Here is a 60,948-nt window from a genome sequence, read left to right on the forward strand (position 1 = left end):
TGAGCATGTCAAGACATCGATGTGCAGTGTGCATTAAATAACCGTGGCAATAATCTCTTCTTCATCCATCTTTAAAACTTTTGTTTGATTTGTTTTGAAGAATATTTTCTGTTTTTCTCATGGTCTTGGTGGAGTTTCTATGTAACAACAAATTCTACAAGTATTTTCACAGATGAGACCCCGGTTACTCACAAACTGTACAACTAAGAGTTTAGTCTGTTTTTGCTCATTTTTCAGAGGACATGCAGAATGAGATCTACATTAGATGGTTTAAATTACTTAATTGCAGTTCATAGAGCCACCATATTAAATTACACATTTTAAGGTTAATTTCATATTTTATTTAATCTCCAAAATTTAGACTGTTTATTGTTTTGTTTATAAATGCATTAGATGTGCCATATGCAGTGAGCTTCCCTGGTGTAATTTGCCAAGCCTGAAATGACAGATGTTTACTTATTTAGACTAAATGATGCCATCAGAATGAACAATTTAACCAGCTTAGATTTAAATGATTGCAAATTATCATCTAAGGGCTGATGTGTCGCCCAGCCTTCTTACCTTCTTATGCATCCATTCCAAGGAAGCTGAGAAGTTATTATAAACATGTTATTTTACTTTTAAATAAACCATTTTTCAAATTACATATCTGACAAGCTTAACACTTCATCATATATGGTTTCCTTCTGTATTTTCAGTGCAAAAATATCTTAGTGTATAATATTCTGATCATTTCTGTCTTGTTATACATAGTGTACATTGCAGTTTTAATTGAAATAGTCATATATATGCAAAATTTTATGTATGAAGAGTACGTAAAACTATAACCTACAAAGAGCTCAAGTACAGCGATAAATCATGCTGTGTCCTTTGATATGAAAACAGGCTTTGTCTCAGAAATTTAAAAAAAAAAAAAACATTACATTTTCAAGACACTGTTCTATTATGGCATTGTAAATAGGGTGCCAATTATTAAAAATTACATTTTATATTGTACTTCTCAGGACTGCTTTTGTGCAGAACAAAATTGCTGAGACACACACATATATACACATACACACCCACTTCTTTTATGTAAAGTGACATGTAGAAGCAAAATTAAAATCACAGTGGCAGAATAAATTATGATTACTCTGACTCCATCCTTCCTCCAAAGCTAAATGGTTGCCTTTTGCTCTTTTACGCAATTATTCCACAATCAAAGTTCTGTTAAAGGAGATGGAAAAATGGGCTAAGACCTGTTACAGATATTTGTGTGAAGGTGTTTTGATGAACATTCCCTTGTCTTAGACCCCAACAACTGGATAAACTCATTATGATTGTGTCACTCTCCTTATTCATGACTCAATATATCCAAAGTATGTTGTGGCACCTGCTTTGCCAAGTGGTTTTCACTGGGCTCCTGCCCTTTATTTATCTTTTTAACTTCTTTCCTGCCCTTTGCTCAGCTTCTAATGCTTGCTGTACCTCTTTTTCTTCTTTTTTGTCTAGTAAGTCTTTTTTGGAGATCCTCTGGCATCCAAATACAGCAGTCAGTATGACATCCAAGCAGCATTTATTGAGCGTTTATTTTACCAGGCTGCTGAATAGGGTCAAGAGAGTGAGCAGCAAAATTGCCATCGTATCATAAATGGAAAGGCCAAGCCAGGCTGTTTGGAGTATGGTAATTAAAAGAGATGGACGTAGGTACTACACTGTTGTTTTTCCTTTTGCTCTTTGTGAGATATTTTGACTGGGGCTTAGACACCATCTCACAAGTGAGTACATCATTTTAGGAAGTTTTTTCAGTGCAAATTGCTCTCCCATCTATACTCTAGAGTGTCTTTGAGTCCCTGTGAATTCCCATAGAGGCTGAATTGCTACACAGGTCAATTCACTGCAAACCAAAAATAGCGCTCATTCAGTACCTAGCAGGAAGCATAATTTGTCCTGCTTGAATTAATTGACTAATTAATTAATTCTTTAATTAAACAAACCTACCTCAATAACATTACTTTAATGAGCCCTGCGGCTGATGGATGTGGATGTTATCAAATGTTGTGATGACCTTAAAATTGGATAGTAAATATGGTGATGTTTGTCACATAAAAATAAAGTGACATACTTTGCAAGTAAAATGCAAAAATATATTAAATATAAAGACAGCATTTAAAATCTCAAATTCAGTGCATAACTTTTGAACAGGCTAGGATTATGAATGTTACCACCGCAGATTTTCAACATTTGTGTCTGCAAATGTGATGCAGAAAACCAGGTGTCTGTCTCCATAACCACTGCATCATTGTAATGATTTTAACTTCATTGACTTTCTTTTGAACCACAATCCTTGTAGTGTGTTTGGTAAATGAACCCCAGATTAAAAAATTAAAACAACTCGCTGCTATCAGTATTAGTCTTGAAAATTAAATATTATAAATCTGTTTTAGCCTCTTTTTCATAATTTTCCTAGATAATTTGCACTTGATAGAATTTGATAATTTGATGATTACAGTTAGAATGAAGTGGTTATAAATGACTAGAAAAAATATTAGTTTTACCTTGTGTAATATTTTCTCAACAGCTTTCACAGAAAAGATATGGCTAATTTGATCATAAACTCAGTTGAACCCACTTGTTAATCTGGTCGTTGCTTGGATTACATGATTTTTCTTGTTACATCATTGCTTTCATAACGCACATAAATATAACGGCATACTTTGAAACAAAATCTAAAATGAGAACATGTTTTCTTTATTCTAAGTATGTTATTTTTTGCTGTAGCAATTACATTCTTTAAGAAAAGTTTTAATATATTACTCTGAATAATGTTAAAGTGAATACTGTTAAATGCTATGTCTTATTTTAGAAAAATCTCCAGCTGTCGCACAAATGACCTACATATATGATACATATATAAGAGAGGGAAATAATAATAATGATGATGATGAATGTTGAGATCACACACACACACACACACACTGGCTGAAGCTGCTTTGTCCTGAGGGGGATAGTGGAGAGCTGGAGCCTAGCCTGGCAGCACAGGGCACAGTCTGGGCGGGGGGACACACACCCAGGAAGGGACACCAGTCTACCGCAAGGCACCCTAAGCACGAATCGAACCCCAGACCCACCAGAGAGCAGGACCCAGCCAAGCCCGCTGTGCCACCGCATCTCCCAAATGTTGATATTTATAGCAATAATAGTTCTTGTAATAGTCATAGTACTATGATACCAAATATACTGGCACGCTACATCTGCAAATGGAAGGATGGCACTTGAAGTTTCAAGAACATGTTACATCTGTTAAAATAGAAATACAATTAGTATGCAGCAATTAAGTACTGTTGAGGTTAAACATGAGCAGAGTAGAAATAATTGGTTTGAAAAAAAATGGGTTAATATAGTCAAATTACATGGGTTTATTAGAAATAATGGACAAAGATCCATTTAAATTGCACACACTAAATGGGTGGTGAATATTTAAGAAAAAAGTAGAATTATTGTTTAGGAAAACTTGAACAGAAAGAATCACAGTAAGGGCATTATGAACTTAACAGAAATGGAGTGAAATGAGCTGCATATATAAAGAGAGAACATATTTATTATTTTTTTCCCCCTTAGTGTTTGATTTGACAGCAATGTAAATGGGTAGAATCAGAGGTTTACAGTTCATTTGACCAGTAAAGGGGATCCATGGAAGGAAACACCATCAGAAACACAAGAAGGAGCCATGCGAAAACATCACCAAAAAGTAGAAGAGAGAGAGTTTCAGCGATCAAGGCTCTAGGTCATCTCATCCTGTTTGAAATACCTCACAGGGTTGTAATAAATTAAATTCCATTTCTTCTCATTAACCTGTATTTTTTCTTTTTTTTTTTTAAATCAGGCAAGTGCACTGTTAAATGAAAGTGTTTGAAGCCCTAGTATTGGTGTCAACTAATCTAAGGTGCGGAACAATGTGTAAATTATACAGTATGTTTTTAAAAAGCCATGAAAATACTGCTCTTCCCAAAAACCATTTACAAGTGAGCAGTAGGTGAAAACTACACTTTTACCTGAAGGGTGGTGGTGCGTGGCTATGTGTCAGCAATTGAATATCAGTGAAATGAGCTTCATTTTTGTTTAATTAGACCATATTGTCTGATAATATCCAGTTTATTTGCTGGTGTTTGTACAGCCAGGTGTTAATGGACTTCCCAGGATAAAGCTTTACTGGTCGTTTACTCATTTTCTTATTTAATGAATTGGGCACTGAAATAATGGAGACATTTTATAGACTCTCTTCCAGAAACATGCCATTGTCTTTGATAGAAACCATGTCGGAGTAACTGTTTTACACCCTTAATGGGGCTGCACAGTAATGAGGAAATCTTATTTTGCTCCGTGGCATGTTCCAGAAATGCAATCCTTTCCCCTGTGGGGGATAGTGCCTGAGCCAAAACAGGCCTCCAGGTAGCAGCAAGGCACCTGACAAATCAGGCGCACGACGGGAAAAGGATGCTCTCGTCCTTCTGTTAACCGCTCACTTCCCTCCATTTTGCACGTCTGGCAGGAAGTCATTGGAATGGGGAAAGGGGCCTTTTTTGATGGCCAGTGTCTGTAACCGTCTGGCTGGGATGTGTTGTGCAGGAGCAGACGTGCCCACGCAGACAGAAAAAAGGGACAGGAAGTGACCCCGTCGGAATCGAACCCCTTCTCCAGGACCGGTGTCGAGGTCTGAGGTCCGCACGATGGACGGGATGTTATGGTTTATTTAACACTTAATGTGGGTGTGAGGACAAGGTGCATGGGGCCCCCACTTTGGTCTTATCCTGATTTATGGACTGGATGCTTCATTTCTTTTCCTCGGGGAAGTCTTTGAAATACCTTTATGGAGGATGCTGCTTTATAGTCTTCTTCCATTTTTCATACAAGTTCACATAGTCATCGTTCGACTTTCCAAATCAAAGACCTAATTATGCTACATTACAATCTGAACACACCGCCATCCTAAAATATGGCATACGAAACAGTGCCCAGCTGACTCTTTTCTCCAAAGTAACTTACATTGTTAAGTTACCCACACTTATTTACCTTTTTTATACAGCTGGGTAATTTCTAGTTTAAGTACTTTACTCAAGGCTACTACAGCAATAGGTGAAATTCAAACCCAGAACCTTCAGATCCAAAGGCAGCAACTACTCCACTATCAGCCGCTCCTCATGTGTTTAATATATATTTCATAAATGTATGCTCTTCACTTTGATAGCACAGCAAAACTTTGGTGTCACCACAATATTTACAAAATAAATAAATGTCATAATACAATAAATATTGCTGCCCATTAGATGACATGAAAAAGTAAAGGATTTTTTTTTTATATATTAGACGCAATTAAGGTGGCAGCGTGGAGAGAGGCTAAATCTAAGGTCAGATGTTGATTCTGTGATGAAAATGTTAGACATAATCTCCAGTACACCCCAGTGAGCAGGGTTTCCTCTCCTCTGATTGGTCAGGTATCCGTTATCCACGTAACCCCAAAGCATTTAAGCCTTCCATGAAGCAGATAAAGTGCCCCGTTATAGATTATAAATCTGAAAACCCGCCTCTACAGCCAACAAGAATCTCCACGTTTAAATGAGCAGCTCTTCCATTAGGACAGAAATAGACACTGCCTGAAATGTATCTGTCTAACACCGTCTGTGAGAGGGATTTGAGAGGATGAAATATGTCTCAACTCAAATCTGGCATACATTGAGAAGATTCTCAGTATCTTTGGCCGGGTAACAATGATGGCGAGGGCCTAATACAATTCAAAATTTCACACGTGAACCTTTTTTTTAATAATCACTCACACCGTCTTCATCGTGTTTAGATATTCAATTAAATTACAATTAATGCAATTATCTATAATTAGCTATTAAAAGTCTGTTTGAGGTCTGGTGATGTCAATAGAAAAAGAGTGAATACACTATGAAGGTATTATTAAAATAAATTAGACATTCATTTGTTTTCCTTGCAGTCTTTAGAAATGTTTTAAATGCACACCGATGAAAAAAATTATTAAAATACATTTGTATATTACCACCAATGGGTTATAATTACTTGCATGCATACTATATTTAGTTGATGCCTTTATCCAAAGCAATGTACTGTACTGAGTGTTTTTAGCATGATTTACCCATTTTTGTTACTGAGCAGTTTTTTCCAGGAGCAATTTTACTACAATGCCAGGACACACCAGTAGGCTGTAGAGTTCAGATCTGAGACTTCAAGTGGAAGGCAGCCCTTCTAGGTGCTACACTATCTGTTGGCCCAAATCTCCATCCTGTTATATCATATCCCTGCCTGCAAATTTTCTGATCATAGAATTCTTGTTCATTATACAGCATGTGGCAAATAAGAATGTAAAGGCCTAAAAGGAAAGTTGCACAATCTGGTTTTACATCTTTGTGTTCTACTGTAAATTTAGGAAAATAAACTTTACTGTGTGTGTGTATATATATATAGATATAGTTAAAAAAAGCTGTTAACTGCCACTGACAAAGTAAAAAAGTGTGTCTCCTTCAAAAGGCTCAGCCATTCTTGTTTTCAAACCTGGAGAGCTGTTTCACATGAATCTCAGCACAAAAACACACTTAGACATATATTTTCAAGCATTTCAATGTCCCAGGTGGCTCACCCATCCTCACCGAAACGCCTTAGAGACGAAGGAAAGATTCGGGAACGGAGTGCAGAAGAGGCGAACACCTGTTATTTGCTTTTACCTCCAGAAGGAGCAGGTTGAGGAGGCCTGCTCTGCTCCTTGGAGAGAACATGGGCCATGAATAATGGATAATCCGAAGCAGCAAGGAGTCATCCAAGTAAACACCATTAATGAGCAGCCCGGCAACTTCACACTTGAACAAACGTCTCATACTTTGCCCGTGCATAATGTCCTTGCAGTTTTCTTACAATCATCCTTACTTTTTGTATTTATTTGTTTATAACCTGACACCTACATTCAAAGAGACTGCTGCATTGCGGTTCTTCTCGGTTACGGTGAGGAAGCTCTGTCTGGTCAAGCATAATTCCATGAAAAGGTTAGATGAATTAAAAAACAGTCAGGATAACTGGCCCTTAAAAGCAGGGCTAAGGACAACTGATCTAAACAGTACATAAATAAAACTAAAACTAAAATATGAGGATAAAAACCAAAAAAGCAAAAGGTAAGTAATCACCATATGCCAGGAGCTATTTTCCTAAAAAAAAAAAAAAAAAACGAAGAACTCAGAACAAAAAAAAAATAATTCCCAGATGCAAGAATCACTATATAATTACAGGACATTTTATATGGGTAAATAATTACAATGAATTTGTTCCACTTGTTGTGTTTTGATGTAGCAAAGCAACAAATAACTGCGTAAACAAACCTGAATGCGCCCAGAGAGGTCGAACAGTCAGGGATACACACATTCACACAGCCACTCACCAGCACTGCGGAAGTAAATCAAGCATGGTGCATTTTAAAGACTAATTGCAAGGTACATCGCAGAAATAATAGGTGTTTATGTGCAATCAGAGGCAGGTGGAGGACTCGGTACGGGCAGTGGACAATCCGAATAAATACCAAATTTTCAGATTCGGAAATATTTGAAACATGAACAAACATTTTGCACTTTTGTCCTGTAACTGTCAGCCAAGTAAAGGCTATTAATAGACATACACATGTAACGCCTGTATTTTACATCCTGCTGTTGTGCTCAGGTAGCATATATTAATATTTTATAGAAACATCAGTGACATTATTTCATACTTTTGCACTTTAGAAGATTCAGTGACGTAAATCAAAGATCAAAAAGTGTGGATTTAATATGTTATAAATTATTTTTTCTCCATTCTGAATATGTAAGAAATCTTAGCAGCTAGAAATAAATTGGTATTTTGTTTGAACATTGTGCTTCTTCTCAGCCTTATAAGCAGTAAAATAATGTGATAGATAGATAGATAGATAGATAGATAGATAGATAGATAGATAGATAGATAGATAGATATGCCTGTTGTTGTGGGCAGGAGGGGAAACAGAGGCTGCTGCTCCCACTCTCATCCATGCATCATTAGATCACCTACAATTATGGGACAACGCACTCGAGCTTTTTAGGCTGTGTCTAAGCACAGAAAGGATGAGCACACCGGATATGACTGTTGTGATAGATACGTGTTTTCAGATCCTTCATCCCTCAGGGTCTTAGGGGGTGAGATTGCTCCGTTTCCCACCTGCAGTCCTCAGGGGTCACCTTGAACTAAGTGAACCTATCCAATGAGCAGCCAGCTCTCTGGGTGCAGCAAATGACACGAAGCGTTCAACTTTACTAGCACTTTCAGGAAGCCTGGATAAGAGGATGATCAAGACACAGAACGTACTCCAACACCTCTTTACACCTGCCATTGTGTTCAGGAGATGTAGGGTAAGGGAGTCCCTGGATGACCATGTATGGACATACGATCTTTCAGACTCTTTAAAAGTTCACAGTCATTAGTTCATTATTATTAATTTAGCTGATGCCTTTATCCCAGACAACTTAAATTGTTACTCAGTGAACTTTACAATCACTCGTCCGTTTATACAGCAAGGTGTTCTCATTGTATCAGCTCAGGGTATCTTGGTCAAGGATCCTATAGCAGGAGAAGGTTTCTAATAGGAAACTTCTCCTGAACTGGCTGCTCATTACTGTTAATGGTATTATTATAATTGTTGTTATGTTTGTCTTCTTATTGAAGGGGCAGCTGGTAGTGGTTACAGCTGCTGCATTTGGACCTGAAGGCCTCACGTTCGAATCTCACCTCCAGCTGTAGTATCCTTGAGCAAGGTACTTACACTAAATTGCTCCAGTACAATTACCCAGCTGTGCAAATGAGTAAATAATTGTAAGTAGCCTAACACTCTAAGTCACTTTGCAGAAAAGTGTCAGTTAAATTATTAAATGTAATGATAAAATGTATTACTTTACAAAAAATGACTATAGTTTTAAATAATCTTTACAACCATAATATTACCTCCATAAGAACAATAACTGCTTGTCTAGAGCAGGATTGTGGTACAGCCTACTCTGGAATCAAAGGTGGAAGACAGGATACACCATGGACTGGACACATTCTTACTCACCACCAATTCACTGTAAAAAAAAAATGTTTTAGGACTGTGGGATTAAACCAGAGTACCCAAAGGAAGCCAAAGCAAACACAGGGAGAAGTTCCAAACTGCATAGAGCCTGAAATGGGCTCAAATCCACGATATCAAAGCTAAGGCTAGTGTAAATTATATGGTTTATCTATACTTGTAATGTGAACTGAATTACAAACATGCTTTGCTGTGCTCCTTTAATATCAGTTCTGCGTTTATCTTTATTCTGTAAAATACTGGATTAGTAGTGAGCAGGAGCGATAATCGCAGGAGTGCTCATCGCTGGAGTGGTCGTTGTAGTCGCGACAGTGGTCGTCGCGGGAGTGGTTGTGATTAGTCGCGAGAGTGGTCGAGACAGTCGAGACAGTCGCGCGATAGTCGCAACAGTGATCACGATAGTAGCGACAGTGTCAGTCGATCGCAATAGTCGCGACAGTCGCGCGATAGTCACGACAGTTGATCGCGAAAGTCGTGACAGTTGTGTGATAGTCATGACAGTGATCGCGATAGTTGTGACAGTTGATCGCGATCATGATAGTTGCGACAGTTGATTGCGATAGTCACGGCAGTCACATGATAGTTGCGACAATGGCCGTCGCGGGAGTTTTCACGATAGTCGTGACAGTGGTCGTCGCAGGAGTTGTCATTATAGTCGCAGGAGTGGTTGTGACAGTTGCGACAATGGTTGTCACGGGAGTGGCCTCTCGCTGTGTGCCGATGTTCCAATGACTGTTTGTAGCAATGGGCACATATACTAAATAAAAGAATAATAAAACAAAATAATACATCCCTAAATACCATTTAAGAAAAAAAAAAATCATAGACAGTACACAAAGTAGTTATGCAAGGAAAACAGTAAATATAAAGTTTTAGATTAACAGCGAAGTACATAATAATAACAATTAAAATAAAATCAGAGCACACAGATGGTTATTTTAAATTGTTTTTATTACAGTTTATAGATTTTTATTAACGAATACAGTTTTTCGGTTTTTTTCTTTATTATTCTGGTCTATTGTGGTCTGATATTAAAAACGGATCCGTTGGCAACAAGGATGTGCAGTGGAAGGACTGGCACGAGGATGGGCCAAGGAGAGTGAAGGTCAGAGGTCATAGGTTGAAGCAAAATGTTTATAGACTATCTGCAGCGAGGTGATTGCTGAAGGAGTGCAAGTGGCATGATCGTAATTACAGCAAAATAAAAAAACCTGAAGTACCATCACTAGCAGAAATTAACAATACCACCCAGGTTTTTAAGTAGACACATTTAAGACAAAATTACATAACAAAAATTGGGATCATTTTACAATAATGGTACGATATGAAGGTAGGTTGAACTATTGAACTATTGAACCATGGAAGAGAACTGCTCTAGACTAGTATCTTTCATTCCCATCTCATCCAGGAGAATATTGAAGGAAGTGTTTTTTTTTTGGGGGGCGGGGGGGGGGGGGGACACGGCATGAGGAAGGCGAGGATACAGCCTGGAAGTGAAGGGGTCAGACTTGTGACAGGACGTAAGGAAAGAAACAGCACCAATGAGTGACAGCAATCCTGCCACTAAAGGTCCTGTATTGAGGGAGGCAGGAAATCCAAATAGGATGCAAATGCAGAGAACCGGAATTATTTCACCCACAAAAATCAGTGTTAAATATCGCTCATGTTCACTCTTCACCCGGATAATAGCATTTCCAGGAGGCCCATGGAGACTGCTAGTTTAATTTTTTTTTTTCATTTAACTGCAACAAGACCTAAAAACCCATATTCTTGCACCAGTCTGAGGAATACGGCCCTGAGGCCAGTCAGGAAGGCTGAAGAGCAACATAGGACACCCTCCTCTCCCCAGTCAAGACTAATTATGTATTAAGATTCAAATTTGAAAACAAAAGAAAAATTCCATTTATTACATTTATTAATTTAGCAAACGCTTTTCTCCAAAGTGTTGTACATCTCACAGAAAAATGCAATGACTGAATTATTTATAAGAAAATACATAATAAACACATGGCAGAATACAAACAGTGTTGAGGCTCTCATTCACGTTATATTTACATTATTCGTTTAGCAGTCACTTTTCGCGTATAACGCAGCAGACAAAACTTTTGATGCAGACATCCAATTGCCACGGCACAATTTGTCCACCGCTGCCATTTCTGCCGCTGCACATTACACGACTAGCTGCCTATGGCATAGGAACAGGGAATACGAAGCTGCCTACGACAGATGATGTGATGCAAGTTTGTGGAGCATGCAGGAGATCACGAGAAAAGTGGATCCGAAAGAGATGTGTTTTGAGACTCTTCTTGAACGTTGGATATAACACATTAATGTTGTTTACCCAAATATTTAAGTTAATTAAAAATACGCTTTAATTTTTCCCCTTCGAAAGAAAAAAATTTAAAAGCATTGAGTTCTGTTGGTTATATTTAATATTTTACAACTCTGTGTTAGATGAGGTTTGAGAACACTGATGCACAAACAACAAGAACCATAATGCGTTTTGAATCATAAAGATTATTACTTATGTTTGATTCCTCATACAGTGTAAGATTAAAAGAAATCATTAAGAGTTCCGCCTTTGTCTGGAGAAAGTGTATCAAAGAATCTTTCTATCCATCACCGGAGCCTGTCTTAGGCCCTGTCTATCCATTTCAAGAAAGACCACTGAAGGTACGTCAGATGTGCAACAGACAATAACAGAAATCAAGAGCTGAAATGCTTAAGTACAATATATTCAGCTAAACTGTACAAAATATGACTTACATACAGTGCTATATGTTATATATGTCGAAGTTATTTAATTACCTCATAACCCTTTTTCGATACACATGTGCTTCTTCACTGTCTATGCAACCTGTATATTACATTAATTATGAGCACGCCTGTTCAGATCATCATAACCAAAACTATCCGCCGAAACTTAATGGCTCATTATCGAAAGCTTAAACGTGATCTTTTCCATAACTGTGTGTTTTGTTTGATATTTCACTTTTTGTGAGCATTCAGGACTGTAGTTTCACACTAGAAGCCAATGATACAAGCGACTGAACACATGGTACTAAAAACATTTGATACTCAGATAGAAAACCTTTTTCTCGCAATTTAGTTCTATGTCAGGCTGTAAGCTTCATATTTCCCTGAGAGCTAAGAATTCCCTAAAAACTGCCCCCTTCTTTGTGCGAGATGCTTTTTTCCCCAAGACCTGCAAGACCCTTCTCAAACATAAGAGCTTTTAGCTTGCCTCTGCTAATGTGTTAAAAAATAACAGCTTGCTCAGTCTTGTTTTCAGGATCTGTCTGTCTTTCGACAAAATGTGACATTGTCTTTTCTTTTTTTACCCCTTCCTTTCTTTTCGTGCATTTACATGTTGCTCTCATATAAAAGGTTCACGACCACACTGCTCATTGCTTCAGCTGTGGGTTCTTTCAAAAATATTGATAAAAAATGCATTGCTTGTTTCTTCACTAATATCAGTGCAACATTTTTTTTTTTAATTTTGCATGTAAATATACATACATGCATATGTGGGGGTATATATAAACCTCATGCATATATGTTTGTATTTACATACGAATGCATACACTGTATATAAATAACAACATAGGCATAATGTTCCCTTTTCTTGTTTAAATTATTCAAAAACAAGGCAAACATTTCCATTTCGTTGTTTCTATTTAGTCTGTTTGTAGAGTTTAATCCAGACCCCAGCTCTTTCCCTGCAATTAGTAGGATTCCTTTTAATCTACTGATGGGACATTTAAAACTAAGTTGATTTTTCCATTGCTTGTTGATCTTGTATCTGAATTGTTAATACCCTCTGCCCATTGACTCTGGCCCCAAGAATAAACGTATGTTTTAACTGCAAGGTGAGCTTTGCCTAGATAAACTATTCCTCAAACAGACTGGCACACTAAAGCTGTTTCGCTTGATTGACAGTCAATACAAATTCTGGACAAATGAAACACTGCCACAACAAGGGAAAAAAAACACAGCTAGACACTGTCATTATGTTTCTGGCACAAACGATTAAACTGAACAACCTAATTTACATTCTGCAAATCTCTACAAAAAGTCAAAACTTCAGCTGCATGCTCAAGTTCTCTTGACCTCTATGAGCAGTAGTAAGGACAGTAAACTTGGTGAACACTCCTGGTGTGCACAACTTTTTCTTTAACCCTTTTTTCTGCAGCCACGTGGGTCATTAGGTAAATCGTGTTACTGTTGGGACCCTCTGCTCACCCCTGGCAGAACTGGTGCCAAGAAGGGGTTCTACACAAGTCCAGAAGACCAGCACGACAAAATCAAAAACAGCACGATCACAATCATCGAACCTTCTCCTTAACTCTCCCTTTTGTCGGCGCAACACACACATCTTTACAACTCGCCCCTAAACTTGTTAAAGGGATTAGTATGGTGTGTGTCACGTTCACACAAAGGCCTCATCCACTCTCCATATCCTGCGGCAAAGGCAGAGGTCATAGGACCTATGTGTTACATAAAGACACTGGAATAATGGAAATTAAAAGTATAGTTCAATACTAAGGAACATATTCAGCTCAACAGAGGTCTATCCTCTTTCTCCCAGCTCCTCTCCATGTAGACAGTAGCCCAGCTGGTTATATTTCATCAGTCTTTGAATGAGAACCAGTTGGGCGTTACAGTCAAACTGCCTGTCTGTCTTTGTGAGCATCAAGACCTTTTTCTCATTTTTGTCTCCCCAACAGCAAGTTCACTAAAGTGTTTCTTAGCAACATAATAATGTAATGTGACATAACATATTAAAATGCATATTCTACAAGTGAAAGTCCACACTATGGTATTTACTTTAGTTCAGTTAAGAAAGAAATTTCTATGCAACAAAGTGGAAATTATTTATTCCAAGAAATGTATGGAATGAAAACAGTTGTAAGTTAACAATCATAACTTATGTATACAGTTTTTGCTGAATCCTGGGTTTGAAATCCTTAGTCATAAATTTCCATCACATACAGTAATTAATTGTGTCATTGGATCTTTCATGGACAGTGTATCAATTATCCTGCTTTTAAAGCTTACTTTCATAACTACCTACATTTTCCTCATTTGTTAACTAAACATTTTTGCTGTCTGAAGAATATTATTACTAGCAGCAGTTTGTGTACTAGCACTCTTCCTCTAAATATCCACTTTCTTTGTGGTGTGTTGAGGCATGCCTTGTACCCCATTAGCCAGACCAATTTAAGATGAAATCCTTTAAAAATACTAAAGACAGGCAAGAAGTGATGACACTTTAACAGTAATTCACAGTGAACAGCATTTCCATGAAAGAACAACCATCCATGCCATGTAAAGACACTTCCTATAATTCCAGTGAAATAAAACTTGTCCCCTTAGTAAACCAGGTAAAATACACATACTACAGGATACTACACAAAAAGTGAATAAAAGCACATTTGTAGAATTATTGCTATTTATTTCCTTATTTATACATACATACATGTATACCTACCTAATGAACTTATGTGTCATTACTGAGTTATTAGTAAAGACTATATGGATTACATTCTACATAAAAGGTCATTATTTGCCTCCGTATTAACAGCAATAGAGTACAGTATGCGGAATGTAATTTTTATCATAGAAAGAAACATTTCATTAATCTTATATCTGTTAAATTAAGGAGGTACTTCTGTTGCCTGTCAATCATATCACAACTGAGCATTTGCATTGCAATAATCAACAGAAGTTTTTGATTCGAAGGACTAACATTAGGCACATGCATATTCACAGACAACTGCTGAGGAGGACTGAAATCCAGCATCAGTTTACCCACATAAGCAATAAATGACTGTCAGATGAATGAGATACACTGATCATCTGTAACCATTCCTAAACATCCAATTTATCTAATAATAATAATGATAATAATTTAGTTTCTCTGCACTGCAGTTAAGGGCACAGTGGTGTGGCATCTGTCACATCAAGCTTACTGTGTTACAGAGGCATGATCATCCAAAAACGTGTTCCGTTACTGTAACTGCTGGCCCACAATCACCCTATATATTCTGACACCGCGTCTTATTCTGTTACAGTGGGGAAATGGTCGGAAAACAGAAAACGTATTTTATTATGTGTATCGCAGTGTTCTTTTTGTGTCTGAGAACAGAATCTTGCGATACAGGATTCTGATACATTTCTGACACTGTCCTTTGTTCTGTTACAGCTGAAGAAGGATTGTGAAACACGAGGTTTATTTTATTACTGTGTTTCCCATTTTATTCTGCTGGTCATGGTGCACAAGAACGCAGCTCTGACGTTCAGGTCTCTTACATGCAGCTTGAGTGAAGGAGGTAAGCATCCCCATCTAGTCTCTTTGAAAGGAAATATTGAAGGGTTATCCATCTGGAATACTTAGAGATCAGGGGTGGCAGTGTTAATAAACAGACTTCCTCTACACCTCTACAGTGTCTTCCTTTTCTAAACACTCTCCTTTAATGTTCTAATGTGTTTTTTCTCCCTCATTCAGCTCTTGGGGAGGGCTTGGGGAGGATACGATGGGGAGTTTTAACTTCTCTTCTTACAAAATAAGTTGGTAACACCTGTTTTGGAAAAGAAATCACTGACTCTGAAGTTCTGACTTCCTAGTGGTTTATTCGTTCTCAAAAACACATGCTTACGACATGGAAAACTGGCTAAATGACTATCCTTTCCTTTTTGGCACTCTGTATCTTAGCAAAATAGGATGATAAGGAGAACCCTGAAGAAGAAAGTGTCATTGCAGGTACTACAGTGCACTGAGAAACAAATGGTAAAAGGTAGATTTTAAAACGTGAGTAATGTCCCTGTATATAAGAGGATTGCAGTACAGCCAATTGCACAATTGTAAAAATTATTTTAAAAACGTTAACCGAAGAAAAAATACAATTTAATTATGCCTTTACTCAACTATAACCAGTGAAAAAGAATATTAGAGTTAGAAAGGCTTATTAAAGTTGAAATTGCAAATATAACTCTATAAATAACGCAGATTTGTCTTGTTAACATAACATATATATCAAACTTACTTATCATTTGACACTTTTCTAGTAAAACTGACAAGTGTGCAATGATGTTTCTGTGAAATCACAGATCTGTCAAATCAGCAGTTTTCGATCGCAGTGAATGTCACCACTATGTTTCCCATAATGGTGATTAATATTTTAAAATATTATCCATATTTTGAAAATTAGTAGTCAGGAAGAGAATGAATTTATATATGTATTGAATAAAGGCTGAAAAACACCCAAAATTTTAAAAAGTGTTTGGTGAAACTTTACTACGGATTTATTTGCGCCTCTTAATTTCGGAAAACCGTTTTCCTTTAAGAAAATAGAAATAAAGCCCATATGTGTGAGAGGTCTGTGTGTGATGCGATGTTCCCTAAAAAGGTTCAGTCTTTTTAGCTTTAAATAAATCGTACTTAAGCGAGTAGGAGAAAATAAAAGTATGTCACTGTACATCATTATATGTCACATTTACATTAAGTTTATGAACGAAATTCATTTGTATGGGATAAATTTAGCTCCCACGTGCTTTCTGTTACGTTCTTTTCAGAAGTTTGCACGTGCTCATACAATCTATTGACTTTTAAATCGTGTTTGCTGGTGTTCAAAAGCCTTTTTTGTTTTTGCATTCGTCAGTTATTTGATATATATATGCATATAATCTTTAAAAGTCGGACAGCGTGGGCGAATGAAAACTCAAAAACTGCCCTGATGATGTATATTAAGGGACTTCTGAGAATAAAAATGTATGTCGTGTTCTTGCAGCCCATCGGAATTTGTACATAAATTCATCCATCGTTTCTGTTTTTCCCATCGCTTGATGTTCAGTCTTAGGACATATCAATTGTTTATACCAAAATACAACTGAAAAGAATTATTTTTCTAAGGCTATAGACCTACTTACTGATGTCACTATACGTTGCTGAAAAAGCATACATTTTAAATTCGGATTAAACTGAGGGATTGTACTGGTTAGTAAAACCTTGAGAAAAACAAAGATATTATTGGCAAATTGTGGATTGCCTTTTACTAGCGCACCGCCCTCGTGCACAAATATGTGTATTATATTTGTTCCGATGAGAGTCTGCGAATCAAGAGAAGAGAGAAGTCATGATGAAGCTCATCGCATTTTACATTTCATTCGCCATTCGAAGCTGCTGTCCTTTAAACTAAAAAAGTAATGATTGGAATAAAAACATATCATGAAACGCAGTGACAAGCGCGTGCCGCTCCGCGCGCAACACACGACACGGACACACCGAAACGCACAAACCGAGACGTTGTTTTTTTGCAGATGCAGCGCAAACCCGCTGAATTCCAGCACTTACTTTTACATTTCCCCTTTTCAGGCAGCAGATCAATTTTAAGAAATCGCGAAGACAGAGAAGCGACAGACCGTACATACCTGGTGTTCATTAAAAAAAAAAAAGAAAAAAAAAAGAAAATTACAGCCTTGGCATGAAAAGCCGTGTTTTAATGAAGTACCCGTTAACAGCAATAGCTCTAAAACAAATTATTATCCTAGTGGGAAGTGATTCTTGCTCGTCTGAATTCAAAGCAGGTTAATACTGCCTGCAAAATCCAAATTCAATGTAAATAATTCGAAATGCGCTCGTAAGTGTTTACTCTCCTTAGTTGTTTGCGTTCCGCGCTCGCATACAAGTGCACGAGCATTTTTCACCAGTTACCTCTTATTTTTTATTATTTGTTTCACAGCAGTTGAGTTGTATGATGGTGAGCAGCAGCAGCACTGACTGAGCTGATTTCCTGACCCTAAACTACAGCGACAAGTTTGGGGGTGTTTCCCCCCCTTTGGAGATATTTGACCACCCACACGAGGAACAGTGACTCCCCGAGCGCTCGCACCGCAGGCCCGGGATGCGCGACAAGGCGCAACACGTGCGGCGTTTCTGCTCTATTAAAATACCGTCTTAACTTGTGCTTCACATACTTCATAAACACACACAGTTACCTTCCACGTGTGATTGACAAACCAACACTTAAAAATGACTTTAGTACAATATAGATGAATAAGAATGTTGCTTTAACTGACAGTGATATTCATTATGCGCGGTACATATTGCTATTATGAGCTATATATGCAGTCGATAACTTTTCTTTCTCATTGGTTGTTGAAACACATATATATGTCTTATGGAAGTGTTTTTTTTTTCCAAGAGCCGCAGTAAGGTTTAACAATTCCAGTACCCCCCCCCCCCCCCCCCCGCCATCACTTTTATACCTAAATAACGCATTGTGCTGTACAGCAAATATGTTGCTTTCAAACCTTAAAATATTAGTTTAAGCATTGCAATGACAATAATCTAACTCGATTAATAACTGTGCATGCCTAACAAAATGAGGAAAAAAGTGGAAGCGACCATGAAATCCATAAAAATCATGCGCATTGTGGGTGAGTAAGCGAGGTCTACTTAAATAAAGATATAAAAAAGTTACGGTATCGATTTCAGTTATCAGAAGACTCGCTCGCATAACTTTGAATTAACATTATACTGCAACCATGGTGTACGCCTGCAAAATAAAATAAAAATAAAAAACACAAAAGGCGCAAAACGCGCACCGTATGCGAAGTTCAATGGAGTAAAAAGGTTTTTAAAAAAGCCCTACACACACAGTAGGTAAATATTGCATTCCCTGCAACTGTCGTGTCGAAAGATTAGATGAGGCATTATTAACATCAGCACGCACGTTAACGGTTAAGTGTGTATTATTGCACAGCTACGGGAAAAAAAAAAAAAAAAAAGTGAAATTAATTGGAAATGTGCGCGAACTGGATGCCGAGCTGAGTGAACTAACTAGTGAAGAAAAAAAAATGTTTAAAAGCGCGTGAACGTTGAAAACCCGACTTCTTACACGCCCCCCCCCTCTCCCCCCGTCTACACCGGCCTTGCTGGATTCTGGGGAGGTGTGTGTGAAAAGCGCAAGGCAGCCTGAGCCCCGGCTCCCCCTGTGTCAGTGTGGTTGTGAGCCCTGGTCTCCCGGTCTCCTCGTGTCCCGGTCTCCAGCTCCGCGAAGTTTGGGCTGTTTTGTATTCCTCCAGATCCTACGGGAAGCCTCTTATTGGTAGGTCCCGCACGTTACATCACCGCCATGGTGACGCGCCGTCTTCCTCCTTCCTTCATCCGCGTCTTAAAGTGCATCTTTTGTCGGGCGGGGATGAGAGAGAGAGAGAGACTCTCTCACACACAGGCTCCCTTTCGCCTGCAGCTCGGACAGGGAGACACGACTGCGATCCAGGGGAAAGGAGGAAAAAAAAGCACGCAGCTGAGCCGCGCGACGAGAGCCCCTCTCTCTTCATCATCTTCATCTCCTTTTTTTTTTTTTTTTACTCATCACTCCTGCATCGCATTGAACATTTAGAACAGTCATCGTCGGGAGAACGGCCCTCTCTGTCCTCCTCTCATTTGCGAAAGAAGGAGCTCAGTTTCCTCTCATCTCTGGAGTAAGTAACCTTGTCCTCGGTGCGCTCTCACTTTATTGTTTCTCTTTCTCGGACGAGGAAAGAACAGTTTGATCAGTTTCCCTTCGATGGGAGGGGGGTTCGAATCACATATTATATTTTACCGCCTATCGGCTATCCCACTCAAATAAATTGCCTGTATTTTTTCATCCTCTAAGATTTTTTTTTTGTATCTACATTTATAAATAATCAAAAAGTGGTTCGCAAACATTTCTGTTTCTTCTGGAGGGGTTTGGTTCTCTTTCTGCGATTCGGAAGTAAGTGCGGTACATTTCAGTCTTTTTCAACATTTTGCCAAACTTTGCGCACACTGCCAGGGCAGGGTCTCTGCGGCGCAGCGGTGCGTTCGGTCCCGGCGTCTCCTCCTGTCGTCTTTTTTGATGATGTCCATGTGTACTATTAACTCATGTGCTGCGATCTTTCTCATCTCTCACCCTCGCGCTGATTGTTGATTTGCCTCTTTGGTTGCGTGCGCACTCTTTGCTGGATGTGCGCTCTTCTGCGCCGTGCGCCGCGTGCGCTCGTTTTGCTCGTCGCGAGATGCGGCCGCGACCCTCCTGTCCCCGTGTGTCCGGTGCTCGTGCGTGTTACTCCTGAAAGTTTTACCCCGCTGTTCCTCTGCTGGGTCTTTCTGTCCTCTGCGTCTGCGGAAAGGCGGCCAACCCGATGTGTGCGTGTGCCACTTTGGACCGGGATGCATTATAAGCTAAAACAGTAGTGTCCCACTCCTGCTGCCTGTAGTACCCTTGATCACGGTACTTACTCTGGATTGATACAGTAAAGAATATCCTGCTGTATAAATGGGTAAACCATTGTAAGGTTTAATGTCTATTATTAAACCTTATAAATAAGGTCCCTTAGGGAAAAGGCTGTAGGTCCCTTAGGGAAAAGTCTGGAGACAAAATAAGGGTTAAATATAAAATAGTCATTCGTGCAAGACCAGTGAGTCATAGTGCACATTTATGGATTTATTTAAGTATTTTATCAACAAGATGAGGATGGAGAAAATCCAAAGTTGGTTTTAACTGAAGCTGTGGGCGCTTAGGGCACGAACAGTCACCGAGTCTTTTTTTCTTTCTTTCTTTTTTCTTTTTTGTGCTGCTGAAGATCCTTTCTTTAACTTGTAACTGTGATGAGCATTGCAAAGACTCGATTTTGGTGGTCAGATTGAGACTTCTCCCTTCTTGGTTAAGGTTGGCAGGAGAAGCTCACGCTGAGACGCACTAACCAGTGTTATAAGGTGTTCCAATTCAAGTGCGCATGGCTGACGAGCGGACAGGTGCGCTTCCCAAAATACATGTAGTGATCACTTTAGACTGTAGGGTCTTTTTTTAAACTAAATAGCAAATATAGCAAATGGAATTGTCTGTCTAACAAAAAAGACAGACAATTCCATTTTTTTGTTTTTGTTTTACTCCTTCTCTACAAGTCATTGTGTTTAAGGCGACAATGAACGCAATACAATGAAGATTTCTTTAAACCGTTGCATATATTGTAATTTTAACTCTTGTCTGTAGTTCCTACCCAAGTCCTCCTTACTATTAGCCAACTTTATAAAGAAAATACATGTGCTTTATGGCTTATATGAAATATTCCACATTCAGCTAACTTGCAATTGCTCACTTAAGATGTGACTCACTTTGACATAAGTTCTGTACATTCAGAAAAACAGTGGTACTTTTTCTCATGTTATTTCTTGAAGTTACACTTTCAGCTTGATCAGGTGTCATGCCTGTTCTGTGGATGCCGTTTCTTGCTAAGTGTGTTGCTTTTGTGAAATGGGCAAATAATTCAAGTTGTGGTGTAGTTTCAGAGTTTGTTAATTATTTGTTTATTTAGGTAATGAATAAGTTTTTGGTGCTTTGGTACCCATGATATATGACACAGATGCACATTAAATAATATATATGAACTTTACTAAACAATGATATTCATATACGATCATTACAGCCTGTACTAAACATTTGTTTAAGGTATTAGTTTTACATACTGTATACTTTTCTGATAATACTGTATAAAATGTAGTTAATATGTATGCTACAAATGTACAATTTAAGACAAAGTAATGTGATTGCAGGACATTTAAAAACAGAGTGAACGTCGCTGTAATCAAAACACTTGCCTGTGTCGTAAATGAATGTTGATTTCAGATGCCTATTTTTGGCTTTATCTAACTTCTACTTTGGATTTACAACTGGAAGTAATTCATCTTTAGGCGATAATGTGTTTCACATATTCTGGTTGAACCTGCGTTTGCACAATTATTACTGTAGAAGCACTACTGACCTTGTCCAGGATGTCAAAATTAATTTGAATGATTAAAATATTAAATTAGGCCTTTTGCATGTCATGGTTTTTCCATTACACATGGCAGTATATGGAAAGATTTACGCAGGGGAACCAGAATCCAGTGTAACATCCTTCTAAAGTGTGTTTAAACCTTAGAGTCCCTTTTGGAAAACTGTGTTATTATTACCCTCCTTAATACTGTAAAAGTTGGTTTCTGTCAGATGAAAAAGGAGAAAAATTTAATTCTGTAAAAATGTAAGCAATTATAACTACCACTTACTTTACAGCCCAGTTGTACGTAAAAACACATACTTCCTTCCCTGTACACATTTCAGGGTCTTTGGTATCTTGGAAATAGAGTGGTTCAGTTGACAATATCATATATTTACTGAGTTGCACAGGGTGATATTTTTAAACATCTATTTTCAAACAAATGTTCTGTAGTAACAGACTTTTCTGCAATACAGGAACTGGAATGGAACAATATTGTGTCATATAGCTTACAGTGTTTCTCATTGTGATACTATTTTATGTTCACTAAATCTGGACAAAGTCTAACAATAGGTGGAATAATTAATTAATTTCAATTTGTAATATATGAAGTCAACCTATTATTTCAGGAGTGATTCTGGTGTCATCTGGTCTTGTCCTGCAAACCTTGCCTAAATATTGGAAAGATTTTTAAAAATTCTCCTTTGGTTTACACTGCTGTCTGTCACTAGAACATTTTAGACATTTTTACAACAAAAGGATGCTTGCAGTTGGTAAAACTAAATGTAAAGTAAATGCAATTTTAATCAGTCTGATTGTAATGAAAATGTGCGACAAGACCTAGATGTGCGCTGTGTGGTTTATGTTTGACTCAGGATTGGGGTCATCAAACATGGCGAAATTGTAAAGAAAATTAATCAGTGCTTTTGTTCTTTTGGCCAGGGTCCTGGGGTTCCAGAGCTGTGCCCAGCTGCTAGGCCTTTGAAGATGGCACAATAACAGTCCAGTGATGCCTGACCATGACAGCGTAGCCCTCTTAAACAGACAAACCAAGAGAAGAAGAGTTGACATTGGAGTGAAAAGGACTGCAGGGACAGCATCGGTAGCCTTTGCCCGAGCGAGAGCCTCTGTATTCAGTGCCATGAATTCCCACAGTGCCGAGCAGGACGTGGAGTGTTCGGTGGTGCAGCATGCGGACGGGGAAAAGTCCAATGTGCTGCGCAAGCTGCTGAAGAGGGCCAACTCGTACGAAGATGCCATGATGCCCTTCCCCGGTGCCACCATCATCTCCCAGCTGCTGAAGAACAACATGACCAAAAATGGCAGCAATGAGGCCACCTTCCAGGGCAGCGCCCTCTCCAGCACAGGGTCCGAAATCCACCAGGAGGACGCCTGCAGCAACTCGTCCCGGGAGAGTCCGCAAGACTGTCTGTCCCCGTTCAGCAGGCCCACTATGAGCCAGTTCGATATCGATCGACTCAGTGACGAGCACCTGAGGGCCAAACGTGCCCGGGTGGAGAACATAATTCGTGGTATGAGCCACTCACCCAGTGTTACCATGCGGACCGGCGAGCATGACAGGGAGGGTCCACCGCAGCCGCCCAGCAGCCCCCGAGAGAGCTACCGGGAGAACAAGCGGAAGCAGAAACTGCCCCAGCAGCAGCAGCAGAGCTTCCAGCAGCTGGTCTCAGCGCGCAAGGAGCAGAAGCACGAGGAGCGGCGTCAGCTGAAGCTGCAGCTGGAGGACATGCAGAAGCAGCTGCGGCAGCTGCAGGAGAAGTTCTACCAGATCTATGACAGCACCGACTCGGAGAATGATGAGGACGGGAACGTGTCAGAGGACAGCCTGCGCTCAGATGGCATGGACCAGCGCGCGCACGACTCGGCGGCTGACCGCTCCGACAACGAGATGTCCGACCTGGACCCCAGCCACTTCCTGGACCGAGCACGCGCCCTGATCCGGGAGCAGGCAGTCATGACGGAGGGGGACAAGCCCAAACGTGATGGTCCCCGGGGAAAGGGACAGGGGCCACCCTCCATGCATGAAGAGGGCAAGCAGCTCGCAGAGACTCTTAAGCAAGAGCTGAACACGGCCATGTCCCAAGTGGTGGACACAGTGGTGAAAGTCTTCTCTAAACCCCCACGCCCAGTTCCTCAGGTCTTCCCGCCACTCCAGATGCCTCAGGACCGGTTCCCAGTCAATGGCGAAAACCCCAACTTCCACACGGCCAACCAGCGGTTGCAGTGTTTTGGCGACGTCATCATTCCCAATCCCCTGGACAGCTTCGGCAACATGCAGGTCCCCAGCACCAATGACCAGACGGAAGCTCTGCCCCTGGTGGTCCGAAAGAACTCCTCGGACCAGTCGTCTTCTCTGCCCACCCCCGGCGGGCACCATCACCCCTCCCTGCATCCCTCCCCTTTGTCTGCCACCATGGGGTTTAGCCCTCCATCTTTCCGGCATCCCTTCCCCCTTCCACTTATGGGTTACCCTTTTCAGAACCCCTTGAGCACCTCCTCGGGGGCGTACCCGGGCAAAGACAGGGCCTCGCCGGAGTCTCTAGACCTGTCCAGGGAGACGACCAGCCTCAGGACCAAGATGTCATCAAATCACCTGAACCACCATCGCTCCTGTTCACCGACACACCCAGGAAGCACCACAGAAGGCCTGTCCTTGTCCTTGATCAAATCCGAATGTGGGGACCTTCAGGACATATCTGACATCTCTCCATATTCAGGAAGTACAATATCCTTTCTGTTAAAAAAAAAAAAAAAAAAAAAAAAAAAACATTATCTGTTTTAATTTTACTTGTCCTTGTCTATTCAGTGCTCTTTTACGTTATGTTGATTACGTGCTTTTAATCTGCTTATACTTACCTCCCTCAGACCTCTCCTGTGTGCACTGTGATGATGTATTCATAGAAATGTTTGCAGGTGTAGAAGTGCTGCACATATCAGTTTGCGGTGTTCAACACGGTGACCGTATTGCTTTATACAGCGCTAATTACGATCCTTGTCGAACACTCCTGAGTCGCACAAGATGTCTTACAGCAAAGAAAGCACTTAATTTCAATTAATCTCCATTAAATGGTTTGCGTTTTAACCCGCGCGTTCTCCCCGCTGTGTGAAAGATTAAAACGGGGTGCCCAATCGAAGGCTTTTTAAGAGCGGACTTCAGGGAATGGCGCCGAAAGGCCTTTCCAGCGCGGTGATACCTCCTCCCTCCTTTTCTGTTCTCACCGTCACTGGAGCCTTCACAATAAAACCCCCTTTCATCACCGTGCCCATAATACTTTGTACATAAATGCTCAAAGCAAATCATATTTCAAAGCCAGGAAGTAAAATAACAAGTGGCCTTCTCAGCGGAGAGGTCTTGAAAAACTTGCATTTGAAGAAAGGGGACGAGGGAAAAAGTCTTTATCTGCGGATCTTTTCGATTGCGGCGATCCGTCTTTGGTCGCACGTAAAAAGCGTACCGTCACAGAGATCTGACGGGGCGTCTGAAATGGCGGAATTATTTTGAGTACTAATTTTAAGCAATTTACTGTCGTTCATCGCGGTTGGTGCAGCTGGTGTAAAAGAAAAGGGTGGATTTTGCTTCACTGCCAGATCACTCCAGGGTAAATGAAGACTGCCACAAATGTGGAGCTTTTATTTGTTTATTTATTTTAATCCAGCATTGCAGATATTTCCAATAAGTCCCATATAGCGTAACACCTGTCTTCAGCCATGCAGCAGTAGATTTTTGTATATTTTATTATGATGTGAACCATTTAGAATACTTTTTTTGTTGATATTTTGTTGACAGTGGGAAGCACTTGTGGCAATGCTTGTCGTTGCTTGGCACCCAGTTTTTCTTTTTTTTTTTGTCTTCTTTCCTTTGAAGCCGGAGTTAACAGGTGTTTGCAGGTAACTGTTCATCTGCAGCGTATAGTGGGGCATAAGGGGCATAAGCTGTTTACCTATTGCTCACTTCCTGAGTCTTGTTTCTTTGCCTTTTCCACTCAGTGATGCACATACACAACAATGAATCCGGCTGTAAGATGCAGATTAGCGTTTCGGCCTCACATCGATGACGTTGATCAAATTAGTGAGTGCGCTTTTTTCTCAAATTTTTGTTGAGCCTCAAAAGAACAGCCCTTGTCTTTCCAGTCTGGAAAGGAAAGTGTTAACCTCACATAGGTTTTTCTTTTTTTAAAATGACGATAATCTGCACCTGTATTGTTTACACTCGGGGCCACCGAGAGCAACGTCTCGATGTTTGCAAATGAAGGTGTTTAATCAAATATTAAGTTTTATTCAAATGGCTGAAGAAACAGACGGCCAATTGTCTTTGTCCGTGTGCCGAATGATCTTCCTTGTCACGCGGCTCCTTTGCATCTCAAGAAAAATAGCCTTGTTCAGTCCCCCCAGACGATTTGCATACAGAGAGCTAGCACACAGCTCCAGCACTGTGGTCTACCCCAAGACATGGGAGCAGGTGAAGGCACTTTGCATTTCCAGTAGATCCGAGGCAAGGCTTGTCTCACATAAATATGAAGGGAGTGCCCCCTCCCCCCTCCGTTTGGGAGTGCGGGGTAGGAGGAGGGTTCACTGAGCTTTTGTGATCTGCAAGGAAGAGGGGCAAAAAAGTTCAGCAGAACTTGGTGAAAGACTGAGGACTCGGGTTCAGGCTTTCAGGTGTCTTTCTAGCCTGAACTATCACAAGCCTTCTTTTTGTGTGGCTAAACATAATTTTCTGCAATTCTGGTCTTAACGCAATGATCGGGAAATGTTTCAGTTTTTCCATCCACAGCCCCGTGCATTTTTTTCTGTTTTTTTTTTTTTTTTGTTCTCAGACATGTCGGTGTTTCCCTGTTCTTCTGAACGGTACTTAAGGTTCAGCTGCAGGGTCCTGTTCCTCTAATCTTTTATGTTCCCGAGCAGATGTTCAACATTAATTTATGGATATATCATCCTTCTGTTTTTTTTCCTTCCCCTTCCTTACACCTGGCAGGCGGCTCAAGTTTCAGCAGTTATTGTCTCCCTTACATGACACATGCTGAATTCATCGGGCTTCGGAGCTGAATGTCATGATGGAGAGCTCTGCTTCCACATCCTTTGCTCCACTGTTTATGCATCCTTCCCTTCTGTTGCTCTTACCCAACTTCTACTCATCTTTCCTCAAGCCTTTTCATAATAATTTTGTAATATATTTTGTCTTCACTGGCTGAGAGACATCATTGAGGTTGTTTTTGCAATGGCTGTTTGTTGACCAGATCTGATTAGTAATGGATTTCTGCACATATGTATGGATCCTAGAAACAGTTTCAGTAGATCTTTCTCGTGAAGCCGGCTGTGCTAATAGGACTTTTAAATATTGTAATTGGTATATACAGCTAAAAAATCAATATGATGGCAAGGTAAATATTAAGAAAGGATTAAACACCATAACCAATGTGGACACGAATGCAGTAAATGGTCCTGCATACAAATGAAATTAAAGGAAAGTCAAAAAAAAGTTTTCAAAATGACTCCAAACATACATTTACTGAAAGTTTTATTTTTATTTAGTTTTTTTTTTTTTTTTTTTTTAGAAAATCTGAGGACAATTTTCATTTACAGTAATTTAGGACTGAGAAATAGTACAGAAAATTCCTCCTGAGTCTTTGTGGGATGTTAGTGGATTTTTTTCATATTTTAAGACAGATTTGTGTATGCTGCAAAAGCAATTTGTTTTAAGTGTTGTATTTAGAGAAAAGGCTATCAGAAATGAAGATGAGCAGGTTTATCGTGGGGGTGGGTGAGTGATGGGGGGGGTGCACAAGGACGTTTAATAGGACTGCTGTGAATTTCTGTGAAATGACGACAATGGCTGCCCGCTAAGCTTTTAAAGAGATTTGCTATTTAATTGAGATCACTAATACAAAATGTTTTCAGATCCTGCACTGTAATTTGAAAAGAGCATCTCAATATAATTAATTTTATTAAGAAGCTCACTACGAGATATACCAGTTCCTCACCTGCTCCTGCACCGCAACTCTCAATGTTCTGTCTCTGTTTAGTGGAAACAAAACATCAGGAAAAGAATGACTCATCTTCAGGTTTTTTTTTCCATTTTTTTTGTGAACACATATTTTTTGTTTTTTCTTTCTTTCTTTCTTTCTTTCTTTCTTTCTTTCTTCGTTTTTGTGCTTTCAAAGTCCCCTCTGGTCAGAGGAGGACACCTTGCCTTCCCTACTCCCCCACCCCCCACCACCCCCAGTTCAGTGCTGTTATTTCACGTTCAAGTTATGACAGATGGCAGCAGGAGAGAGTAATGCTCTTTTAGTCCTGCCTATCAGCCTAATGGAGGTCACCACGGGCCCATTCAAACTCCCCTGTTTTGGCACAAGGAGCACGTCAATCTGGAGTTATCATCTATGCAATCATTAAGCTTCCGCAAAACACAAAGAGCGCGTTCAATCAAGTCGCTTCAGTTTTCGTGGAAGAAGATAATTATTTTTCCTCCTCTCCCCTGCTAGGGATATTGACCTGGAGCAATAGGAGAAGGCAAAATGCATTTTAATTAATTTTGATTTCTTTAGCTAAATGCCTGCCTTGTAGTGAAATATCAAATTAGCGCAAGGCAGAGACTGTGAAGGGCTACTGTTGTTGATCAGTCTGTTTTAAATCTTGTCATTACATGTAAAATTCGAAAAATTCCAGTTATTTGCCCAGGCAGCGTTGCTCTGAAATAGCAAAATAAATTTCTTCCGCACAACTATGTACAGTTTCCAGTCAGTAATACTACTAATATAAGTGCATTATAGTGAATATTTCAAAACGCGATTTCAAGAGGATACATATAGTACAGGATGAGCTCATTCATAGCAGCATTGAAGGGGGCAGCTGGTGACATAGTGGTTTTGGTCTCGTACAGTATCCTCAAACAAGGTACTTACCCTGAATAGCTATAGTAAGAGTTACCCAGCTGTATTGTATGGCAAAATAATTCTAGTCAAGACAGTATACAACTCTAACATTGTACACTGCTATTCATTGAGCATGAGACAAATTTAATAAATTTAAACAGAGGTTCTTGCTTTTGGCTTTTTTGTTGGATCTCAGTAATATTGGTCCCTTGTGGAAGACACATCCTTACTGACCTTGTGAGGGAAACCCTGATCCCCCCCAACACACGTGCATCTTTATGTCTTCTAAACGATAAAGCCGTTAATTTGCAGGGAAAATGGCGTGGCCAGGCTGCGACACAGATGTGGCCAAAGCCACTCTGGCTGGCAGGGGTACGGCCTTGCCAGGAGGCTGGGGGCATAATTGGAATGGCTGGATCTTTCCAGTTAGTCCCCTCTTCCCCCTGAGTTGCCCCCAGTGCCCTCCCCTTCCCAGTGTTTGCTTTCACAGAGCCACTCCTAGGGAACGTTCTTAACAAAAACTGAAAAACTACACACTTTTGTGCACCGGATCATTGAAACGTTGTACGTTGTAAAGTTTTCGCTGTTAGAAAATGGACGGGGGGCATTGTTTTTATGTGTGTTGCAGGAGTTGCTTACGTTTTTCATATACATAAATTATAACTAAATTGGGAAATTATCATTTGTTTATGTCCTGTTTTTAGTTCCTCTCCAGTGCAACTGGATTATAATGTGCGCTGTTTGTAAGTCGTCTTTTCTTCCTTAACCCCAGTCATCCCAAATTCAGGAAGGCCTGTCTCCGAATCACTTGAAAAAGGCCAAGCTGATGTTCTTCTACACAAGATACCCGAGCTCCAACATGCTGAAAATGTTCTTCTCCGATGTCAAGGTGAGCCCTTGCACCTGTGCTGGTTGTTTATTCATATTTGGAGTAGCATCACTGCATTTGGCTGGCTGGGAGCAAAATTGGCCGTTGGTCACTATTTCCTTGTTAGGGTGACTCCCCTTATTCTTCAAGCACTTGCAGCAGTTTTTGTCTGAACTCTGAAAAGGAACTGGTGAAGTTGAAACTAGTTTTCCCATTGCTGGTGAGAGACAATTTTATTGTGAAAAATAAAACTACTCTCAGAGCACAGATTTACCCTATTATAGAGTGGGGGGAGGTAGGGTCAGACAAACAAGATGAAACACAACAACACGTACAAAACAATGGAGCTGATTGTTTCTTATTTACAGCTTAATTTGTTGTTGATGCAGCATATAGTGGGGCATAAGGGGCATAAATAATGTGACAGATTCAGGACACATTATTCAAATGAGGAGATGAAGGTTCTCATTCCCAGCTGCCCCCTCCCATATCGCCATAACGACACCATCTCCCTCTTACTCCTGCCATGACCGGTCACCATGGTGACAGTAACCTGGTACTGTGTTATACAGCATTTTTATCAGGACAATATCAGGTTAGTAATTTTAAAGCAAAGTACCTAGTAAATTCAGTATAAATATTGTCTTAATTTTCACGTTTTTTAAATGAATTTTGAGATTTTTCTCTCTATGTGAAAAGTGGTCTGGTCCATGTTCGGTCATTCCTTCTAAGATTTTGACAAATAAAACTATGACAACAAGTTTTGATATGAAAATCCAAAATCCGATGATTTATTGTCATGTTGATTTTAAGCGTTGCTTCAAAACACGTAAAATGGTCATATTATTATTACGGTGTCGAGGTAACTCTCATTTACAAAACAATGGAAACCAAGTTCCTCTAGGATCAGATACTTTGCTTGAATGGGAATTGTGCATAAATTATGAACTAATTGCAGTTGGATTAAGAACCATGGGAATTTCTTTTCCAAGACGTTTGCAGCAATGCACCACCAACTGGATCTTAATGCATAATTGGTGTGGAAAATGGGTTAAGCCATCAGCTGTTGAACATAGGCTGCTCTTTAAATGAAGCGAATGCGGAAAAGCTTTGCCGCTCGGTAGGGACAAATTTCAATTCACTGCAAGAGGAAACAATATATAGTTAAAGCGTAATTTTGGAGGAACTGTGTCGTCGAGCCAGGGATTGGATCGTTGGGAGTTCTCTTAGAAACGACTTTGTGGGCCTTGCTGTTAGGCTGTCGTGCTTTTTGCGGGGACCTCTGTGGTTTAACGTCGGCCGCTGGAGCGGAGGACAATGGCCGACGTGCTCCCTCTGGCCAGTTCCAACGCTTGCAAATGCAGCCCAGTGCTCAATGCGGTCAGGTGTTTTCTTTTTTTTTCTTCTTTCTTTTCTTTCTTTCCTTTTTCTGCTGACGCGAAGCACGGCATGGCGAGGCGGTAAAAGCTGAGTTTTTATTTGCGTTCCGGCGGCGAGCGGGATGTTTTCAAGCGCCAATTGTGTGGAGTCAGCCAGTAGTCATGAGGAGATTAGCGTTTAGCCCCCTTCGCAGAATTATAACAGGAAGCCTGGGCTGTCACTGTAGTTGACTGGTTGTATAATGGACAGCCCCCCCATCCCCCATCACCTTTGTACCTTTGTTATTTGAACTGTCCGGAAGTATGAAGTAATGTCCACGAGTTTTCAGAATTCTCAAATTGTTAGCAAGAATTCTGTGGTCAAGGCAGATGGTCTACTATTCAGCCATTATATACTGGATATTTAGTTTCCTGTTTTTACCCATAGATGTTCCCATATTGGGAGTCACACGTCTACGTCTGTATGCTTCTGTTGGTAAAATACATTTTATTTACTCTGAGTCGCTGTCGCTTTGGAGAAAAGTGTCTGCGATGTGAATAAAGAAATTTAAATTTAGTGCATATTCATTTGATCACATCGTAAAATTACTTTGAGTTATGGCCTTTTAAAAGTTACATTTGAGCAACAGATCAGTGATGCGGACGGGGTGGCGGCTGAGAGTGACATGACAGGAAGTGTTCTGTCATCAGTCCATGTGAGAATCAGAGGAACAGTCTATTTTTGGTGTGGTGTTCATGTAAATGGGTCTGAGGTTAAAGGTCGTCAATGAGCTGGCATCATGTTGGCATAGATTGGCTCCATCAGGAATCATTACATCTCTGCCACGTCTTCACTGTGCCCAGCATGTAAATTCAAACATAATTCCTTTTTTTTTTAAAAAAAAAAAAAAAAAAAAAAAAAAAAAAGATGTTAAAAAGTCTCTGTGGACTGAGATTCTTTGAAGTTTTCTGTTTGGTTGTGTACTTTGTGACTGTGAAATCTACGTTGTCTATTGCCAGCTTGTAGGCCTTCTGTTTTTAATCAGATACTTTATAAAACATAATCTTAAATGCCTTTTGGTGAAAGATCTTTGAAAAAGTGTACCATCCCAAAGTATGGCTGAAGTTTTGTGCACCATTTTTTCTTATAGGGACACAACAACATTAATGTTGTATATTTGCTAAATATGTGCACACTCTATGAGTTTTGGCACCGTGGTATGATGTCATCAGATGGTCCCTCACTTTATTTTGGACCCCTCTGGATGTGTAAAGTGAGAATTTCAGTTGTCCCTAGTGGCCAGGGTGGAGTGGAGCCATGGGGAAGGAGAGGCAGCCTTTCAAAGGCGTGTGAGCGTGAGTGTGTGAATCCGGTGTTCCTCTGGGCCCTCATCCCTCATCCCGGGTCCCGCTCTGAGTCAACCGCTGCCCGCCCAGATTAAGGTGTCAGACTGATTTGCTGCGCAAATCTTTTCAGTGTGCTCGTTCAATATTCCTGAATTTTTGGGGCATTGTCCCACGGGAAGCATTAATCAAAGTTGGATCCCTCCTTTTGCAGAGGAAGTGATGGCCTTTCATTGTGGCAATTAGCCTACATGTAGAAATGAATTCACAGAGAGCAGATGTCATGGACTGCAGGACATTTTTTCCTCTCTGAAGACTGGCTTTTTTCTCCCCTAATACCAAGGATCGTAGTAGAAATAAAACAACTTAAAACAGCTCTTCTCACTGTGTTTCTCTTTGCTTTTCAACATTTTTGTTCAAAAATGCAAATAGAGATCAGTTACCGAATAATTCACGAGTTAAATGGAGAGTAAAACAAATGTCCTCAGCTAAAGTACAACTAAGGAGCCATTTGATGAAGTGTTCAAGTCAATCACGAACACTTAGCGGCAGTGAGGAAAATAGCATGTCTTCCTGTCCTCGGTGACACAAGCAATGAAAATGTTGCTTTCCTTGACAGCTCTTCGGCTTTGACTGAGCGTAATTGTGAGTCACGTTAACTCAGAGTCCGTTCTTAAAATTAAGCATACGTGGATCGGAATGATGTGTCATCTGTACTTTGCTTGTGTGTGTGTGTGTTGGGGGATTGGATGCCTGTGTGTTTCCGTTGAGAACTGTAGGGGTCTGTAACGTTCGTGCGTGTGCCCGTGCACGCATGTGTGTGTGAGTGTGTTTGTCTGTAACTAGGAGGAGGACACCGAGGGGATGCGTTTATTTGACAAGCAGATGACATGATCTCAAATTGCTGAGTTGTCACGTTCCAGCAATGCTGCTCTTTTGTCCTTCGCATCTCTGGTATTTCTATTCGGCAACAATACGGTTTAAATCTCTCTTTATACCCTCCTGCCAAACAATGTCATGTGGACTTACTTTTTTGTAGCCTCCATTATGTCATCCATGGGCCATTATAGGAAAAAATACCCCCTCCTCTTTATTCCCCCCTCTCTCTCCTCCGAGCCTTGTTCGTATGAGACAATGTCTTGTAACAATACTGCAGCCTAATCTCCATGTCAAAGCAATTTTCATTCCCCACTGAACAGCCTCCTATCATTTTGTAATGTTTTGTTACTTATTCTAAAAGAAATGAAAAGGAATAGTAAGCCATCATGGGGGGGAGCGGGGAGAGGGGGAGGGGCCGGGGTCCTTATCTCAGCGTCTGGAAATTTGGACAGTGTATTTTTCTGCTAAGATAAAACGGAAAGAGGCCGAATTCAGGGGATCCTAATAGGTTTAAGTCCTATTGAAATCGGTAACCAGATCAGATTGCCTGTTTCTTCAGCCCCCCCCGACCCCATCTTTTTTTTTCCTGTCGGGTTCCCTGCCAGGCCGAAAGTATACGGAGCAAAGACACGGAGTCAATGGAAAATTCTTGAATAGGTTAAGCACATGTTTGAACTTTTTTTCCCCCCTGGCTGGAGCGGTTTGTTGATGACTTAATCATTTTCTTCTCAATTATCTGAGGAGTCAGAGGGTAACATAGACTGTGCTAAAAAATGCATCTCGAGCCCTCTGGGAGGAACGCGAGCATCTGTGAGCTCCTGGGCTTTCGCTACCTTGTCATAGCTTCCGTTTACCCGCGATCAGGATCCTCTTACTTTCTTCTCTTTTCTGCCAATTTTTGTATTAAATATAAAAAGTACTCCACCTCCTGCCTCCGCACACACACACAATTTCCATTCTCCCTCTTCCCCTCCTGCTCTTACTATCCTTAGTTTTCCTTTTTCTTATATTCTGCACATTGCCTATTCTACTATTTAATGTGTACTAGATTTTTAATATATTTTTTTATTATTACGCAACCTTTTTATACCAGCAAATTGGGATGAAATGTGGGAGGTGGGAGTTGATGAATAATATTAATGAGCAGAAGAAGTCGGAGAAAAGAATGCCCTCTGGGTTCATTAGAACTTGATTGTGTGGGACTCGGTTGCTGTTATCACACACTGGTGTTTCTGCGGTCATGAAGACCGCCGCACATGCACCGGCCACAGAGATCAGCTGCGGAGGTCAAAGGGCACGGCGAGAGAATGTCGCATTCAGGGTGACCCAGAACGTCTCAGTCCTGAATGGCTGTCAAAGCCTGAAAGGTTCTGTGTTCATCATGTGCGCTCACAGGACAGCTGTTAATTATGACTCATCCTAGTTTAATCCAAATTAGTTATTTTTTCCAGCCTAGAATTGTCATGAATTTTTTTGGAACGCTATAATGCGGACCTAATAGAAAAGTGCAGTTGCTGTTTTAGATTATTTCGAAAAAAGTCGTAGCGTGGAAAACGCCACTCAGAACAAACATCACTTTCTGGTGTGTAAATGTCCCGCATCGGAGCTTGCACATGCATTGACTTGGAATTCCAGTTACACTCTGCTTACAGATACTAAACATTGTGGCAGACTTGACGCTCACCGTAGCGAAAGTATTATCTCGCACTGCAAAAAAGATGAAAACCCCAAATTGCACTGGGAAGTGCTGGAGAAGTAACTGCTTACTGCTATAGCAAATTGTGCAGGAAAATACAAAGATTCTACCAATAGTAATTGCACGAGTATGTAAATAAAGGTCTTACGTACATGTTTGTCAAAATATGCTTTGAACATGTATAGGAAAGAGCACTTTGGGAAAAAATTAGCAAAAGTGACAAAATTCCGATTGTCAGCTCAAAGTGTTTCTATGCAAAGGCTTAAAAAGTGACTTGAAAAGGAAGGACACTTTTAGAAAGAGTGACTAAATGAAGCAATGAATGTCAACAATTCTCAGGTGTGTACAGATGAGGGACCTGTATCTTTGTGCCAGGTGTGTGTGAAGTGCTTTTCGAGAGACTCTCTTTATTGTGCGTTCTGCCGAAGCGCTTCCATTTTAGATCCCACCGAGCTGTTTGCTCAGGTGCTCCTACCATCACCCGTTTGGAGTCTCCTAAGACCGTTCTCTGTGCCTCTCAACAGTTCAACAGGTGCATCACGTCCCAGCTCATCAAATGGTTCAGCAACTTCCGTGAGTTCTACTACATCCAGATGGAGAAGTTCGCCCGGCAGGCTATCAACGACGGAGTGACCGCATCGGAGGAACTCAGCGTCAGCCGGGACTGTGAGCTCTACCGCGCCCTCAACATGCACTACAACAAGGCCAACGACTTTGAGGTAGGGCTTCGTTCGGTACTGTGCTCCTGGACGTGGCGTGCTACTGGGATTTTTCGGGTGTTTTCCTAATTTCCGACACGTGCGCATAGTTGGGGAAGCAACTGTAAGATTTTTATACGGATGACAACCTGCACAGGGTGTGTGAAGTGTATTTTCTTTCTTAAATCACACCTGAGTTATTGTAGATGAGTAACATTTTATTTTGTGCGTGTCAAAAGTACCACTTCGGGACTGTAACTGTCGTTGAGGCAGCAGGTCGCAGGCCATTAGCTGACCTCCAGCGGAACGAAAAGGTCTCGTTTAAAACCGCAGATCGAACCCAATCTGGCTGTCCTGCTATTGTTGATTAAGCTAAATTTGTTTTTAAATATGATTTTTTTTTTTTTTTTCCTGTCCCATATATTTAGCCAGTCACAGCTCACATGAAGTTATAGAACTGGTTAGTCACACCCAGCTGGTCATGTGACTTACACCTTTAATGGCCTTGTACTCTAGTTTTAGAACTACATATTCCTCAGATTTTTTTTTTTTTTTTTACTTTGACATGTGTCCTCTAAGTACAATGATGAAATTTCATAAATAATTATTGCAACCCTTTTTTTAAAAGGGTCAAGAGACATACTTCAGGGATAAATCTTTCAGTGTTCATATTATAGTACTGGATTTTCATAATTGGATTTATCTTCTTTAAAACTTTACATACTTCTGATTATTAGCGTTTATTATGAAAAACTCAGGGTTTCTGAAGAAAACTTGTCCCTGGCATGCTTAAAGTAGGTCTAAAGCTGTTCAGGGTTGTTGCTCTGCAGATGCACATTTCACTAGCAGGAACTAATTCAAGGCATCAAGGCCATTTACATACATAAATGTAGAATTTGCAAGCTCAAAGGAGAAACAGGGGACAGCTTATGAATAAGACTTTTGTTGGCTGAGAAGTTACATCGTGCTGAGACATTTTGCATATCAAGGGCTGCATAGGTCCTGCAGGTGTCCGAGCAGGGAGATATAAGAGACAATTATGACCTAGCACAAGGAAAATTTCACCGGCAAATGCAAATTTTCTGGACTGACCAAGTTGACTTAGAAGAGGCTGTGGGTGTGTGTGTTTCATTCTCCCTGCTGTTTTGTTTTACCACTGTGACCTAACCATCCAAAGCTGTACGAGTGCTGAGGTGGCGATAGAAATTCATCGTAGCTTTTTTTTTTTTGCTTTCTTTCGAACCTGTCAGTCCCTGTCTCGCACTGCGTCCCCGAAACAGGACTCCACCGTCCACTCAGCAAGTTGGGCCTTTTTTTTTTTTTCTGCAAAATTTAGCAAAACGAATATAAACATGAATATGCCCTCTGTTTGGCTGATCTTTTGATGTTAATCTGGTCTGTCAATGCACTCCAGTAATGTGCTTTCTCCTCCTCTGAGATATCTTTGGTTTTTTTTTTCTTTTCTCATCCCCTTCAAATTTGTTTATCCCTCTTCCTGCCTATTACAAACTTTTAATGACATAATTGTTCCATCTCTCATGGCAGAATGAGCGCAAGCTTTAATTAAAGCGGCTTCATTAATGACCTTTGCCGTGTTCGCGCTTTTCTCGCTGCATACAGATTGCTATCAAGCTCCGCTCCATCCCGCCACAGCCCCCTAACACTCCCCCCCCCCACTAGAGAGTCGGCCTTGTAATTAACGGCCTTCTCTACTTGGTAACTAGTTCTGGGTTTCAATAGGAAAGGTATAGTCATGAAGAAACAACTGTATAATACGCGTATTGTCACATATTGAAGAGCTCCTTGTCTGCAAGGCCACATTAATTTACTATGTATTTTTGGCCCACTATATTTAAAAAACCAACAGATGTGGCCTGTATGTTGTGTAACCTGTGTGTATCCTTGTGTCTCTTAGAGGGCTTCACTTACAAATTCGGATCATAAAAAGCCAGGTTGATTCACGTGTATTTTATCAGTGTAAGTGTCTTCGCTGCTTCTCTCGTGAGCCACCTGGCACCGCTTTGAACCTTATTTCCACTCTTTGGTTATGACCATTGAAAGCAGAGCTGTGACCTTCTTATAGAGCGTCAGTAGGGAAAAAAAGGGCTCAGGATGCATGGTACGGGTCTGCAACTTCATGTGCACGTTGGAAAATGAATATTTGTTCTGGTATCTCGGAAAGTGTATATGGGATAAAGCTGCTTTGAATTGTTTCGTTCATCCTGGAACCACAGAGTTCCGAGAGGCTTGGACGAGGGTTTTGCGCCTACTATATCAGCTCACGAGGAGCATTGAGAAGCCGGTTGGGGGAGGGGCGCAGGCGGGATTTCAGCGTACAGGAGATAAAAAGGCATTTTTATGACAGCTCCAGGAGGATCTCATCTTTCCTTCAGAAAAGAGTTCAAGGCTCTTCTGTCAAGCTTCCTCACCCCGAGCTCCTTTCGCCAGCCCTGCCCTCCACCCCCTCTGCTGTGCTAAAGAGTTTAAAGGACACCCTGGATGTCCCTGTGATCTCTGTGTCTTTTGAAAGGGAGGTGTGGCTCTGTCCAACCCGCATAAGTACAGAGGAGTCCTTTGACTTCAAGAGTTCCCATACTCGTGTCTTTGGGCTATCGGGTGTCTGACCTTATCATTTAACCCCATTTCATATCGAAGGGGGGAAAAAGTCTCAATTCTTCATGTTGACTTCCTATCCCTTCTTTTTTCTTTCACTGTCTCCCTCCTTGAACTGCTCTGATGAAAAGGAACACCCCTCATCTGCCTCCTTTCTTCGGATCCTGGACAGATGTTTTCGTCACGTCATCTGCACCCCCAGTTTGAACACGTGTACAAATTCCCAGCATTCAGGGTGCATGCTATAGTAAACCACTATAGTTCACTATATTTCGATACCTCTTTGGTACACAGACGGTAGATCTATTGTAAATAATGAGAATAATAATAATAATAATATCATCTTGGAGTGTCACCAGGGATTGTCGGAGCATTCAGTCTCCGCTTTTCTCCCCTTACCTCTGTCTTTACCTCGTCTTCTCCTCTTTTCAGTGTTGCTCCTTTATCCTCCCCTGGTCTGACCTACCCCAAAGGCCTTCATAATTAATTGTCCTTCAGAAACATGGAAAAGTTCAAAGTCTATATGGGTGCTGCTTTCACTGCCACAGCCTATTGTCTGACATTCATCTCCGTTTACCCTTGTCTCACTTTGTATTATGCCCCCCCCACCACCCACATCACTGGGGAAGGAGAGGGGTTATCAATAAGAGTTGTGAGACCTGCCATCTCCGTAGCCACAGGGGGGTTTTAAGGCAGACATCACAAGTGCCCCCACTTCTGCTGGGTGCACTGAGAGCTGGTTTACCACTGGAGCTGGTTTGTCACCACATTCCACCCAATGTTGTTCTCACCTAGCCTCGCACAACATCCCTTCTGCGCTACCCTCCTGTTTCCCCAAAAACCTCTGAGCAACTTATGGAATGTCTCCCGTGCTAATTTGAGGATTTATTGGCTGTTGGGTAATCAGATGTTTGAGGGATAGAGCATAAAAGCTGTATACACTATATACGCGCAGGTGTACATAGGGCCACTACAGCTACGTTGTTCTCTCCCCCTGCCTAAAACACCACGTATGTTCGGGGAAACAACAGCAGAGAGGGCCAGCAGGTAGCGCAGTTATGAAACACAGCAATTTTCTTTTTTTTTTTTTTTTTTTACTTGAAAGCTGCAGTGTGAAATTCCCGGCGGTCCCTTGGTGCATTACCCTTGAACAAGGTACTTAAACTGAATGGCTCAAGCAAAACACACAGTTGTAGACTAGGTATAATTATGTTACATAAATTAAAGCAAGGCTTTTTTTTTTAGTGGGAGCAGGTAGTGTAGCGGTAATAGCAGCTACTTTAAAATTGGGTTCAAATTCCTGCCCCTGCTGTTGTACTCTTAATCAAGGTACTTACCCTGATTTGCTCCAGTAAAAATGACAAAGCTGTTTAAATTGGTAAATAACTGTAGTTTAGTATACAAATCATACATTGCAGGTTGCTTTGGATAAATTAATAGATCATAATAAAATAAAACGCTAACAGTAGACACTGGTGTAAGTAGTCCGACACTACAGAAAAGTACTAACTGTGCCTCCCTGATCAGACAAATGAATCCAAATGCAAAGTGGCACGAATGAGAACCACTAGGTTTAAGCAGGACGTCCCGATCTGTACTTGAGGTTAGCCGCAAAGCTGCTCTTGGAGACATAAAGACTCCTTTTGATGAATACGGCTTGAGTGAGAAAGTCTGTGACGCAGTGAGGCTTTTGGTCATCTTCAGACTTCTGCAGGCTGGGGTTGAGCACAGCTGGGAGAGCGGACTTCACAATAAGCGTTCTGTGGGGGACCGCTCGAGCATCATGTGATGTCCGAGGGCGCCGCGGCATCGTGGGTGACTCCTGCTATTGTGTTCCTTCAGCGAGTCCCTCACCGCACAGGGCTCCTCTCCTCCCCATACCCTCCGTCAGTCCTTCCACTGGCCCCTGATCAGCTCCTTGATCTGACCAGAGATGGATTTAATGGAATGGGGACCAAATCCGCCTATCCCTGCCGTCTCCCCGGAAAAAAAATTGGCACAGCGGACAGTCTCCAGCGAGTTTTTAATCAGCTTTCGGGTAGCATTCGTTTGTGTTAGCACAATACTGTCTTGTGCAGCCTTTGTCTTCCATGTTTTATGGTGTACTTTTAAGAGGGTTTTTGGGGAGAAATCATCTCCCCCTTCAAAACTGCTTGCGAATTCAATGTATCATTGTGGGATTTTTTTTCCCACATAGTGGTTCACTGTTCTCATTTCATTTTTCTAGATTCCCTGATGCACTATGCAGAATATGCACTTGCCCTGTTCAGAAAAGGCTTCTTTTCCTGACTGAGCTGCTGTGTTTCTCCAACACATCTGCTCATGGAGACCAGATTGTCACGTGTTTCTCTTATTCCGGCGCCACTCCTCTTGTTAATGTCATGGTCCATGAGTTACTGACAGTGACACATCCCCAGCCTAGTGTAATGGTAGTCAATGAAAACAAACCCCTGTCATATTACTCTGGATATTAACACGCTTCACTGCCAAGGAATACAATTTATTAGGCATTACAGGCTCGCTTTCGTTCTTTAAATGACAATAGATTGCCCGTGTGGTTTATTTTTTTCTTTTTTTTTCCCCTACTACTTGTCTGCTGTGCAGCATGGAGTTTCCTTACAGAGTGGAGCTGATATCAGCTTTCAAAACCATTACTGCCATGGGGCTCAATTCATACAGATATACAGAATGTGCTGAGCATGATAGCTCACAACAAGAAGGATATATCTTTTGGTCAAGTTTCAAATTTCAACTTAAAGATCAGGCCATATTAAATGATCTCTATTATAGAATCGAAGTGAGTGAAAAAAGAGCATTTTTGGAACTTAAGATGAAACCGTTCTTCACACCGGTTATTTGAATCCATTAAAATTTTAATTTGTATGTTGAGGTTTTGCAGATTAATGGCGACTTTATCGACTTATTGTAGCTATTTCTGCAACGTATATTAAGGGCATACTTCCTCAGTAGAAATGCGTTCACATTTTGCCTTGTACTAACAAATTAAAATGCGAGGTGGATTGTGAAAGCAAGATGGATTATTAAAATGCAAGGTAGACTCCTAATACGTTTACAGATTAATACTCTAAAGGGCACCCATGTGTAATACCACTCCGTCCTCCTATCAGGATATTACATTTCATATTATTAAGTAACATGCCTGAGATAAATTCTCTGAATTAGGAAGTAGCAGCAACACTGGCTACTCTCTGCTTCGTACTCTTTCAGTTAAAGTCCACCGAAGCTTATTTCCTCTGTTGCGTTCAAGGATTAGCTCAAAGGCAGCGGCTTCTCCGATTGTTACGTGGAAGCAGCTCCTGCTCTGCTGTGGAAGGAGCTTTTGCTGTTTATGAGTTGATTGTTTCCAGGCCCAGATAGAAGGGAATCAGCTCATTGTGGTCATTAGTTAATTAGCTGAGTTTGGTTAAGCTCCATGTTTCTCGAGAAGTTCTGGTAGCCAATGATGGTGAAGCTGCGACAAGCGACGCCATAGCAGAATGTTTCCGAGAAGAGATCTTGAGATTAAAGTGTCTTACAGCGAGGAGAGCTTGAAAGCCTTGTGTAAAACGTACACCATGGCAGAGCAGGCGTTGCCGCTGAAATGCGCAACCGTTGAGTGACGTGCGATCAAACAAAAGAAAAATCCCCACGTTAATATGTTTCCTTTCTCTGCAAAGAGACCCACCACGTATCTGTTTAAACACGGCCCTCCTGTTTAGAGAGGCGAAATCCACTGCGCAGCCCAGCTGGAAACCCAAACCCGGACGCGGCGAGCAGACGGGCGCCAACTCAGCAGCGCATCGCCGTACGGCGCGTCACGCGTTCAGCGCGACTCTACATCCGATCCCAGCGGGATGGCGGCCCGAGGGAGAACATCGCTCGTCGCTGATGTAATGGACTTTGCGTCGGTTATCGCAAAGTCGGGTAGCGATAATCTCGACTGAGGCGAAGGTCATCGGGTCGGCAGCTTCGCGCGAAACTCAGATGAAGTGCGTGAAATTGTGCGTCCTCAGAATTTTCATGAAAGCCAAGCATTGTTCAGATGTCATAAAAAATGCACGTTCCCCCATCAATATTTAATCACGTGTCACAAAGACTACATTATATTTGGCCGTATTCCCCTAAAAAAAGAAAAGAAAAAAATATCTTTATTATCCCCATTTCTCCTCAAGCTGTCTCCTGCTTACAGCTGGCAAAAGTCACTTAACCCCACCCCCAACCCCCCAGACAGCTGTAGGCACACAAACATCTACCTTCTATAGAAAAAAAGACAAGCTCTCAAGTGATTCAATTGTCTTGTATAAAGCTTTCAGCGTTTGCTGTTTCTGCCAGGCAAAATGATTTATTAATGGATACTAATTTTCACAGGAGGGGAGGTGGAGGGGGGGCTCTCCGTCAGTCCCATGTTTTCCATAACAGGTCAAAGGAAAGCAATAATCAGCCCTAACCATCTATTTCCCTGTAACCGACGCTCACCGTGTACATTGCCCCACGTCTGAGACGGCGTAGCACAATGTCATTCGGGGTTGGCCTCAATATGAGGTGGTCGTGTTTTTTCTTTTTTCGGAATTTTAACCCAGCGTGTATTGGAATATAAGCCCGTGTTCCCTTTCCAAGAGGTTGCCATAGTCACTTGGATGAGAAACAAGAAACAAGTTTGGCTTGGTGACAAGCTCTTGTCATCTGGTCCTCGTTACCCACCGCGCTACGTGTGTCAGTGCCGGACACCTGCTTGATCTTCGGCTGCACGATGGGACATCTAGATATATAAGCTTACCTTTAAATCTGTTTCCGCTTTCAAAAACTGTCCAGCGAGAGGAACCGGGCCTTAAGTTCAGCTGAGGACGGTAATTGCCGAGCGCTGGCCTGCTGAACAAACGCTCGTAAACTGGGGCTGGTACGCTCTTGCTTACTTTTGCATTTTCTGTAGTTGGAAGTATCGGGCTGTGATCGTGTGTTTGATCAAACGCTTAGTGGACTTTCCGCTTTGGCATAGAGTACCCCGGGGGGGGGCACACCTGCTGTTGCAGAAGGTTGTTGAGCCCCCTCCCTGGGACACCTTTGGACAAAGGAGGGGCGGAGGTGGAGCCGGGATGGGTTTGCGGAAGACAGTGTGAGCGTGACAGTTAGTGCGTTGGCGAGCGTTGAACGGATTGACGGGTGGACGCGGCAATGGGTTTTAGTCTAATACTTCCCTTCCACAAATTTTGTTTGTGCCAAACGCCACTGCATTTACATCGAGGTGCTTTTCTGCACAGCAGCGAGCAACTCGGAGCAAACAAAAGTGCATTCTCACTCAAGCAGCTGCCTGTAGAGGTGACGTACAAATAAATGCATGGATGAAAGTAACAGGTGGCGAAGGTCAGGAGCTCAGGAGGGAACTGGACCCAAAAGAGATGAGTTTTGAGACCTTTCGTGCTTATAAATGTGGAACTTTGGCTATTGCCGCTTTGAAGTTGCTGAGGTTCTTCTGAAATATGTGCTGCTGAGCTTGAACCTCAGCTGGCGCATCAGCTGCGTGATCTACTGGCCCCGTGGCCACGGCTATATGCGACTTTGGAAGTGAACTTAACGAGTTGTCACATTTAGGACAGTTTACATCTGTGGGCCTCCGAACGTGTGACACCATGCGGTAAAGTGTCAGTTTCTTCTAATTGCCTCTTAGAGAAGCAGTTTGCCACCGGTGCCTGGGATGTTTTATTGTCGACAAGGGTCCTGCGGGCACTCGTAACCATGGTCTGTTTATAGCCTCGAGATAATGTGCCAAGAGACCAGAAGACTTCCTAGCTGTTGCTAAAAGTGAGATACACATGTCACAGTGATTGCAGTTGACAGTATTTATCAGCGCTAATATTCATACCGAGGAACTAGCTTAAACTATGTTCATTAAAATTTTATTTTATTTGCAGACTTAAGCTGATGAAGACTCCCTAAAAGGCGTCAGATACATTTTGTCATCGAGGTGTTTATTTCTGTTAGTTTTTAAAAACCATTCTGAGAAAATGGCCCTCGAAGATGGTGCCCCCCCCCCCTCGGTTGGCCAAGCTGTCCTTGGACACCCTGGCCCTGGGTTCCACCCGACCTGTCCCACGTTCCCTTGTGTGGACTCTGGTCTGTGACAGCAATTTTGCTGTCATTATGTGGTAGTTCACACACACACACAGGAAAACACTTCGACAAACTGCTTGCACTCCACCAACCCTCCACAAAAAAATTCTTTCCCCAGACAAGAAAGGCCCCAACTCCAAGCTGCCTCTTTCCTTCTGTCCACTTTGTTCCTTGGGCCATTGTGTCCCCCCCAGACCCCCCTCCCTGCACTATCCAGATGTCCTTCCACTGTTCCACCACCCCTGTTCATCTGCAGGTTGCAAGTGCAAGAAGAGATAAATGACTTCATAACCCTTGGCCCACATCGGTCTGCTCCGTCTCCACCCGGACCCCCACCTTTCTGCAGTTTTGCCTCTTCTTTGAAATAGATCTACTGGCTGAGGGTGTGCCGCTGGGGGCGTGGTGAGGGGGGGGGGTTGAAATGGTTCAATTAGTTCATCAAAAGCGTCCTTCACTTTAACTGCCGTTTGCTTACAGCGCGCAGATAGTCGCACATCACGGCAGAATATTTACTGTTATATTTCAAATCTAACAATAGTTAGTAAGTCCATAAGATACTGTAATTCTGCTGGAACATCCCTGTTACAGGACAAATTATGTCACTTTTTGCCTTCAGCAGGAAGTGCTTCTAATAAAGGAAGGTTGCATTTGGGGGGGGGGGGGGAGGAGGCTGTTGTCTGCATCATCAACCCTGTCCTTGACAGTCTGTACACTGAGAAACAGCCACATGGCAGTTGCCACCGGACTCCTTGCGAATGAAAAGTGGACCCCACGCAGCCCAAACTGAAGTGTGTTTACCTGGCTTTCCCACCAATGTCCTCATGGCGTAGTTCAAGGCTGCGAGGTTTGAGAACCTTGGTGGCGTTACCGCTGTGGCTTTGAAAAGCATCTTTACGGAAGTGAGTGGGCGAGGGGGGGGGGCTCTACAATCTGTTTGACCGAGCGACTCTCCAGCAAAAGGTCTGTCGAGTAGGGAGGCTTTCGGTGCACGCGGACTATTGACTGCGAGAGGTGAGCATGTGGCAGCCAGGTTCTTCAACACATCCGGTGCTGTTCAGAAGTCCGGTTCATACGAGATGCCCGAGTTCCAGAGAGAATCCTATTTACTGTCTGATCCCAATCGGAACGTTATCATTTTCACCCTTAAGACATATATGTTGTTGTGTTTAGAAGCTTAAATAAAAATATATTTTCATTATCATCCTCTCGCCTTTGAAAGCCAAACTGAATTGATTTAAACGTAGTCAATGTAGTCATGTCACAGTTCTTTGCTATAATACATACCTGAGACCTTCTAACTAATAGCTATTGATTGCAGTAGGATATGTAACGTTGGTTGATCAAATTTGGCTGCTCGGCTTCATGTTGAAGAGGACCAGTCTGTTCCTGTGCAAATTGCTCTCTACACCCCAAGGCTGGTCTCCCAGCGCAACAGACCACATCGCAGCATGCCTGGAATAGGACGTCGCTTAGGCTTATTGCAAAGGTCGGCACGGTGACACCAAAGCAGCAGGAAGTCGAGGACAGATAACGAGAGCTCGCAGCATAATCGCTTCGGAAAACCTGCCCGTTTCCCAGGCTGCGGGGAATTCTCAGTCCTGTTAGGGATTAACCTGAAGAGCCTGGAGCACACGGGGTCCCTTGACCCTTCAAGGCTGTCGAACGTATTAATTGTAGAAGGCTCATTTAAAGTGGCACTTGGCAAATACAGTCCGAGACTTTATTGCGCGAGGCAGCGCGGGATTTAAACCGGGTTTTAAATGGTGCGAAGTGCAGTCTTCTTCCGGTAATAATTAACCAGTCTGGCGAACGCCACCCCCTCCCCCAAACCCAGGACCAGGCAAATGATCAGGGAGGGACTGATTCAGAAAGAAGCGCTGCATCAGGTCCCCCCCCCCCACGGAGGCCTTTGGAGTAAAGACTGTTACTGTATTGCCCTCCAGTGCACCCCCCCAATCCATGCCCCCCGCACCATGCCGTTCCAGCCGCCCGTGGTTTGCGTGCCTCTTATTGGGGTCCAGTTCTCCCCTTGATCGGTATTTACCAAACGAACAGTAGGGATCGAGGGTCAGTTTGTTCAAACGGTGCAATGCGTGCGCCAAGGTGGAACGAATCTCCACGGCTGTTTGCCTCCGCTCCTGCCGTGCCACCCCCCACCCCCACACCCCCACCCCCAGCCCACCCCCTCCACTTTTTCTCCACCTCTCGTCTTTTGTTTCGCAGAGCAAGAGCGGTATAATATCCCTTTTCATAAGCTCGCTTGTTCGTGGCAGCCCCCCCTCCAACCCCCACCCCTGGCAAACTCCGAAACGGGGGAGCGGGACAATGCCAGGGAGACCGAATGCAGGAGGACAAACAAAACAAAACGCAAGCAGACCCATTTGTGCGCACGGTCTAATTGAGAGCACTCCTCTTGTCATAGAAATCAGAGAGGCGATATTCCCTTTTTGCGTGTGTGTGTGTGTGTGTGTGTGTGTGTGTGTGTGTGTGTGTGTGCGTGTGTGTGTGTGTGTTTTTGTGTTTCCCATTAATAAGCAATGGTGTAATTGTTCCTCTTTCAGGAGCCTAAATGTCACCTTGTATGTATGCAAGGGAACAATTTGAGGTACAATTAAAAATAAAAGGTAGATATTGTGATTTAAAAAAAAAATGTTTTCTTGAGATTAAAACTATTTACGTATTTTCCGGTGTATTTCTACAGTTCGTTGTATAACTTCTCACGCAGCAGCGGTATTGCTGAATGCCCCTTCAAAAGCACTCTGAGAAACCTCCTGGGAAATTTACATTTTAATACTATTTAATGATTTTGACTTTTATCTCTACAGATTGGTGACCTGTGTAGAAACAAAAGGGGGAAAAGTAATAGAAACGGTTGGCTGCCGCGACTTTGAATCCACCTAAGAACTATTAGACCTAATTACATGGGTTTCCTCGAGGTCCTTAGCGTGAAGCCTTTAAGGCAGCGTCTCATGCGCTTTTTTGTATCATTCAATTTGGGACGTGGAGAGTTGTAAGAGCCGTATGAAATATTTATGAAGAATTGTCCGAGACGCGATTCGGCTGTATTTACCGCAGAGCGGAGCGGCCACAGCGGATTAGTCGCCACAATACCCATAACAAAAGCACAACAGCTGATCCGTGTGATGGGCGGAGGTGACAAAACAGTTAAAGCACGCTGCTGGCTATGGGCAAGCAGTCAGCAGATGCAGACAAAAGGATTTGTGACAAGAATAACTCTCGCTCTCGCTCCCTCTCTCTCCAAGGCAAGCAGTCAAGAGGATCCAAAATACCAATACCCTTTTCTCCTTGACATTGTCTTCTCCTCACAGTCAGCATTTTACTGCCCTTTTATAGTAAAAACAGCAGTTTAAAAAACCCCTTGTAGGGACATTCCTAGCAATGCAGCACCTCTGTGCCACGGGCCGCCGTTATTTTCAGTAGCGATGCGAGGAATATGATTTCCGTGTCTGTTCATCACGCTTTGTTGTGCTTCTTATGTGACATTTGTGAATGTAACGATGTGAGAGGACTCTCCATCCTTCGAGAGGGGCGGGCGGCTGCCGTACTCCGCGAAGGGCCTCGTACCGGTGGGACTTCTCATCTCCAGAGGCGGGAAGAGATTTAAGGAAGGCACCTCTCCCGGCTGACACGATATAATTTAGTTGTGTTAGGGACGTCGAGGCGGGCGTCCCGGCGCGGGGGGCCAGAAATGGGGGTGTAGTCTGTTGAGGGAAGTGCCGTTGGGGGAGGTGGGATATGTATAACCTTTGTTATACACCCCCCACCCAGCATCAGCAGCCCACCCATTCCATGTGACATCCATTCATCAGCCAAGTGCGTTTTGGCAAGCCCTCGCCTACGAGCTCCGCTCCTGTGACCACTAACCTTGGTATGTCCTGACACTCACGATGAGTATCTGCAGGACACAGAAGGCAGGCAGGCTGCTATGTCAGGCGTTTGCCGTGCGCTGCGGAGGCTGGAGTGGGGGTTGGGGTGATGGTGGTGGTGGTGGTGGTGGGGGGGGGAGGTGGTCAGCAGAATCGTCCAGACGACCCTTGAAGGCTGCGGCACACGGGGAACGGGGAGGAGGTGAGGAATGGCTTGGGCTGGGAGGACTCGGTCTCGCTGTGGCCTTGCTGCCGGGAGAAGGAGCAGAAGGGCAAAATGGGGAACACATTAAAAACTGGTTAGTTTGCCAGTTCCGTGCTTATTCCTTGGGTTGTTGTGGCAAGGTCGCCAAAAGACCCACGAAAGACAGTGGTGTTCATTTCAGTGAAAGCCAACGTGAAGGACACTTACTGTGGTCAACTTCGGTTGCCTTTCGTCCTGCCCTCCCCTGCTCAAACACGTTTTACGTTTACATTTGTTCATTTAGCAGACGCTTTTCTCCATTGCGCAACTCAGAGTCAACAAAAGCACATGTCGCGATAAACAGAGTTATACGTACAGACATGTGATCGACAAAACTGTCAGTACCTCCCTAAAGCACCTAACACACTTATTTAAATTATAAGCAATAAAATTGCTCCCTCTGATGCTTGGCACCCTAGCCTAGGTGTACCCTGCATAACTTGGTGCCTGTGCTTCTGGGGTAGGGTCAAGAACATTGCAACCCAACATTAAACACATGGTTAATCATAGTGAATGAGTGAATTAAGAAGTCATAATGTCTTCTGTTTCATGTCTTATATCACAGAGTATTGTCTCTTATGTATAGTGTCATTATCCCTATAGAAATATGAAGCTGTTTCCCACCTCCTTTTGCAGCCTCCCGTTCTGAGAAGTTTAGGAGAGTGTATAGATCATAGGTGGCAATGCGCAATGAGAGTGTGAAGAGTTCGGGTTCTATCCCGAAGTGCTTTTAAACGTGAAAAGTAGATCATTCTTCCCATGTGGTCCAGTGTGTTCATATTACACTATGAGGTGAAAACTTTTCATGGCAGCGAATGGACAAATCTCACATATTGTACGTTTCAGCAAGGGTACAACTGAAGCATTTGTGTAATGGTGATATATTTAACATGCATGGAAACATGGGGTGTGTGGATGGGCATGGGTGGCATGCAGCTTCCAAGGCTGTACAAAGGCACAGCAACTGCTCACCTGGCATGGGATCTTTGTGTGTGTGTGTGTGTGTGTGTGTGCGCGTGTGTGGGGTGGAGGGTCATCACTTGACAGACACCTCCAAAGCACAGACTGTGCTCCACAACCTCTTAGAGAGACTGAGAAACCGCAGCACTTTACCTAATGTCCCACATTATTCACTTACTTAATCATATAGGGGTAATTATGTCAAAACTCTGCTCCCAGTTTTGACATAATTACCCCTAAAGAGTTAATCAATATGATTAATCACGCAAGACCTCCCTCACTGGCATGTTGTGTTATTTCGCTATAGAATAAAGGAAAGTAACTAATGACTTTTTGGACTATGTTCTTTGAAATGTGGATGTGGTGGCGCAACACGTAAACCGTGCGATTTGGCCGTTGCTTAATGAATCCGCGCCTTTGTGAGAGGTCTTTTTTTAGGTGCCGTACTTATTCCGCATTCAGATATTTAAGATCTTGCCCATTATTTTCACTCGCAAGAGTGGAACTCATCACGGGCGTGTTGAGATCATTACAAGAAGACTGCCTGCAGGGCGCCTGGCGTTGCTCTGGGGGAAGGTTTCACAGCTCTGAGTGGAACTCATCATCTCTGTAGTGTGGCAGAGCAGGCCTGTCAAGGGTACTGAAGAGATCAGAGCGTAATTTCCAGCACGCCCGCGGACCAGGCCACTCGCGGAGCCCCCAGTTAGCTAGGCTCCCCGGGAGCCGTCGAGGGGGTGTCGGGGGGAGCGGGTGGGGCGGTAGGCGATTAGGACGAGGGCGCCCCGGAGGGGCTGCGACAGACAGCTGGAGTCACTTGACACACTCGGCCGACTGACGCCGAAGGAGGGACCGTTGTTCCCCCCGGCGAGCTATGGAGAAGATGGTCACCTCCGCTAACAATCTGTTTGCGGTCGGTTCACCGGTCTGTTGGTCCACTGCCACCTTTTCCAAGAGACCCCAGCTAGTCCCCTGTGGCGCCCAGTGTGTTGACAGGGCTATAGAACATGCTGCAAGTGTCAGGGGGAAAGTTTTTTTTTAATAAAACCTACTCCTACCCTTGTAAGTCGCCATGAACAAAAGTGTCAGCTGCATCACAATAATAATAATAATAATATCCTGGTTGATGTGCAAAATTTTAATAAAAGGTATAATGAAAACTATATATATACATGTGTGCATTAACATCCCACCAGATGCCTGTTCATAACTCGAGTTGTCTGGAAATCAAAGCACTCCGTCACAATCAAAAAAAAAGTAACACTACCGACATCCCACATAGTTTTAGGTTCTTGAAAAACCTCAGATAAAGATGCGACGAGTTAAAAATTTTCTGGAAGGCTCTTTATTTATTTCATATCGATGGCTAAAAACTCTAATTCGTGACTTGAATGTTCCTAATATGAGGACCCAGCGCATTTTAATTGTACCACAGTGTGCCAGTTCTGCAAGTGCAACGAAAGACTGGGCACAATCTGGAGCATGCAAATCGACTCATTTTGGCACTTTGTTTCGGGACGCTCCGGTACGGTCGTACCTTGACCTCTCCCTTTCAATCAGGGCCCTGTTCGCCGTTCGGTTCCCCTTCCTCTTCGTATTGTTTGCTCAGTTCGTGTTCCTAGCAGAGCTCTTCTGCAAGATATAGCGTGATAGGAGTCCACTTCCCTTTCGGACGGACTCTTATCTGCCCCCATGTCAGGCTGTGGACTTATTGTCTTGCTTCGCACCCAATGTGGAAGTATGTGTCATGACAGCTTGTGCAAGAACAACCTGTGCCATTATACTAAGAAATGGGAAGTTCGGTGCAAGATATCACCCTATGGCTTGTAAGGAAGCTGGATGCAAAAAGAGAAGTTGACCAGTAATGTAAACTTTGCATATCACCTGGCAGGTGATCAAGAAACTTTGAAGTTTGCTCAATTTTAATTGTGTAATGTCCAAGTACCGGTACCAGTCAAAAGTTTGAGTACATTTACTGCAAACTTGTCGGTTTTCACAAGGCACTCGCCTGAGAAGTCTGATCAGGAAATGAGCTGCCATGTGCCCCCTCTCTTGTGCAGCAGTTCCCAGAGACTTGAGACACTTGTGGGCTGCTTTGCTTTCAGCTTGCTGTCCAGTTGGTCCTGTGGAGATATTGTCTGGGTTACCTAGGTGTACTCACATTCACTTCTAACAGGTTGTGCACATCTGACTCTCTAGAAGAAGATCCGGAAAGGAAAAATGTGCTTTTCCTGTATGTAAACTTGTTTATTCGTGATTCGATTTATTTCCTCGAGACTACAGATGAGGATCTGTGTACCTGGGTGTGACAAGGAGTCTGTCTGTTGAAGGGCTCGGTCGCAGCCTCACCCTTGGCCTTGTCCTCAGTGTGGATTGCCCATACGGGTTTAATTGTGTTGGCCTTTCAGAGCTGAGTCTTTCAAAAAAAGGCCGCCTTCTGTCTCGGAGGAGCTCCCCCGGCTGCCTCCTTTTGTGAACCAGAGACTTGGGATTGAAACCCGAACCTCTTATTAATGCCATTGTCTCCTTGTGTATCAGCAGGTTCCGGAGCGGTTCCTGGAAGTGGCGCAGATCACGTTACGGGAGTTTTTCAATGCCATCGTGGCAGGCAAAGATGTTGATCCTTCCTGGAAGAAGGCGATATACAAGGTCATCTGCAAGCTGGACAGTGAAGTCCCCGAGATTTTCAAATCTCCCAATTGTCTGCAAGAGCTCCTGCATGAGTAAAGGTTTCCATTGCCCCCCAGCCCACACACACACACACGCAGCCCAGTGCCCCTCCCTTTTGAATGTATGAAGTATGAAGTAGCATTCCCGTTTGGATGCCCTGGCTATTCTGGGATATCCTAGTTGTTTTTTTTTTTCTTCTTCTTCTTCTCCTGAAAGGTCTTTGAACCCATTGGGTGTTTTGACTGTGTGGATCCCTCTTTCTCTATGCCCCATAACTAGCTGGGTGGGGGGTTACCCCTTCCCTGCAGCCTGGTGGCTAATTATACTGTTAACCTGAAATTCTATTCATTTGGTCACTAATAGGGCTCTGTTTCGCCGAGAGATGTTTGAAATGTGTGCCGTTGTTCTGCAGAATAAGACAATACATTTACAGATTGTATAGATGTAATTATTATTTATAATTATTACTATTAATGTTATTGCTTGCTTCGAACTGATACATGATGATCCTTTTTGTCTTATGACAATGCTTCATAAAATAAATTATTCTACAAAAATATTTAATGGTAGAAATTCTGTACGAAATATATTTGAGATAGATTGTTTTTGTTTTGGGTATTGTGAAATCTGTTTTCTCAGTTTAGCCTCTTTTTTCCCATTGGCATGAGTCCATGATCTTTTGTTTTTTTTTTTGTTTTCTTTTTTTTTTTTTTGCCTACTCTGATAGCACAGGCACCAGGGAGAGAGGCCCTGTTCCTAAGCTTTTTCCTTGACGGAACAGCCTTTCCTGTAACTAAGCAACATGGTCATTTCGTTCGGAGGCAAGCCAGTTTTTGCACACACACAAAAAAAGATGGACGCCTTCCCAGCGAGGGACCCGTTCTTTGCTCATAGAAGCACATCATCAGAATCGGACATGTGCGCTGAGATGCGCACACGCTTATGCACAAGTGCAGACGAGTGGGGGGGGGGACCGCTGTACATATTATACCATCGTAAAACAAGGGAAATAAACACGAACCCCTTTTTCATGACTGTGTTTTTGAATATGATCAGTTATATTTACAAGAGGTCATTGGCAATGGCAAAAATAACACAGAATGCAGTGACATGTAGTGACATACTGTTATTCAATAAATACAAATCTGAACACAAGGAAGGTATAATTTCACGGTATACATTGTTTTCTATGTCTATGACACCCCCAACAATAGTAAATTATGGCTGACAAATATGGCTGATTAAGCGTGACAAAAGGGTAAAATACATCTTAGACACCTTTTGTCCATTGTGATTTTATACAGTTGTTTCAGCAAGATGTAAAATATAGACAAAAATTTCAAACATTAAAAAAAATTACATAAGACTCTGAAACATAATGGCTGGCCTGATACCTTGCAAATTAGCAATAAATGTTTAGCTTTTAATAACAATCAGTAGCATTTGAAAACATCTTTCAAAGTTGAGGATGAACTGTAGGCAGTACTGTTGAATTAGTCTCTGAAAGTATAATGTATACTTTGTTTATAACTGGAGTTTATAAGATTTAGATGGAAGCCACAAATGCTAATTGAAAGAGACATATATTGTAAATAAAATACTGTTTTTGAACGCAAGAAAACATTGTACAGACTGACAGCTCGCATTTCGCGAGGTGTGTCGTTTGTGTAAATAATAAAAAAAAAAATCTAAATTCAGTCAACGTTTTTCACCCAACATAGATCTGTATATGAATTACAGTCCAGGAGTGACTCACTGTTGCGATTTTCATTTCCACGCAATTATAAATGCACATTTATAAAGTAATATGTCAACCTTAAGATGCAGGTGTGAAATGAAAAGCTCCTCGGTCATCACTTTTTTTTTTTTATTTCGGCCCTTTTGCTTAAAAGCCTCATCTGTCAGGGAGGGTAAGACACTTTTTTTGTGCGTCTGGAAATCCAGCTGATGAGTTGGAAACACAGAGACCAGAATTACTGTCAGCACAATACCTAAAAAAAAAAAAAAAACCTGCTGACTTCTGAATGAATGGAGTATAAAGCCGGCGGTGGGCCGCTGTCGTGCCCCCGGGCCTCGGCGAGGTCGGGCCGTCCCCCAACAATACAGACAATGAGCAGGAACGACGTGCCCAACGTGTTGTCCACAAGTTGAGAAAGAGGAAACCAAACCAACACGCAACTGTGCCCCACGAACACACACTCTCAGCTGCTTCTACACAACTCAAACCAGCAAGCAATATGTGACCATTGATGATGTATACATTAAAATTTGGAAATCTGCTTAAATAATCCAATATTTACTTCGTAGAGAAGAAGACTTCAAAACCCTATGGGTGCTTTGCAGGTTAGCTTGAAATATTATATTTTAATTGAACTGAATAAATTAAGAATAAAAAAAGCATTGTCAGATTTTCATCAAGGTACATATTGCTTCCCAGTTTATTGCAACCTGTAGTTTGTTTTAACGGTGCTCTCCGTAAAGAGGCACGGAGATGGGATTTCTGAAGGACGGAATATGAAAATGTAAGGTATTTTATGTTAAACAGACATCACTGTAATTTTTCCCATACCTGACCTGAGCTTTTCTTCACGCTGGCTTGTTGCCCCTTTGAGCTGTATGAGATGAATGTGAAAAAGCCCATAAACTTCCAACTTGTGCACAATATGCCACATAACAGTGAAAGGCCAAGGGGCCTCATCCATTATTAATAGTTGCAATGCTAATTATACTGATACTGAGATATTATATTTTCCTGTAAGATTTAACAGATTCCCTGTTGTGTAATGTGATGTTACGGTTGCCTGTGCCTAGACTTGTGAAACACCAGCGGAAGTTTTTTATACACCTTCGAAATAAAATAAAAATAAAATAATTTTAAAAATTCCTGTCCCTCCATTCCAAAATGTACAATAGCTACTGTGCCTTTATTGGCAGAAGGTTTCATTCTCTTTTATATGATTATATTTATTAGTACTGCAATAAATAATTGACAGATGTTGGGTTCTGTTTTGCTTTTTGCTGTTTAATAGTGTGACGACAGCTATGCATACGCTGTGCGTTTTTAAAAAAGACGTCAAACGATGAAACCTATTTAAAAAGGCAATGATGAAGAAAACCTTTTTGAGGAGAAAGACATTTTTAGAAACGTTTGATATAGCAAAATATTTTTTCGTAAATGTTCAAGCAGCATTCGAGTTACAAGGATTCTTGTAGGAACCAGTGTTTTTGTAAATGTGTTTAAAAAATACTTTTTTAGGGTATTCAAGAGTAGCATAGAAGCAATATCCCTGAGAGTGCATGTGTGTGTGTGTGTGTGTGTGTGTGTGTGTTCCAACATTTTTCATCCTATACATTTTACTGTTCATTTCGGAGCCCTAGCACTTATCTTTGTAAATAGCTTTATTTTGTTCGCTTTTCAAATTTCATTGCGTGGAGTTGGTGTGTAAATAAACATACATGAAATTGTCAGCTTTTTGAAATGGTGATGTTACGGTCTGGAGGATTAAGTAAAAGTTTTCCTTCTGTGTTCCTGCAACGATTTCATAAGTTTAAAAGTTTGAGGCAGAGGCCTCCCGGAGACATAGAATTGATCTTGCTGAAAGCAGTGCAGCCCTACCCCACCCGCCCTCCTAATCTGAGGCCAGTTTCCTTTCATGGTAATTGGTTAAGCCTGGGATAGACTCCTAACCACGGCGACCCCACATCGGCAAATGCTTATTGATAACGGATGGATAGATGGATGATACCGGTCATCAATTTTGGCCTTACATAATTTGGCTTATACAGAAACGTTACTTGTTTTTGTTTTTTTTTTTTTTTTTTTTTTTATTTCAATCTTATATATGGGCACCCTGGATGAGAATTAATAGGCATTGGCATGAACAGTAGAAATGACCCCCTTCCATCATCGCTCCCTTTTCCAAACAGTTCCACATGAAGGATGACTCTTTCTCACTCCCTGTCTCTGTCTCTCATGTGCTGGGGATGGGCTTTGATCAGTTAACTGGAATGACACAGGAGCATCACACAGCTCAGCGATCTGAACACTCTCAAATTGTATTGTCAGTTCTGATACGGGAGTTACGGTGATAGACTACTAGTGTGTAGTATTTCGTTGACCGCCGTCGCACCGCTCAACAGGAATTCAATTTGTTCCAACCAAGATGGGGTTTAAACATAGGTTTATTTATTTTATTTCATCATATTTATTAATTTATTTGTGTTCTTATTATTTCAGCGAAGGCACTGAACATGGTCTAGTTAGTTTTTCTAACTTAAAATCTTTAACCCACTGGTGACACAACCCCTAAATGACTTTGCCCAAGAGCAGGTAGTGCTTTCCAAATAAGAAAATATATAAAAGTATAGTGAAAAGAACAGTTAACTGCTATAATGCTGTGAGGGAGGAAAAGAAAAAACACAACGAAATGGAACGTGTTTGAAAATTTCTCTGCTCTTTGAAAATTATATAGTTTATGGCTGAAGTACGCTCAAAGATCTGCAGACAATTTTTACCGGTCTTGACGTGTATTGTAAATATTAACAGAAAGTAGATAAAAACACTGCCTTTATATTATTTAGCAATATGTTGTAAATAGCATTGTTATGCTTTTTTGTATAAGAATGAAATCCCGTGCAGTAACTCCAACTGACATTGTCATGATTCCATGTTATATAAGTATGTAATATGATTTGTTTCATGTTTGAACACGTAAATAGGTAACAATCTGGATTGTGAACTTTTGTTGTCAGTTTGTCTTGCAGGTTTTGCATAATTTATTGGTTTAATTTATGCTAATTTATTTGATGAAGGTGTACATTTCTGTCTTTTCTTTACCAACAATGTACTGTAATACCATAAGGTAGAATACAACAATAAGAAACTCTTGACAATTACTTAGAAACAGTAAAAAGTAGCCAATGGAATTTAAAAAATAATAATAAAATCTTGTTTCAAAATGAGCTTGGCAGCTACTGAATTTTACGAAGTGGAAATGCACAACAAAGTACTTTGGAAAATTAAATAAAGATTTTATTTAGTGTGTATTAGGCTTTTGGTAAACCATCAGACTTTTACCTTCGCTTTGTACCACCTACACGATACAGTAGTTCAATTGCCTCGTGTGCCTTCCATCTTCTCGGAACTGAATGTATGTGCAGTATATATGCAAGCTTGTGCAAAATAAAAAGAGATTCCAAACACATGGTCCGTGGTATTCTGTTTTTAGAGCAGCTGTTTTCCAACGACTCGGATGGATTTAAAGGAGAGTCAGTGTATAAATAAATTAGCTATGTGTGTCCTTTAGACAGGGGACACAACGAGAAGAAAAGTGGATGGCACAGCAGGTAGCACGGGTGCCTCGAAGCTCCTCGGCTGTGCGCTCGGACGCGGGTTCGAATACGCCTCGGTCTGTGTAGAGTTTACGTGCCCCCCTGTGTTTGCGGGGGGGTTTCTTCGGGGTGCTCCAGTTTCCTCCCACAGGCCAAATACAATGATAAATTAATGAATCCAAATGTAAGTGTATCACAGTTTATGACTCTAAATTGCCATTACTCTACAAGTGTGTTTGTGTTACATTTCTGTCTTCTGTGGATTGGTAGATACACTTTGGAGAAAAGTATCTATTAATAAACATTCATAGAAGTAGTTTACTGTAAAGCATCTAGCACTGTAAATCACCTTGGACAAAGATATCGGCATAATAGTGGTGGTGGATCCTGGTTGCAGAAGAAACTCTGAGGAACTAAATCAAAGCGGAACTGCTTCGATAGCACTCTCTCTCAGCCCCATGAATATACATGTAAATTAGTCGACAGTAAAAGAAGCTCCTAAATGACAAAATAGACATACAGAAAGTCTCCAACTGTGTTCTGGAAACCCTTACGTTAGTCAGCATTCACATAAGTCAGAACTGATCCCACTCCCCCAGTGTCAGTGCACTCGTTCAACAAGTCATTTTGTTGTTAGTTTCACATGAAACACACATAGAAAATTACGTTTAATATTGTTTCGCTTTGTTTTAATTTAACGTAGAATAAAATTTAACATTAGTGGCTTTTCCGTTCCACAGATGGCACCAGAGCACTGTTTGTTAATTACTGTTGACGTCATCGGGGCACCTCAGAAAGCGGAAGTGTCGAAGTTCAAAACACGGGTCAAATGAATGAATAAGCATAACTTAAGAAGAGTTTGCATATCCGCTCCTTCGGAGTATAGTCAGAGTTGAAAATATTTTGTTTTTCTTTTCTTTAATTTCAAACGATTCAAATGATCTTAACAAATAAATCGGAAGAGAAACTATCGTGTACAGCAGATGCAATGATCATCCTTTATTGGATGATTGTACAGTACTGCCTATTAAGTCCATGTAAAAAAGTGATCCAAGCCCCAGTAATGTCTCCATTAATAATTCTCTATCCAAGCTCACGAGTCATAGTGGAATTAATAGCTTAGCACTAAGTACTGCAATGGTAGCATAATGAAGGAATGTTTCTGTTAGGATATCAAAGTTATATTTTGATAAACGGACACAAAGGCATGTCTGCCTTTTTGCAAAAGCGTCACCCGACTTTATTCGACTGAAAAACCTGACATTCGGGAAAAAACCGTCAAAATGATCATCAGATCATGTCGGAGGCCCTCTTTCCGTTTTTTACGAAACCGAATCGAGGGGTTAAACAGGCCCGCCGGAAGAAAGAAACCGAACAAAATGGGTAAATATTGAGCTATTCAGCTGAATTTACAGGAGGGGCGGGGGTAAAAAAAAGAGGATATAAAAGGTGAGCTGCGGAGAGAAGAAAAGAGCAGTGTGTGGCATTGTGATTGCGGTTGCTGTGGGAATGGGAGGCCGGCGGTGTAATTTATAGACTGATACAAAGAGGCACTTTAGCAGGCCCAGCTCTCCTGCGGTAGTTCTGAACAGGAGGTGGGGTCACTTCTTCCCCATAATGATGAGCCGGGCCGCTCGTGGCTCCCCTTCTGTTTGATTTCATCGCGCCTTTGAAAAACCACTTCTTAACAGCACAACAATAAAACAGCTGTGTTTGTGTTGGCCCGTTCATTGTTTAAATTTTACCACCCTTCCACCCCCTCCCTCTTTAAAGAGATAACACTAGTTTAATATTCCATCCCTATTTTCTGTAACTGCAATTATTCTTATTATTGCGTGTGATGTCACTGCTCTTGGGAGTATGTATGTATACGGGGATCATTTTAATTTCTAATTAATGTTTAACGTTCGCGATAAATAATATTTAAGTGTTGAGAGTCAATAATAATTTATTTCAGAATTTAAGAATAATTTTATTCAAGAATCAAACTGTAAGGTGGGGAAAAGATGTTTTCATTTCATATTTGTATTCAATACATTGCTTTGCATTATGTTATCATTCATTACTGCATAGATGGGTTTTTTCTTTTTTTTTTTTACAGCCTTCCGAAATTCTCAAAAGTCCAGCCCACATATTTATGCAGGTTTGTACAAGGAATTATCCCATCCAATGGAGAGGCGCTCTCTAATTACGGGGAAAATGAATGTGATTCTGTCGTGTTTGACCTTGTCTCGGCGAAGAGAGCCCATAACCCCGTCACTCCCCTCTGGCGTTACAGACATCTGCAGATGCTGGTTCATCTGTTTAGATGCAGGGATCAGCGCTGCAGAACGGGGCCGCGCCGAGACACAGAGCGTCCCATCTTTTAACACCAAAGGCAAAGCCAAACAACAGTCATAAAGCAGGGGCGAGCGAGGAGAGAGGGGGAATCTCAACATGGCCCGGACAGTTTGTGTCAACACATCGTCCAGTGTGCCCTCTCTCTCTCTCTCTCTCTCTCTCTCTCTCTCTCTCTCTCTCTCTCCCTCTCACCCTCTCTCCCTCTCTCTCTCTCTTTGAGGGAAAACAAGGTAGCAACCTCCGGGACCACCTGACTCCTCCGCGCACCAGACATCTCCTTGCGTCAGGCTGAAGCAGCATCTTTGCATTATACGAACAGCCTGCTCCATAATCAAACACCATCTGTCGCTACATCTGAACCTGTTTTTAACATCTGTGCTTTCTGGTCTTAACAAAGCTTTAAAAACCAATTCACAACTTTTCATAGCTCGCTGACTAGATGTACACATTTACTACTTTAATACTCTGTCCCCGCTCCTTTTATGGGCCGTTGAGCTGCCCCTCCGGACCCCCGCCGAACCCCCGCGCCGGGCCTCGCGGGTTGTTAAAGGGCCGCCGTGGGGAGGACGCGGCTGCTGTCGGAGCGTTAATTGTCCTGCCATGAGTAACCAAGTGCGAAGGAACTAAGTCTTGCATCGGCAAAGGAGGCTGGTTGAGAGGGGGCGGCCCGCACGTGTGCCCTGTGCCAGCCACGTGTCTTTCCTTCCGACGAGGCAGCCGAAAGCAGACCGCACACCTCTGGCCCATTACTGTAAATGGCACTATAGACGGAACGGCGGCCAGGGGACACATCGACGGTAGCTCGACTCACGAGCGCGTTGAGAACAAATGGCAAAGCGGAGGGCGCCCGATGCTGCGCGCGTGCCTCCGAATCCGCTGCCGTGGCTCCGCCTCAACTTTAGACCCATCCAGTACCAGATGTACGCTTGTACGACACTGGCAGCAGGAGATTAGAATGACTGCAGAGCGACTGCAGGGATGAGAGCTTTTTAAATCATCCCCTTCCCCCCCTTCCGGCCCAGTCTCCATTACAAGTGTTACGCAGTGTCAAGAAACACATTCTTAATCCCCCGTTTTCTGGGATTTTGTTTTAATAACAATGGATGGGCAAAATATGCAAGGGGTCTCATTGATGCATTTGTAATGCCAAATGCGGCT

The 60,948-nt window shown here is 42.0% G+C and overlaps 1 protein-coding gene across 1 annotated transcript; it reads left to right on the forward strand.

Moving 5' to 3' along the window:
- Positions 1-19,038: 19,038 nt before the first annotated feature.
- prox1a (prospero homeobox 1a) lies at positions 19,039-52,580 on the forward strand. The gene is made up of 5 exons (XM_029258675.1): positions 19,039-19,606; positions 22,847-24,650; positions 29,579-29,686; positions 35,467-35,661; positions 51,991-52,580. The coding sequence occupies exons 2-5, from the start codon at positions 22,914-22,916 to the stop codon at positions 52,174-52,176; spliced, it is 2,226 nt and encodes a 741-aa protein (XP_029114508.1). The 5' UTR covers positions 19,039-19,606; positions 22,847-22,913; the 3' UTR covers positions 52,177-52,580.
- Positions 52,581-60,948: the final 8,368 nt, after the last annotated feature.

This window comes from Scleropages formosus, chromosome 15 (assembly GCF_900964775.1).
Source record: "Scleropages formosus chromosome 15, fSclFor1.1, whole genome shotgun sequence".
Classification (NCBI taxonomy): Eukaryota; Metazoa; Chordata; class Actinopteri; order Osteoglossiformes; family Osteoglossidae; genus Scleropages; species Scleropages formosus.

Excerpts from the sequence above, each read along its gene's own strand:
- prox1a (XM_029258675.1), top strand. The coding sequence starts at position 22,914 with ATGCCTGACCATGACAGCGTAGCCCTCTTAAACAGACAAACCAAGAGA. Across the intron at positions 24,651-29,578 it reads CTCCATATTCAGGAAGTACA|ATTCAGGAAGGCCTGTCTCC; the intron begins ATATCCTTTCTG and ends CAGTCATCCCAA. Across the intron at positions 35,662-51,990 it reads ACAAGGCCAACGACTTTGAG|GTTCCGGAGCGGTTCCTGGA; the intron begins GTAGGGCTTCGT and ends GTGTATCAGCAG.